The sequence below is a fragment of the Gossypium arboreum genome, chromosome 12 (genome assembly GCF_025698485.1).
Source record: "Gossypium arboreum isolate Shixiya-1 chromosome 12, ASM2569848v2, whole genome shotgun sequence".
Classification (NCBI taxonomy): domain Eukaryota; kingdom Viridiplantae; phylum Streptophyta; class Magnoliopsida; order Malvales; family Malvaceae; genus Gossypium; species Gossypium arboreum.
Window position 1 is genome coordinate 119,441,015 of NC_069081.1, and position 69,927 is coordinate 119,510,941.

A 69,927-nucleotide genomic window follows, 5' to 3' on the forward strand; every position below is an offset into this window, starting at 1 on the left:
AAACACCAAAATTTTATTAATAATATAAATTTTATTGAATTGATTTATATTTTCTTAATTAACTATATATGAATATTTAAATGTCTTTAAAAAAACCATATTTAAATGTCACAACTCTCACATTACATAAAGCAGGTTACTATTAATTTCAAAATTGACTTAAATTGCAAAATTCAAAAGGAAAGTTTTGACACATTTATATGACATTGTAATACCCTAATTCATGGAATTGTTATATATCACACTACAACTTTTCTACACCTTAATTTGTGGAAGTCAATTTTTTATCTATATTTTATAGTCAATATATATTTCTTCTAGTTAGTCTTAAGCTAAAATAAATTTAATTTTTACAAAAGTAAATGCATTTGGTAAGTATGGTATTACCAAAATAATATTCATGATTTTGAAAAGTTTGATCTATATTTATGGATCAGTTGTATTAAACTATTTTATTATTATATTTAAATTTTATATTATTTAATATAATGCATTGTATTTTGATTGAGTCTTAGTTTAATTAGTATTGATATTATTACTAGTGCAGAGTACATGAGTTTGAATGCATTGAAACGTATTATTCTTCTATTTAATGATTGGGAGGGGCTATGTGTAGTTCTAGATATTACATAAAAAAATGACATATATAATAAAACCTATAATGAGATTAACGTTAAAAAATACATTATATTTAGTTTTTTAAGTTTTTAATAGACTAACCTTATTTACATGGTTATAAATAAAATATTAATCTTATATATAATATTTAAAATAGGAATCTCTACAAATAATGAAAAAATCCTTACTTACTAAAGTCAAATTGGTCTTAAATTACAAAAGAAAAAGAAAAGTTTGACATATATTTATCAATATTATGAACTTGACACATTTATATGATATCATAATACCATAATTCATGGAATTTCATATATCATACTATAACTTTTCTACACCCTAATTCATGGAAGTCAAATTTTGTTTTGTCTATATTTTATAGCCAATATATATTTCTTCTAGCTAGAGTTAAGAGAGAAATAAAGAATGGTATAAGATAAAATTTAATTTTCATACATAGAAATTCATTTGGTATGTATGGTATTACCACTCATGATTGCAGAAAAAGTTTATCTATATATCTTCCATTGTTAAAAATAATGCAATTTTAGTTGTATTTAATTACTATTATATTTATATTTTATCGTATTTAATCTTGTTTGAGTTTTAGTTCGATTAGTATGACATTATAAGTTGGGAAAGGGATATGGAAAGTTCTAGACATTTTGTTTAAAAACAAAATTTATCGTATTTAATATAATACATTATATTTAGTTTCTTTTAAGTTTAAAAGAATATTTAATTCTTTTCACTTGACCGGTAAATATCAATTAAATAGTGTTATCTAAAGGTCTAATATACTCTTCTATATGTTTTTAAGAAAAATCATGACATTTAAATGTCGAATTAACAAGCTCACTCTGTACAACCAATCCTAAAGTGCTTCTTCTTCATCATCACTTTCAACATTAACGATTAAAGAGAATAAAGGAAAGGAAGTCCAAACAAAAATAGCATACTGCTCAGAAAGACTTGCATATAATAAAGCCACCCTAATAAGTGAATAAGCCGCCTTATATTAATATAAATATAAAATAATCCAGAAGGAAATAATAAGAATAATAAATAATGAAATTTGGCTTTACTAGGAATGAAAAAAAAGTCCATAACCCTTATTGCCTTATTCCTTGATTATTATTTTAAAAATTGTTTGTTGCTGCTAAGTTGCTTCGAATGTGGAAAAATCCAAAATATCAGGAAAATAATAAAAACATGTGTGTCGAAAATAAGAAAAACATGGGCCAATTAATTCTAAAGTTATACATATTTTGACAATAATCAGCATTTCAAGTTGTATCATACGTGACGTTACTTCGTAAGTATCACATTTTTTCTACTCTTTGTGGTTATTTCCACCTTTTTGGATTACTCAAAATGGAATTATTTCAAGATATAACCATGAGTTTTACATTTGTTATGTTTTTTCACATTTTATTCAACAATGAATATAAATAGAGTAGTAATTAACTTATATATTAATGTTGGATTCTGAATTTATAATTTATAATTGTTTTATTTAAGAATGATATAAAAATATAAAAGATAAAAAAATTATCATCATCATAATATTAATTATAATTTAAAAGTGATGAGTTGGTGAATCAATTAAACTTGATAATCACAAATTCAAAATAGAAATTTCATTTAAAAATTAGATATATCAAGCTATAAGACACGTAACTACAAAAAGACAATCAATTTACAAGACTCGACGTTCTTAGAGCCAAATCAAAGAACTGTTAAAGAAAAGGCAACAACTAGATGTAGTCAAAACATCAATCACGTATTGATCAAAGCTGTGATAAAGAAAGATGCAATGTCACTACATCACATGAAGAAATGCTCACACCACTTCACTTTGGGACAATCATGGAATCTCGTCTCTCCTATAATAACGAGAGAGAGAGAGTACAAGTCAGGCGTTTCTAAACTCTAGAAAAGATGATACTTGTTGAGAAATAAAAGGTGGAGGGAGCATGAGGTTATAAATATTTTTTTATGTTAAAATATAATTTTATCATATGATTTCATCATTTTAAATAGATTAAACAGAAGAATTTCATTTTTTTTGAATCAGTGTATATTTTTATCATATATTAACTAATTTAAATTTTATAGAAACTAAATAAGAATGTTTTATTTTTGGCACCAAACTATCCTTAGCACAGGATCTAAAGAGAATGCCAAAATAAGAGAAAAGTGGAAAGAGAGAAGATATAAACTTTTGTATTAATTAAATATTTAAAAATAATGAAGATCTTTATATCGGTGTAAAATTAACATGGTGTTACATTATTTCTAAACTTTTTCTACGAGATTATGATTGATAATTTAATAATTCAATCATTGAAATTATCAATATAATTATAGCATGTAAAATTTGAATCAATCTAATATATCTATTATATCGATATAAAATAGCGTTATAATATATATATATTAAACAATTAGAATTTTTTTACATTAAAATATTTATTTCCTCCAACTTGATATAAATTATTTATAAAAATAAAATATGAAATGTAATGATTGAATAGATACAATATCAATATAATAAAAATATTATGAGAATTCCTTTAAATATAAATTATTTAATAATTCACTTGAAATTTTTAATTTTAAGACAATGGGAACATCGCATCATGGTTACGGAAAAATTAGGAAGAGAGCAACATTTGGAGAAAAATCCGACATGCAAGTTGTCGCTGATATTATTATTATTATTGTGTCGACTTCGTTAGTTGGGGGAGTGGATAATATTTAGGAAATTAATTTGGGGGTTGTCTAATCGTATTCAAGCTACTCACATTTGATTAGACTTGTCTCACCACTTCTCCCAATCTTACTATTAATATTCGAGTTTCACATTATTTGGACATGATGTTTGTGGGGTTTTAGTGATAAACCTTTTGGGTCTTATATACTCATATAAATATTGATTATGAGTTTTAAAATTATCATATTTAAAGTGAGGATTATACTTTCAACCATTAATTGAAGTAGAAGATATTCTTACCATCTTACTTAATTTCGTGATTAATATATTTAATTCTTTAATTGTATAATTTGTAGGGCTAGTTTGACAATGCTTTTGAAAAATCTGTAAAAAATATTTTTGAGAAATTTAGTTTAAAATTTGAGTGTTTAGTATTACTGTTAAAAAGTACTTTTGAAAAATAAAATGTCCATTTTAGACATGTTATTATCAAGTAATAAATATGCATTTAAATAATATTTAAATTAGTTAATATTATTATATTTTAGTAAAATTATAATAATTTGTTGTTAATATTTTAATATATGAAATGTAAAATTTAAATATTTTAAGCAATAAATATTAATTATTTATAAAATTTAATTAAAATATATAAACTATATTTTAAATATTTAAATATAACTATTAAATATTTGTAATTAGTATTTTAAATTTTTTATTTTTAATTATGATTTTAACACATTTGTAATTAAGCACAAAAAAAAAAGAAGAGAAAGTACTATGTTATTGGAGGATGAGGTGAAAAAGTAATTAAACACTAAAAGTGCTTTTGGGAAAGGAAAGTTAAAAATTTTAGCTTCTCCTTTTCAAAAGTACTTTTGAAAATCACTTCTGAAAAACTAAAAATTTCAACAAAAAACTTGTTTAGCACAATTTTTCTTCTCAAAGTACTTTTAGAGTCAAAAACACTTTTTTTAAGCACTACAGAATAGGACCGTAGACTTAATCCTTGTTATAAATTGAATATTATTAAAACTAAAATTTTAAAGTATTGTTAAAACATCAAACATATCATCCATCTGTAATATTATATTATTTAAAAATATAGTTAAGAACTACCATTTAGTTTAATATTAAAATTTCAAGAAAATATAAAATAAAAATTCATAACTTAGAGGAATAGTAACAAAATTTAACCACTGAATACATTCGTAACATACTATAAAACAGTCAATTTGACTGCCGAATAATATATACAAAACCAATTCCTGTCTATAGACTAACTCAGTCTATACAAAATAAAAAAATAAAAAATCAATCTATGAATCCGAATCCGAATCCAAAATATAAAAGTAATTGGGCACTCGGATTCAATATCCGTCGCCGGCGTCGAGTCGGTTTAATCGTCGTTCGCCGTATATTTGATCAAAAACGGATGTTCCAAAAGCTGAAATGCAGTCCACCTCTTACTAGGATCCTTCTGTAAGCAACACTCCAAAAAGTTACGTAACTCATCGGAAGCAGTCGGCGGCAAGGTAGGCGGATCGTCGAAACATATGGCCCACATAAGCGAAGGCCAGTCGGTTTTTTTTCCCGCCGGTAGAAGGGGAAAATGGCCTACGTAAAGTTCCATTAAAGTAACTCCCAAGCTCCAAATATCAGCAAGGAATCCATTGTAGTTACCGCCATTAGCGTTAGGGTCGAACCTCTCCGGACTCATGTAAGCACAAGTTCCAACGTACGAATTGCATAAATCCGACGTCCGATCCATGATCATACTTTCACCGAAATCGGCGATTTTCACTTGCATTTTGTCGTTAACGAGTAAATTCGAAGGCTTGATGTCTAAGTGGATTATTTTATTGCCATGCAAGTAGCTTAATCCTTTTAAAATCTGTCTGGTTATATCAGCAAGTTCAGGATCCGATAAGGTACCCTTTTTACGACGAAGGGTATCTAAATTTCCAGCATCCATGTACTCCATTAAAATCGCGACTTCCCCCCATGGCTTCTCGTATGTTTCGTAGCATCGAACGACGTGAAGGGAATCAGTTTTACGTAGAATATCAATCTCCTTGTAAACTTTCCTGCGAGTTGTTTCGTCTCCGCCGTCGTGAATGACTTTCAGTGCGTAAATCTTTGAAGTGCATTTGTCTTGGACTTTGTATACGGTGCCGCCGTTCCCATGGCCAAGTACTCCAAGTCTCTCGAGCTCCATCGCGGGGATAGTGACCGTAGAAGCTGCTACGGCGGTGGTTGTGGAGGCCGAGGGAGGGAGTGGGAATCGAGGGCGGCGATCGGTAACGTACGGCAGTGCAAGGCGGAGATTAATTTGTCGTTGGTGACGAACTATTGCCATGTGAAGGGACGGTAAATTTTAGGATTTTACGGTGAATGACGGTAAAATTTTGTGAGAAAATTTAGGGTTTCAGGTGAAAAAAAAAGAAGAGAAAGTAATAAGTGAAGAAAGCAAGTAAGTTTTTTAAATTATAAATAACTTTTATATTATTTAAACTTCAAATCGTACTCAAACTCGACTAAGTATTTTCACATTTAATTTATTCTTGGATAAATATTAACATAAATTAATATTTCATTTAAAATATTTTTTATTTTGGTGGAAATTAAATAATAAATACTAATGTACGATTTACTTGAAAGAGGTGAAACTGTTCAGTTCTTAAATTTGTTTTTGTATTTTTTTATTTTAGTTTATAGAATTAATATATAGTTTTATTGCATTCTTTTTTAATATATTTCTTCTGCTACAAAAATGATTAAGTCCAAAAATAGAGATAATACGTTCGGCTTTTTATATGAATATAAAACTTTTTAATTAATAATATACTTATTTTTTAAAATATACAGGGTTATTATCCTATTATTAAAAAGAATTAATTATTATTATACAACATTTATAAATACATTTTATGATGAAAGCTATTTCCTAAATTAAAAATATATAATATTGATAAAAATAAGTCAAATCAAATCGTACCAATAAAAATAATCCAAAATTTTAAATGAATGCTTTCAAGTATAGTAAGAGAAACAAAATTTTAAAATTGAAATTAAAATTTATATACTTGTTTATTATTGATTAATAAAATAAAATTTTATAGATAATTTTTAATTGTAATGCATTAGTTGATTAATAAATTGAGGTGGGATACAGGTCACTTGGGATACCAACCATTCCTCCAAAATTTTGTATAATTTAATTATACTACCAGTTTAAATTAATAATCGAATTAATTTTGTGTTTATACTATTCAAAAATTAAAATAATGTCAAATTTTAATAAAATTAATATTTATTGTTTATGGACTAAATTAAAAAAACGCTAATTTAAAAATTTTATGCAGATAAAAATTTTAAAGATTAAATTGAAAAAACTAAATTTAATTACTAAATATTGCTTAGTCCCTTTACACATAAATAAGTGGGCACATGCAAAATGTCGATGTCCCAAATGAAATCTGTTCTCGATTCCTTCACTCTAATATATATATATTTGAAAGTATAACAAATACAATTAAAGTACAAATATGTGTCTAAGTAAACATAAGCATCAAATTATTACAAATAGATTGTTTGAGTAAACACAATACAGAATTATACCATTAAGGTAGAAACAAATTAGACTAAAACCAACAAACTGAACTAAAAACTATCCATAACAACTGTACATAATGGGGCTTGGAAACCAACGCATATGATTGCGCATGATAGATCTCAAATATGAGTATTTAAGATCCTAGGCCTCACAAACTATTTTTGTTTTATTATCTAGCATTAGTCTTTAATGTTTACATTTTTATCAATTTGAAATTTATTTTTAAAAATTTAATTCGACTTTCAATCTTTTTAAAAGAGAGTCTAATTTGACAATTAACATTTAAAAAATAATTTATGAAAATACTAATTAAAACATTTTTTAAACATAGCAATCCTTATGACAATCCGCCTATGCTTCATGCATTTTTTTATAATTTCATTTGAAATTTGATTTTTTATATTTTTAAAATTATTTGTTAGCGTGATATACAAGAAAATTAGTATCATGCCAATAATAAATATACTTAACTGCCATGCTAACATCATTAAAAATTAATATTTTAGTCAATATTTTGTTAAAAAATAATTTAACCTTTTTGAAAGGTTAAGGTTAAACTTAATTAAAAAAAAAAAGAAGAATGATAAAATTGGAAATATATATATAAATGTTAGAAGAGATAATTTTATGATTATGTCTATAAATTATTATTTTTAAACCTGACAAATTTTTTTAATTTTGCCATATGTATATATAAATGTGTATATGTAAATAAATAAGGATTTTAAGTTATAGGCTACGTGACATTCCATTATTATCATATGTTTCACATTTTATATATTTTATTAATATATAGGATAAATAGAATTATTGCAATAACTAGTCAATTATCTCATCTAACCCATTTTGTTGTATTTTTCTAGTTAAATAAAACAAATTAATGTGTTTGTCATCAGCGCATAATTGTTCAAAAATATATTATAATATTTATATTATTTTTATAATTAAATTTAAAATTTAAAATTAAATATATTTTTATTATTTAAATTGAATTTAAATTAAATTTGATTAATTCAAATCTAAAAATTATTGTCTAAATCAGATTTAAGTCGAATATAACCTATCAAGTGTAATGGATCAAGTTTAGCTCTATCGATTTTTAATTTTATTTTATGCACTATAGAAATGAAAATTAAAAATATGATGTTACAATGTAAATTTTATTGTTCATATTTAAAAAATTTAAAATAAAAAGAATTATTGGGGAAATATATAAAAACAAGAAAAAATGTAAGTAAATATAAGTTAATCATTTTAAAATATAAAGGAATTTAAATAATGTAGATAGCTAATGTCTATACCTTACTGACATTGTAAATTCCGATGCTTATGCTTCATTCGATTAACGAAATTACTCAACGAACCTTTTAATTTGTAAAACTATATTAAAAAGCCCAATTTCATCTAACCCAATTACCAAAATCAAACAATAGCACTCACCCATACCCATTATTAAATCTCACCCAATCAGCCCTAATCAAATTTTTATATTTTTCTCAAATTAACCTTTTTTTAGTATTCAATCTTTTTTAAAAGAGTCGAGTCATTTTTTTAATAAAAATATTGGCTAAAATATTAAATTTTTTAATGATATTGGCGTGACAACTAACATGATAATCCATATGTAATGACTCAAAATCCACGGACATCGAAAAAGTGAGTTATAGGGCCTCCGTCATAGTGAAATAAGTTCAAAATAATTATTAAAAATATTTATAAGCCTAGTGGTGTGTCTAATTAGGATTTAATTAGGTGAAATTAGCTTAATTTAGAATAATTAGTAAAAAAAACTAAATTGAAAAAGGGGTAAAAGTTTAATTCTAAAGTAATAGAAAATAAAAAGGATCAAAATGGGAATTAAGCCATTTACATAAATTGAGGTGACAAATGGAAGAAAATCAAGATTTTTCTTGAATGTATGTATTATATATATTAAAATTATTATTATGGTTTTATAATTATTATGATTATTTAATGAATATTATATTTTAAATAAATTAAATAGTTGATAAATATATGGTAATAAAATATACATGTGTAAAAATTATATTGGTACATTTGTAATTTAAATACTAAATTACTTATAATTTAAGTAAAAAATATTTGTTAATTAAATAATTAAAATTTTAAATTATGAGATTTTTGTTTGAGAAACAAATTAAATAATGACAAATGTAATAAAACTATTGGTACAAATGTAGAATTAAATATGTGTACAATTGTAAAATATGTAAATGATATTAAAATAGATATTTAAAATAAATATATTATAATATATGCTAATTAAATAAGTAAAGCAAATAAATATAAAAGAGAAATAAAGAAACAAAAGGGAATAGAAACAGAATTGAAAACGGGAAGTAGGGGAGAAAAGAGAAAGAAAAAGGGAAAGAAAAATAAAAGAGAAAACTAAGGATTTGAAGTTTAGAGTTAATTTGGTAAGTCAATTAAGTCCTTTTTAGTTAATCTTGATGTTTTAGAAGCTTTGAAACAATATTTTGATGAAATTAAGTTGATAGTTCAAGAGTTCATATGTTTCCAAATATGGTTCATGTTGGACAAATTATGGAATTAGGGATTTAATTGAATGAATTCTAAGTTAGAATTGATTAAGGGATTAAATTGTAAACTAGGCTATAAGTTTTATGTTGTAGAGACTAAATTGAAGAAATTTTGAAATTAGGGAAATACGCAGGAAAATTTTTTAGTTAAATATAAGTTTAGACAAAATTTGAATAGAAAAAGAGAGTGAATTGGATTAAGAAAATAATTAAGTTTAGTTAGGATTAAATTGGGAATAAGGTAGGAATTGTTTAGAAATTTAATTATTTATTATAATTAATGCTGTAAATAATAATGTAAATTACTATTATTTTCGTAGCCAACAAATAACCTGAAGCATCAGCATCAAAAGGAAAGGAGAAAGTCATCGAGGACTAAAACGGGAGAATTACAGTGTGTATTATTATAATTCGAATTTTAATTATTATTGATTGCTGAATTTTTAATTGTTATGTATGGTAAATAAGACTTGAGGTAAGTATGTGAAATTGATATGAATATTGAGTGAAAATGAAAGTGATGCAAATTGAATTAAATTGAATAGAATAAGTGAATTATGGAATATGTGATTATTTGAAAAGTGTATTGATTGAAAAATGAATGGTGATTTGAATTGTGAATTGAAAGTGATATAGAATTGAGAAAGTGAATTGAATACCCTATTAACTAGTTGTGCTGAGTCGGATATAGTTGGCATGCCATAGGATTAGAAGTGTTCAGGGATGCTTCGACCTCGAGTCGATGAGACACTGGGTGTCACTAAATTTCTTCGGATAGATTCGATGAGGTATTAGGTACCAAATTTACTTCGGCTAGGCCGATGAGACACTGGGTGTCAACTATTACTTCGAACTATCCGATGAGGCACTAGGTGCCATATTGGTGTGTTTCGTTGGATCCGTGTATTCGCCAAAATCCGAGTTACGTTAATAGGGTGAAAAATTGAAATGTGAAATTAAGGCATTGAAATAAAAAAAAAAAGAAAAAGAAATTGAATTATGAATAGAAATTAGAATTGTGATAGAAAGAGAAAAGTATGAGCTAAATGTTCATAAGTGGTTTAAATTCAAGTTTGTGAAAAATACATTGATTGATGAATAATTAAATTGAATTGTTATTATGAAATGATGAAAATAAAAATAAAAATAAAGTATGAATTAGTATTTAAGAAATTAATTGTTATGTATTTTAATATTTATATTTTTATTATTGATGATATATTTTGAATTATGGTAATACCACTGAGTATATCCATACTCAGTGCAGACGGTTGTTTCGTCATGCAGTTAGTAGAAGTCAAGTGTCCCGGCTCAGCATCCAGAATAATCCCGACTCCAACACAAATTTGGTGATGTATATTTTTCTTTTGGGTAAAGGTGGCATGTACATAGGTGTTGTTTAGTCACTTGAATATGTATATTACTTTGGGTAGTGAAGGATGAATTATAAGATTTAGATGGTTAAATGAATGAAGTTTTTAATCAATTTAGAATGATGCATTGATAGTTATTAAGTTAAAAATTATGTCAATGATATAAATATTAGTTATATGAATGTGAAACATTGGTGTTGGTTGTTTTGGTTTGAATTTGCATGGGGTTTTAGGTAAAAATAAGCATAAATGCTGCCGAAATTTTTTACAAAAAAAAAAGAAATCCCTGAATACTTGAACAAGTCCCGTTCTACTTTTAATACGTGTTTGAACTTTGAGAGTCCAATATAGAGACTTAATTATTATATTATACTATGAAAGTTATATTAATTGTAAATTATTCGTAAGTTGTCTAATATGTCTGGTAATGCCTCATAACCTTGTTCCGGTGACAGTTTGGGGTTAGGGGTGTTACACCATATGTATTTTATATTGATATGGCATTATTTAACTTATATGTTACGTTAATAAATAATTTAAAATTTTAAAATATTCATAATAAAATAAAAAATCATAAATATACAATAAAATAGCATGAAATATAGTAAATTACTATGCAGATTGTCATACTTAAAAATTTAATGTTTTAATCAATATTTTAATTAAAAATAATTTAATCCGATAATGCTTGCTTTTTAAAATACAAAAAGTAACAAGTATTTTAAGGATGAATTAATTATTAAATAAAAATAAATTATTATTATTATTGTTGTTGTTGTTATAATTATTATATGCAATTGGTTTCTTCAAATTCAATACTCTCTTTTTCATATCATTTCAACACATCAATATTAAATCACGCACTCAGTTTGTTTTATATAAATTTTGATGGGTTTATTGTTGGATTTAGTATTTGAGTTTGATTTTAATATTCTATTTGGTGTTTGAGTTTTTTAATTTGATACTTAAATTTAATTTTTATCTCAATTAAGTACTTGAGTTATTTTTTTCAATTAAGTATCTTTGTTTTTTAACTAAAATTTATGTGTCAAACATTCATTATATCATTTGATCTAGGTACCAAATTAAACACTGAAGAATAATTCAAATGAATAATAAAACTAAATTTAGATACCAAATGGCTTGTTAAACCTTTGATTTATGATTTTATTTAGAAAGTTTTGCCAATGACAAACATAAATATAGTATAACTACTTATACAAATTCGAGTTACAATAAACAAAAAAATCGAAAAGAATTGCACAAAATTCATTCATGACAAACGTATATATATTAAAATAGAAGACTCACGTATTATAAATAAGCATAATAAAACTTAAATTGCAGTACCTAAATTCTCAGCTTAAACCACCAAAGCCTAAACTTTGAGGATTGAAATTAAAAAAAAAAAAGGGCTATTTTCATATTATAAAAGCATAATTGTTTACTTATTCAATAAGGAAACAATGCTGCTTCTTTCTACGTAAAATGAATCAAAATAATATATATATATATTTATATATATATATATATAATTAATCAAATCAATATTCATATATAAATTAAGCATTAAATAAAATTTATAACTTAAAGTATTTTGGGAAATCCTTGTATTTTAAGGATTAGATTGAATTAGTTCCACTATTATTAAATAAATCAATTTAACCCCTATATTATTAGAAAGAATTAAATAAATTAAAATAATAACATAATTAACATTTACAGTATAAAAATATCTTTAAATTTTTTTTCAATTATAATTCAATTTCAAATAAAATATTTCATTTATAAAACCATTAAAATTTTAAAAATATTAACTATACTTAAATAGTAAATATTAAATCTAATTCAATTTAACAAAATTAATCTATTGATTACCTCTTTTAACTCCAGTTTTGGAGTAAAAAATTATACAATAAACTGAAACCCCTAAACAAATGATGAATCGTATTAGCTTAGATTTTTAAAAGAATAAAGAATCTTACATTAAAATAAATGAAAATTTCAAAAAGATCTCTTGATGTTCTTAAAATCCAAAGAATCAATGCATTCCAATCCAGGCCTATAAGGATTCAACAACTTCAAAAGCTCAGTAGCTTTCTCTTTGGTTTTATCATTACACCCCACTTGTATAAGCAACAGAAGCTTTTGAAATGCACCGAATTGAAGAGCTTCCATTAAAGCCTTTTCATCACCTTTACTCAGTTTCCAAATGGCCGAAACAGAGTACTCTGTTGCCAGTTCTGAAACTCGTAATATCTTCTTCACTAAAACCGGCATTGCAAGAGCATCATCATAAGCAAATCCCCTTCCCTGTTCTGTCTCACAAAGCTGGTCTATAATGGCTAATGCCTTTTCACATATTGCTTTTTGGGAATCGATCATGATTTCCAAAAGTAAAGGGATTAAACCCATGTTGATGAACTCTGTTGTGGTGTTTTCATTTGAAAGTGAAACCATGTGGTAAATCAAAGTGAGAGATGGTTTGGTAATGGAAGGACAAATTGGGTTATTAATGAAATGAAAAAGGGTTTTGTTGATTCCATCAATGGTTGTCAATTCTTGGGCGTATTTTTGGTTACAAGACAAAAGCTCTGCGAGGACAGTAATGGCGTTCTGTTTCAATGATAAGTCTTTGGATTTTAAAAACAGAGCAATGCAATATAGTGAAGCTTGTGATCCGATGTACCGTTGAGCTTGTTCGGTAAGTGGGAACATCCAGTTTATAACAAACAGTATCTCTTCCAACACGTTGATGTTCTTATCAATAGACTCACCGGCGAATGCGTCGAACGCGGCGGCGATGGCTCCGGAAGCGGCGGCGTTAGCCACAATGCACCGCTTGTTACGTTCACTTTCCAAACCCCATTTTTTTAACTTATGCAACGAATCGAGACAAGCACACCGATCCAACTGTCGCGTAGAATCCATAATCGAAAACAGAACCTCCGAGACCTCCGCCGAACGCACCGGAATCCGCGGTGTCGGAATCCTTTCAACGCCGTAACTCCGATTCTCAACACACCAATCTTGAATCATTTTCCTTAACGAATGATTGGGTATTTGATCGAAGCTTCTAAGAACTTGATTCGAAACAGGGCATGTGAAATTCCCATCATCAAGCCATTTTTCGATACTTTCACGATCATAAGTAATCCCAGAAGATAATGTGACTGGATCTTTCAGAAGATCAAGTGTTATTGGACAAAGAAAATGCCTTGGAATCTCAAGCTCTTTCTTTTTATCGCCATTAAAGCTTCTGGGTTTCTTCTTTCTCCAACTGAAAACCATTGCTAAAGCTTGAAATCTGATTTCAGACTATCAAACGTGAATGAATTTTGAGAAATGGGTTAGTTTTTGTTTTTGATTTCTGTGAAGGTTAAAGGGAGTCTATTGAGGTTTATATATATATGTATAATAGTGTTTGAATGAAAAAACAGGGGATTGATTTGAAGATGATGAACTTCACACGGTGTTCAAAGACTAGGACTTTGTTATGAATTGTTGAAAGTTTATTGAGAATTGTTCAAATTGAATTTGTGAGTGTAGAGAAAGAGAGACTAATTCACATGCACAAAATGTAAGATAATTAATAAAATATTTTGGTTCAATTTTGCTATCAGTTCTTGTGCGTTACAAAAGTTGTGGATTTGGTCCCTATAATTTAATTTGATCAATTTTAGACTCTTTACTTTTCGGATTGATTAATTTTAGTCATTATACTTTTTGGATTCCGAAATTTTACTCCAGACCAATAAATTTGTTCTATTAAATTCAATTACTAGTCATGTATTATGTGTACAATTGAAGATTTAATCCATATTCTCTAATTGGATCATTCTAATTTCCTATACTTTCTAAATTATGAAATTTTTGTCTTGACGCAAATGATCATTGTTAATCCATTAACTAGATTTTTAGTGAATAATATGTGAAAATAAACAAATTGACATAGCATTGCACATATGATAATATGTTTTTACATCAAATTTTGGGAATAGCAAAATTTAATTTAATGAATTTAACAAGTATTATTTGGTGAGAACTGAAATTTTTAAATTTGAAAAGTATATGACTAAAAATGACCAAATTCAAGTACATGTATTAAATCCACAACTTTTGTAAAGTACAGGGATTAATAATAGAATTTAATCTTAATAATTTTTTTAGTGTTTTTAGGGAATGCGAGTATTGAATTTTGACCATGGAAAAAAAATTAAAAAAAGGGCTTGTTTTTGAGGGTTTAAAATCTGAGAGTGTCAAAGGTGGAAATGGTAAAAGGATGGTTCTTGCTTCAATCTCGGACAAGTAAACGGAAGCTTGTTTGAACATGTTTTTCTATGGTTGCGGTTTTGACGGGTCGACTTGGATTTTCTTGCTCTTTCTTACATCCATATTATTTGATCATCTCCTTACCCACCGACCATCAAAAACATGTATATGTCTATATTCACTAACAGTATCATGGAAGTATTTGTATTAAGAGTTAGATTTTATTTTATTCTTTTTGTATTGAATAAAAGAGTAAATTTGTCATTCTATTAAAAATTTCATCCATTTCTACTGTTAGAAATGAGTTTTTATACGTTAGTAACACGTGACATGTCAAGTATTATTGCCTGGTTATTTCGTCAATCACAGTAGTTTTTAATAGTACATATAGATAAAATTTTTAACAAAAATGATCAATTTACTCATTGAACTAATGTACATAAACTAATTTCTCTATATTTTGAACAAAGAGGCAAAATATAATCTAGACCTAATTATGGGCCAGGCCACCAAAAAAGTTGGAAGGTTTAGTTAAAAATCTAAACCTGAAAAATGGGTTTCGATAAAAAAAACAATACCCATTTTCTAAACAAGTTAGGCCTTCTATAAATTTTCTGACTCGGGTTTAGCTCAAATTTAAAAAAAAAAAAAATTATTAACTAAAAGCTTTTTATAATTTTTTAAGAAAAAAAATGTGTCATGACTCATGACTTGGTTTAAACATAATATGTCAACAATTTCTTAAGTTAATGATGAAATTATTATATTGGGTGGTATGAAAGTTGAATGTCTTATAATCTCTAATAGGTTTTCTATTACATATTCAACCTAACCTAATAGAGCTCACCAAATTCAAAATCCTAGAAACTGGGTTCTCATCTTGTTTTAACTTGTACTTTTTCCATTTTGGTTAAATTATACTTGTGGTCCTTTTATTATGGTCAAAACTAGGGTTTAATTCCTGTTCTTTAATTTAGTATGGTTTTTCTCCTTTATAATGTCATTATCAGTTTAAATAATTAACCATTTCAATTAAAACGTTAATGTGATTTTTTTTCTTAATAAAAAACTTTTTTCAACTCTTTTTTGGGTGTTGATAAAAGTAATTTTAAGAAAAATCTACATTAGTAATAAGATTATAAAAAGGATTAAATTTTTAATTTGAAGACAATAGAAGGATTAAAAACTAAATTTGACACTATTTTTTTATTTGTTCTCAAACAAGTGGGAAACCGTGTTAAAACCAAAGGCTATTAAGCGTAAGCCATATATACAACTAATATAGATAGGGGGTATTTATTTTCAAATTTGTCATAAGGATCATGTGGAGACAGGTGAGGATTAAGTCAAAGCAAAATACAGTCCATAAAATAGAAAATAAAAACTCTAGGGTGGGATAATATAATTTTGATCCCTAAACTTAAAAATTAGATTTACTTTAGTATTTGTATTTTTTATTATCTATTTCGACACTTAAATTTAACAATTAAGTTTATTTTGATTTTTGAACTTGACAAATATAAAAAAATTGATGATTTAACACTCTAAAATTTTATCATATCATCACTTGAATCAATGATTGAATAGGTCAAACCACTAATCCTCAATTCAACCATTTTAACCAGATCAACTGTCAAACCAACAATAATTAATTAATTAATTAGAAATTTATAAAAGCCTATAATTTTTTTTTTAAATTATTAAACTAGTTCAACATATTCAATTGATTTTTTCTCGGTTTTAGATTTTTACCACTTTCAAGCTATTTATGAATCAACTCAACTCTTTTGTTTTGACTATATCAATTTTCACTCCATCCGATCTGATCCTATTCCAATATCGCTAGCCACATCATAAAATCTTGATAGCATATAAATTCAGGGATCAAAATGAATATAATTGCTAAGTTAAAGGACCAAAAAAAGTTACATTACTAAATTCAGGGGCCAAAAATTATATTATCCCTTCCAAAGTTGTTTAGTAAAAAAATTTAATTTATATACATGGGATAGGATTTTGCATCCTAATTATTCCATGTCCAAACAAATAAACTATACAGATATTCAATCTGCTGCAAAATCTATGATAAATTTGCCAAGTTAAAAATCTTTTAAATAAATCAAATCTGCAATTATTCTTGCCTTATATAAGGAGATGAACTCATTTCTGTACTGTAAAACGAGTCGTCCCCATGGATTTCGTACATGTTCTCGTTTTTCTCTTCGTCCCATTTCAGTACTTCCCTGATATATTTGAATGCTTCATCGATTGATCTGCGTTCTCGCCCTTTAGTTTGCCAAACAAACAGTTTTTGGCCGCATATCGATGAATATAGTTCCTTGAATTTCACCGCTACGTAATAGTATGCTTGTTGTGCCAGGGCATGGTGGTTGTGGTGTGGCCTTAAGGGGCTGAAATCTCTGAACCATTCACAGGTGGATAAAGGGGTTCGGTTTATCTTGTTCTCCAAGGCATCGTATTTGGTCAACAAAAGCACGAAAGGGATGTCTTTAAACGATGGGTGTCTCACCAGATTCTCGAACATATCTCTGCTCGCCAACATTTTGTTATAGATGGGGCCTGTACCACGGGACCACATCTCGTCGTAATCGGTTAAAGCAACACAGAAGATCACTGCCCTTACGTCTTCAAACATTGCTAGCCATTTGCAACCGTCATGAAGTCCCTTGGAATTTATTCGGATTAGTTGGTACCTAATACAACAGTGATTGCCAATAAAAGAATATAACATATAGAACAGTTACTCCCGGCAGAAGCAAAGAAAAAAAATCAAATAATGGACCATTAGAGGGGGACAAGATTCTACTTGGTCAAGGAAGGAGGGCATTCGAAGTTGTTGTCGTATATTTCAGACATGGGGCTTCTATCATCAAATGAGAATTCAAGGGAGGCAAGACCATTACTTTGAGTAACTCCCTCGGCATACAATATATCCTTTTCTGAAGGTTCATACTCATTGCTCGATATTTCAACAGCCTGCAGAAAGGAAAAGAAAAACAGTTGCAAACACAAAACCGAGGAAACAATTCCTAAGCCAAGGATGAGCTACGCTCAATTAAACGTTGCATACAACGTGAAATTAACTAAAAATATTGCATAACTGATCTGGTTAACAAGAACAATGCCTTCCTACTGAAATCCCATAAAGCAAATATAGAAATTCGAGAACAGTGACTTGTTAAATGCTTCATAAAACACACAACGATGAACTGATGTGTCATACCCTTTCCAGAAAGTATTTGGCAACATCTGGAAGATGATGGAGTTCCTCGATTCTCTTGCATGTTTCCTGAATGGCAGGATCCTTCCAGAGCTCGTCTACAGTACGTGCATACTCCCGGGTTGCGGCAGGAAAGAATTTATCGAAGTCTCCCATAGCCACAATATCCAATAACCAATCAGAAAAATGCTTGAACCTTGGGTTAATTGAATAGATACACTGGTTACTTCCATCAATTCCTGTTTCATCTGTAATCAATTTTCATAATTAGCACATAACATTATTTGTTCATGGAAACAAGAAATACCCTCTATTTACATGTAATATCACAAATGTACTTTCATGTATTCAAACAAAATTGTATAGTTTATGTTAAAAAGTTAAATTTAAGTTCTAATGAGCCTCCTAACATTCAACAGGTTGCAAACATCATCTTACCCTCAGAAAGCATGCTTCTTGACGACGTTTGGTTTCATAGATCATTAAAAAGTTCATTAATAATCCTAAAAATATCTATTAATGAAGACTGGTTAAATAGACAGAACAAAGCAGTGGCTGAGACTGGCTAGGATCGACAGGGAGAAAAATTGTCATAAAATCTGGCTAGGATCGAGACCTGAGTCAGACTTTTCAGCATCCAAATTGTTAGTTCTTAACTCCGATAAAGCTTCTTCTTCAAATCTTTCTCGTCCTTCAAGTAATACACTAAGATACTTGTACATGTTACTTTGAATCATATGCTTGATGTTCCCCATCTCTTCTGGAGAGAATCCATTTCCATATAAAAACTTTGCCTGTTCAATGGATTGAAAAGAAAATGTGTTACCACAAAAGAACAATCATTCTAGCATAAGAAAGGTTGAAGTTGCTAGAGATCCTATACTTGGTCAAATCATTCAATCCAGATAGCTACAAATGGAAAAGTGAAAATTGAAAGAAAACAAGTAATTCCCACAAATATTCATGCTTATATAGGGTATTATTTTTAATTAGTTATTCCCACAAATGTTCATATTTGTAGGGTATTGTTTTAAATACCGAATTTGCCAATATTAAGAATGAGACCTGAACAAATATATCAAGGAAGGATCAGACAGATGCTTGTAGACACAAACAACACTAAGTATTTTACCTAATCATAATGGAACTTATATTTAGCAAGGAACGATTATAGAAGCAGGAGAAATGAAAGTAAAATGCATGCAGTCAAAATAGTTTGAAACAGAAACCATACCTGCTTGAAGATGGTACTGGTTCCAGATCCTTCCAACCCAAATAGTAGCAACTTCTGTACCCTTCCATGCCCCAAATACTCAGGCACTGACCTCCCTGAAAAGGTAGTTGGATCTTCTTGTGGCCCATGAGGATTTGTAGGAGGTACAGGCAGGGAGAACAATGAACAACAGAAACGAGTAAAAGCCTGCCTACCAAAAATCAAACTCTACTGAATAAAAAAACCAATTCAATCACTCATTGAATTTTAGAATTTATATCTAGTGTAAAGATTACAAGAGAACCTTTTCCCATATCTTGCCCTTGATGTTATTTTGACCTTCCTCCTCATAAGATCCATCTTCGTATACCCAAAAATGAGTATCCCTGGGGCATTGTACCTTTGCCAGCTGAAATAAAATTAAAGTACAAATCAAATCAAACCATTATACAAAGTAGTGCCCATGCTGAAAAAAAAAAAGAAAAAAAAAACTGTTCCAACCATCAGAATTAGGAATCATGCTTTAGAGAGTGAAAAAATATTGCCAGGATGACCTTAAATTTTGGACGAAAAGTATCAACTATATTCTAATTTCTAAGCATGACTCCATAAATGAATTCTTTTATCTCCTCATACACCAAGCCATGACGATCTATCACCAGAATTATAATTTATGTATATGTGTTTATGCATTTTCCAATAAACATCATCAAAAATAAAATGAAGGTTTTGCTTAAAAAAGGCAAGCACTCAAAAAAATTAGTCTTTGATCTAAGAAATTCTTTACTCTCAAGCAATGAAGAAATGGTATGCAATAAGAAGAAAAGAAGTAATTTAAGTACCTTCAACACTCTAAGCTCAGTCTTTGTGATTTCGCGGCCATTGATGAAAACCCTTGTATTCCCATTGCTAGCATCCTTTTTCAGCTTACTACCAATATTCAACTTGGAACTAATTATACTGTCAGGCTTTTCCCCTTCCTAAAATTCCAATTCAAAGGTCAAACACATGAAACTAATAATAATAATAACAAGAACAATCTATTTTGAATACAGAAATTTACCTTTCCCCAAAATCCAGAATCCTTATCATACCAATACCTGCCAGGCTTCAACTTCTGAGGTGGTACTGGACACCCAAAAAGCTCAGCCAATTCTTCATGATTCAATTGTCTCCCATTCACAACCAACTGCTCAGGCCTCAATTGATTGGCCGCGCATTCCTTCTCAGCCTTCATTATTTGCTGAACCTCTAAGGGACTACAAACTTTCCTCAATAACCTGGAACTCTTCCCAAGTCTAGACCTCTTAGCTTCATCAATAGGCTTTTTAATGCAACTCACACACTTCCTTCCTTCAGGCATTGACCCCATAGCCTTAAGCAAACAGTTGCTACAATACCTCGCATCACAAACCAAACACGCCTCTCTTTCCTTCAATCTACTCCGTTTCCCACACCTGCTACAAATCCCTCTCTTCTTCTGCTTCACTATCCCCCTCGTTTCCACATTTTCCGCTAAAGCACCACGACCCGCCACGCTGGATTGCGAAGAAGTGTACCCATCATCATCCTCATCTTCTTCTTCTTCTTCATCATCATCATTTTCCGAATCTTTCGGCGTATTAAACGTCACAACAACATTCTTCTTATCAGGGTGCTGCTGCTGAGACTGCTCCGGCGGCGGCGGTGGCGGCGACTTATCAACCTCGATCTCAGAATCATAATCCCCGTTTCGAGAATCAATCTGAGATCTTGAAGCTGAAGAAGGTCTCTGACTTTCTAAAGGACTTCCATTTCTAACAGCATACCGATTCTTTTTAAAACTAGAGAATTTAGGTTTACTAGGGATTGAAGCAGCGACAGGAATAGAGGATATATCAGACGCAGAAAGGGAATCGAGATCGAGTGGATCAACACGAGGAACATCATAAGGAATAGGAGGACCTTCATATTCAATAGCGATCGAGTAATCGAGATGATCCTCGTCCGGTAACGGAGCTCCGACCGGTAACATTCTTCTAATTACATCTTCCCATGCTCTGTTCTCTTCTTCAGCTTCTTTAGCTGCCATGGTGAGTCAGATTCCGAGTTTCTGAATCTCTGAGTTCGAGTCCAAGCTTCCACCTCAGGTGGCAGCTACGGCAGCGGTTAGGGAGTTGGCAGAAAGTAAACGGAGGAAAAATTAACGCTGAAGAATCAGTCCGTTATATTTGACGCTTTCAGAGTATATGACTCAGTTTGCACGAGTTCGAGTTGGAAAATTGAGTTACCTAAAAGCGAAAATAAAATTCAAAATTCACGCCATTGGGGACCTTTATATAGAGTTTTATAATTTATGGAAAATTACAAACAAGTGCAACGTAACTAAATATTTGGATTTTTGTTGTAAGCTCAAACTCTATTAAAATTTAGGGTTAATTCAAAATTAACCCTTAAACTATATCCATTTTTTCAAATAGATATTTAAACTATAGTGCCGTTACCCATTTAATCCCAGACCTTAACCCCGTTAGTTCAAAAGAATTTTAGTCCAACCAGAAGCTGTCATGTCACCATCCACCTCTATTTTTTTTGAAAATTACATGAAATTTAAAAAAAAAGGGAAAAAAGAAAAAAATATATTTTTAATTAAATTTATTATAGTAATTAAATTTCCAATCTGTTTCCATCTACTCAATTAGGGTTTAATTGTGTTCAAAATGGCATCATATGGCATCATATTCCTTTCCCCTTCTAAACCCTCGAAATTATTAGTTTTTTAAATTTATTATTGCAATAAATTTAATTATTTTTTAAAAGAATTTCATGTAAAATTTTTAAAATGTGGATGGTCACATGGCAGCTTCTGAATGGAAATTTTTATTTTAGACTAACAATGGTGAGATTTGAGAAATTTTAAATATTCATGTTAATAAAACAATTAGCATTTAAGAAAATAAGTATAATTTAGAAGGTAAATTTTAATTAAGTCTAAAATATATCTTATCTAATCGATTCTAACAATTCGATTCGATAATAAAAAAATTAAATATTTAAACTCATTTTACTAAATTCCAAATTTATATTAACTTAAAATTAATTAAATCAAAAGCATTTAAACTAAACCTCAAAATTCTCCAACCGAATTCAAAAATGATTGTATAAAATCGTTAAACGATGATAAGATATGTCATTTCCATTGTCACATAATTGCATTTATAGAAAAATCGATCATGCATTTTATTCTTTTAAATCCATCCTTCATTGATGAATTGCTTTTTTTTTTTTATAATTTAATTATTACATGAAATGCATAATCCACAGTTGACTTATTTTATAAATGTGGTACGTGGCGTTAATTGAATGGAAGTAGATGTGGTATAATTATTTCCTACCATTATTTTTTTCTTCCTCAACTCAAAATAATAGACAAATTAATTATGATAGGCTATATCAATAAGCAATTCTTTTATTAAAATTTCCATTAAATTACTATTAAAAATGGTTCATGCACGTCAAGACGAGGACATATGGCATGTCACGTGTAAGCTATTTATTTATTTCATCAATCACGTCGTTTTAATAATAAAAATAAATTAAATTTTTAACAAAAATAATCAGTTTACTTTTTAATCTAACATAAAAACACTAATTTATCATTTTCTTTTAAATAAAATTAAAAATATAATCTAATTCTTAATATAAGGATTTCTATAATACATTTACGAAAATATTTTTTAAGTTGGAGTCAACTTAATTCACTAAACCGATACATCTTAATAAAATAAATAAAATATTAAAAATATATAATTTTATAGTAATATTTATATAATTTAAAATCTTTTGATTTAAACTAATATTGAATTTCAGTTAATTCAAAATTATTAAAGTCCATCCAAAACCAACTCAACAAAGTAACCACCCGAACCGTGGACCGGTATGGTCAGAACCCGTTCGAGCTCAAAAAAACCGGCAGCTACCATACAAAACAATCTTTTATGTTATCCGTAACAAATTTATCCTTTTATTGAAAATTATATTGGTATTAGTACCGCCGTAGATGGAGGCCGCCGCCGCCACCGCCACCGCCACTTTGGTTGGATCTTCTTTACATTTACATCCACCACCTTCAAGCTCTGTTACCAGATCGACTGTTTACGCTGCCAGACCTCGCCTCTCCTTCCCGATTAAGGTTTCAATTTGCTCACTGTTCTTTTCTTTTATACCAGTTTTGGGTTTTATCCTCTTTTTTTTCTCCTTTTTTTTAACGTATATTCCGAGTTTAGATCCTTAATTTCATATAGTTATTTGAAAGGGAAGATTTTGATGCATGTAATTGTAAACACACCAACCGAAGAACACATTTCTCTGCTGATTATGATTTTTTTTTCAATAAATGTAGGTTTTATGTTAATGATTTATCATGTTTATTGAATGGAAACTTCATTTCCTGTTTGTATCTATGGAGTCTATTAAACATATTTCTTTTTTACATTAAATTACCACACTCAAGAGTTTGAGAGGTAACAGTGGTTTTTGAATGAATTGTGGCCATGTATCAAGGGTAGCATGGTATAGCCCTCAATGAAAAGATAAGGTTATGGATTGGTATCAATTGAACGGGTTGTATTTGAAAAGTTTTCTTGTGTTCTGGATGTGTTTCTGATTCCTGTTCAACTCATTATGGTGATTTGTCTTGGAATACGAAGAAGCCTTCATAATGGAAATGGGTGATCGATATATGTTAATTGCTATGTTGTTTAGGTCTGGATGGTTTCGTGTATATATATATCATTGCAACATTTTATGATTGATGCTGTCTGATATAGTGTGATATATGTATCATTGCAGCATTATTCTTCTCTAGCTTGTTCAGGATCATGGAATAAAAGAATGGTTTTGGAGAGTAGGAGAGGCATAGTTGTAAGGGCATCGTCGTCTCCCAACTCGACTGACCCATCTGATCCAATTGCACCCCTAAGGATGGAGTCTCCAATTGGGCAATTTTTGTCTCAAATCTTGATTAGTCATCCACATCTTGTGCTGGCAGCAGTTGAGCAGCAGCTTAAACAGCTTCAAACCGAGTGGGACACTGAGCAAAAGAAGGAAGAACTGTCTGCATCAGGCACGGATTTGGTGTTGTATAGGTTGGTGATTCATCTTACTATCGTGGACTTATCTTGAAATTGTATATCTCATGGTAAAGGTTTGGCTGTACAGGAGAATTGCTGAGGTTAAGGCGAACGAGCGAAAAAGAGCTTTGGAAGAGATCCTCTATGCATTGGTTGTGCTGAAGTTTATGGATGCCGATGTTTCCTTGGTGCCTGCAATAACTCCCTCTTCTAAAGATTCTTCAGGTCAAGTAGATACTTGGCCGAGCCAAGAAGAGAAATTCGAGCAGCTTCACTCGCCTGAAGCCTATGAAATGATCCAAAGCCACCTAGCTCTCATTCTGGGAAATCGATTAAATGATTCAAAATCCGTTGCACAGATTAGTAAAATTAGGGTCGGGCAGGTCTATGCTGCATCGGTAATGTATGGGTATTTCCTAAAACGGGTTGACGAGCGATTTCAACTAGAGAAGACCATGAAAATCCTTCCAAATGGTTCAGATAGTGAGGGAAGTAGTATCGAGAAAGCCATCAGAGAAGACATAAGACCTGCAGGGGATTATCTAGTTGTTTCATCACACCTGGAAGTCTCATCGTGGTCTGGAGGTTTTGGGAACAGGATAAAGCCCTCTCGGTTACGGACGTACTTAATGTCCTTTGATGGGGATATACTTCAGAGGTTTGCTACGATTAGATCGAAAGAAGCTGTTAGCATTATCGAGAAGCAAACAGAGGCTTTATTCGGAAGACCCGAGATCGTTTTAACCCCTCAAGGTACTGTTGATTCTTCCAAAGATGAGCTTATTAAGATTAGCTTTGGTGGTTTGAAGAAACTTGTTTTGGAGGCTATCACTTTTGGTTCTTTTCTATGGGATGGTGAAAGCTTCGTAGATTCAAGGTACCATTTTGTTATGAATTAGATACTTTTCAATTGCGTCCCTGTTAAAGTAAAAACTTTGTAGTGGAGTTCTTACTATATTATGGTTTAATAATGTGTAAATTTTGTTGATTGATACTTTTGCATTGATTATTCTCTATGCATTTATGTTTTGCTGTTGGAATTTGTATCACATAATGCATGAGGCAATTGTATTAGAAGTCAAATTGCAATGTACCCCTTACTCAAAAACAGGTAAATTAGACTTTGTGCGTTAAATTAAAAAGCAAATTGGTCCTATCTGTTAAAAAATTTACTCATTTATACTATTAAAAATTGGTATAACTGATGAAATAATCACACCAGTGTACCTTATATTGACGTAAAAGGATCAATTTTTAACAATAAAAATGAATGAATTTCTAATAGAAAGGATCATTTGCCTTTTTATCTAATGTACAAGAGTTAATTTACTTACTTTTTAAATCGAGGGGCAAAATGTAATTTGGCTCCTTATACAAGAGCCTCCATTGTACTTCTATCATTTGAAGTAATCTTGGTCCTGATAGTTAGAAATATGGTTTTGGATAAGAAAATGAAGTTCATTTAAAATATTAATTTACTTATATTTCACCATTTAAGTTTTGAACTCAGTTTAACTCAAGCCAACTCATTTTTAATATTTTAATATCTTATTTTATTTTTATATATTATATAACTAATATCACATAAATTTAGAGTAAAATATTATAACATAACATTTTAAAATAAGTAAAATTGTATATGTTTAAAAATTTAATAAAAATATCAAATTAAATCAATTTTAAATTAACCATTTAAAAATATTGATGGACTTAGAACAAAAAATGACTCACAATTCAATTTGAATTAAGTTTAAATAAACGTATTCAATAACTCGATTCAATTGGTCTCATGAATATTTTTAATTACATGGATGTGTGAAAAAGGGATTTCCACGCATTCCAAGTATGCAAAACGGTGCCATAAGCATCATAAAAGGCAATGTGGGCATCAAATTGGGACAATTGAAGAGACATGAAGCCTTGGCCATCATAGAAGAACCTTAGTCCCTCTCTCCTTTGTTTCTTCATGTCTCCCCTCCATGCCTTGGATCCTGCTCCACTTGTTAGGAACTCAATGCGGCTGAAAATTTTCACATGTTAAAGAGTTAAATAATTAATTGAGTGCTCAACTTGGTAATTATTTTTACATTAAGGTTTGAATGTTTTTTTGTTCAAGTTAAGTTTTGAACTTAACTATTGTTCTTACATTATAGTCTGAACTTAATAATTATGCCTACATTAAAGTCAAAAAAATATCAATGATTGACTTGAACAAAAAAAAGTTTTAAACCATAATATAAAAATAATTGTCAAGTTCTTGTCCAATCTTAAATATTTGTAGTCACCATTAATTTCAACTTTGTTGAACAATTAGTTCTAAATTTAGCATTGGTCTTTTACCTGTGAGTGTCAGTGATGTGTTGCAGGCAATGATCATGGCCGTTGATGTAAAAATCAACATTGTTAGCCTTGAGAATAGGGAAGAGGTAGTTTACAAGTTCCTCAGTGTCACCATGGAACCCAATGCTTCTAATTGCATGGTGTCCTACAACTATCTTCCATTTTGCGGTTGATTCTCTCAATGCACACTCCACATCCTATACAGAAACTATGGATTTTCATACATAGATACGTATAAACTAATTTGGAACCCAAAACTATCTTATATTTGTCATTACCAATCACCATTCGATCTGCTTCGGCGTCGTGAGCACAATGCTAATATCGTACTTTTAGACTTCTACAAGTTTATTGAAGTTTTATTATATAAATCTAATGATGTTTGAATCAGGTCAGACCAGTTAATCGGGTAAAGAATTGATATGCCACCAACAGATGATCTATATGCCATAGGTCTCAAGGGTTTGAACCCCACCAAAGTCGAAAAGCTCATATTGCCTCTTGGTGGGTGGTTGTACACCCACATATGGTCAAGGCGCTCTCGTCTCTATGAATCAGACCCTTGAGGTAACCGCACACGGCACACTAGCTCACAACAAAGCATGGGAGACAAAAGCCTCCTCTTGGAGACAATAGCTTCAGTTGTTGGAGGACTGGATCAATAATCTGGTGAATAATACTTCGAAGATTTCTCTCGAATGAGCCAACCCCACTTAGCAAATTTATTTTGAATTTTTAGTGATTTTTTAAAATTGAACGGATCGAATTGGTCGAATTGGTGACTTGATCTATTTGACGACTGATCCAATTCTAAAAGGCAATGTATAAATCAAATGGTACAATGTATGTTTGCAAGAAAAATTGACTTTACGTGTTGTAAGAGGTCTTGAATTCGAACCCAACAATGCATACTTTCGAGTGACAAAACATTGAGAGACCTATAAGGTCCTAAATAGTATAATGCTAGGATTGTGCTCACATGCTTGCATGACAAGGCTTAAGGTTGATGGAATCATGACGACAAAATTCTTATTTGATCCAAATATAATAATAATAAGTTAAGTACCTTCAATAGATTTGTAATGTAGCGTTTGCGAGGTATTACACCGCGCCAGTCATAAGTGTGATTGTCTGAGTTTAAAAAATAACTCTTCACCAAAAGTGTGGTATCCACAAAGATGATCTCAGCCAATTCTGGCCAAATTTAAAAGTAATTACTATAATATGATAAAATAGGTGTTCTGCATTTTAAGCTATTATTAGTAGCAATGATAATAAGGAAAAAGGAATAGAGACAGACCAGCATTGACGATGAAGGATCGTAAACAAAACCATCTGGAATCAATTTGTCGGAGAAAAGGACTGAATTGAGCCTCTGCATCACCCCTAAAATCATGGTTCCCCAAAACTGTAGGCAATGATATCCATGTAAGTAATCAATTGGTCATTCAACATTGCTGAAATAGTAAAATGTATGTAAACATGAATACGATGAAAAGTTACAAACCGCTGAACCAGTGGGTTTGCAGGCTCTTGGATTTGTAAATATTAGTGAAGGATTGTAGAAACGCAGGGTCGTGTTGGCTGTTCAACACATTGTCATAAAAATTATCTCCCGTCGATACCACAAAATCTATCTTTAGTTTTTCTCCAATCTTTCCCATCTACATCCATATTGTGTTTACAATCATCTAAAATTTGTCAATAGTTTACAATATTAATAATCCCACATTGTTGAAAAATATATAATATAAAAAAAATTTAAATAACAAATTCTTTATAATCAAAATTAAAGAATTTAGGGACTAGCGACAAAGTAGATGAGCCAAGACCAGCACTTCAATTTGATGCATTTTTTTTAAATAATTATTTATTGTTTTATGACTTGTATTAAAACAGTAAGGAAAGTATTTGACACCTTAAATATTATTTAAATTTTCTTAATTTCCGTTATTCAACCACAATATTTTTAAAAATGAATTAATCTCATAAAAGCATTAGTCATACTTTTGATAGATTTTAATCTTCAAAACGTTTGATGTAACCACTAACTTTCAAATACGGTAAATATGTTATTGTTTTCAACCTAGCCGTTAATTTAAGCATTAAAATGATATTTTTATAAATTAAATTTTATGAGTTTTAAAAAAGGAAATCAATTTTGTATAAATATAATTATAATTTGACTCACGTTAAGACACAAAATACTAAATAAGTTAGAAATTCAAAAATAAATAACCTGGAATGCAACTCGTGATTGATTAAAAGCCCCTTTTCTACCCCAATCACCGACCACCAAAAAGCCAAGGAAACCATCGCCTTTGCTGCTGTTGCCGTTCCTCGGCTGCCCCTTCAGATGAACTCTCTCAAGCTCCCCTGCTACATAATTTTGACTCACAAAGCATGTTATCGCCAACACAAACCACAGATGCCATTGACATTGATTACCCATCCTCTCTTTCTCCTTGCTTGAATCATTAAGGTTTTCAATGCCAAAGCTATGGTTAAATTAATTGGCATTTTGAGTCATTTTATTCCCATCGAAACAAATTATTTTCCCGAACATTGCAGTGATGAACTCATGCAAAACCCTGGAATATTCGGTTGTGATGATGAAGGTGACGCCTCTAATTTTTTAAGTAATTTTTAGCACTCATCTAATTAATTCCTATATTTTAGCCGTAAAATTTTCATCCTATATATTGGACTGCAATTTTTCATCTGATTTATGCTTCTTATTTTATTTCCCCAAATTTCTAAGGATTTATTTACCAATTCCTTGTTCATTAATATTGTTTTTTATGAACTCGTATTCAATGATGGTCAAATTTATCCTAATCTAATTTGGAATATACTTCACTTATTATTCCGTGATTAATAATTTATTTTGATTAGTTGTAATTGTCATAATGAAACAAAACAGCTTTAAATTCACTAATTTTAGACACAATTTAATAGAAAATATTTTATTGAAAATTACTCAAACTACTAAATTTTATGTATAAATTAATTTTAAAATATAACACCATTATACTATTATTTGCTTTTTATAATTAAAATACCATTTCAAATTTCTCATCAACTTCAAATTCTATCTCCCATCAATTATGGTTGTAAAATATAAATTATTTACTTCTTTATATATATTAATTTTTACTTGAAAATAATATTTTATAAATTTAAACTTATACCGAAAAATGACTACAATAACATAAAACAATATAACACAAAAAACACCTGAAAAAAATGACTTAAAACTAAACCTCTAATAAAAGTACAAATTCAGGATACTACCAAATTCCAATTCAAACCATAGCAATTTAATTAAAGAGGAAAAAAGAGAGGCAAAAGCTACAAGAAATGGCAAAGGCCAATGTCATAAGAGAGGGTAAAAAGAACATTTGTTCATACTATCATGAAAATGGGAAGTTTCCTGTAAAAACAGATCACCAAGATGCAGTACATAACCCATTTAGAACAAGGATGCACCACAAAATCTTCCATGAAATAGAATACCAAAAGCCACACACATACAGAGTAAAAGGAAGGTCCACTCCGGGCTTAAGTTGGCTTTCGCATGTTTCTGCCAGCACGAATCACTTCATCCACCAACAGCAATTGCGAAGCAATTACAGGCCTGACAAACCAAAGTACCTCCATTTTTAACAACTTATGCTTTTTATGTGGTAAACATGAAATCATGATAGACATCTAATAGAGGGAATCGGTGAAAAAGTACCACGAGAAACATTTCTACCTCAATTAGAAAAAATATTCCAACTCAAAAAAATTTTGAAAAACAGAAACACCAAACCGAACCAATAGTTCAGTTCAGTTTATTTGGTTTTGCTCCCTAGGTCGGTTTGGTTTATTCGGTTTACATGAACAAATTGATTTATTCAGTTTTTTATATAAAAAATCAAACTGACCAAATACACACCCCTAAATAAAAGGGCTTCCATGGTACTTTTACCATGAAAATGGGAACATACATGCCGATAATGGCAATTATAAAAGACAAGTGAGGCAAATGAATATCGAGAGCTATTACGTACCCAGAGTTTATAATTTGTCGTTTAACAGAGTAGTTATCAAATATACCCTCCATTTGGGGGTCCATAGGTTCTCCTGTTTGTTGGTTTAGACCAACAATATTTCCTCTGTCATGCTCCCCCTGTATCAACAGTCAAAATACAATGTTCAGCTTAAATACTATTCTCTTCAGCTTCCATTTTCTAGGAGGGGTTGAAACAAATAGTGAACTAGATGAAATAAGTAGTACCGTTAGACCAATTATGACATCCTGAGTGTCAAGTCCAGAATTTTCAGCAAGTGTCTTGGGCACCACGAGAAGGGCATCGGCAAAAGCTTCAACACCTAATTGGGCACGCTGTTCCATTTTTATGTAAATCAGATGTATTTCAATAGTTGTTTCAGTAGTTGTAAACAAAGAAATATACCAGAGACATACCCCTTGAACAGTTTTCTTTACTTCGTTAATTAGGTGTTGTCTTGCTGCAACTTCGAAAGCTCCAGCACCCTGAAGAACAGACATATATATTCATATATCAGAGTATATCATGAAATGCTACCGTGCGTAAAGATTCGAACCAAATAATCCTAACTCTCAACAAATATCTTTTTGGTTCAAGGAAATTTGACAGAATCTAATCAAATGAGCCAGCCGATTAATAGCACAGAGATCAAATATTTAAATTTGCCAGCTGCCTCTATCAGGGAAATACACATTAGAGAGGATCACCCACGATCAACTTGAAGTTCAGTCTACCCCATCTAATTTCCATTCTCTACTGGGTCAATCAATCATAAAACAAGTTTGGCGACCAACTATTACAGACAAGAGAATCAATAGTAGATGTAAACCAGCTTGAAGAACAAATGCAAATGAAATGCTAAACAAGCAAAACTTACTAAAATAACTGCCTCATCTTCAATAGTATTCTTAACAGCCCGCAGCCCATCACGAACAGCATCCTTAATTTGGGCAATTGTGTGGTCATTAGGCCCTATGTTATTGCCAATAGCATTAGTATTATATAAATAGCAATTAAAATGTTGCACGAGCAGCACTAACAATATTGATATTAAATTTACATAAATTATATGGAACGGCAACCAGTTCTACACACCTTTGATCAAAATTGTACATGAATGGGGATGCCTCACATTTTCCACAAATGTATACTTATCTTCCCCAAGGACATGCTCGTAGACAAGTCCCGCCCAGCCAAGACAATCTGGGGTTAAATCATCAACAGAATTTACAGCTTCTCCTCCGCAAGCCAAAACAAGCCTTTCCATATTTCTTCTCTTTGCTCTTCTGAGGGCAACAATCTACAACACCACAGATCAGCCCATTGCAATGAAACACAGGTGTGACAAACTTCAACAAAAACTATTAGAAAATTCAGTTTTAGACATAATGTAACACTTAAAAGAAAGAAAGAAATATATATCAGTCACATCAGCCTCGTATCTCACTGGTGATCAAAACTGTGTGCAACTCAAATTCATTTAGGAATAACAATATCACTGCAAAATACATGTTACAATCACAATTATGAAATTATCTTACGCCAACAGAAAGGAAGACAGCTACATGGGATGCACCTTCCTCTTGATATTCTAGAAACATATATCAACCCAGATATCCATTGGATAGACATATACAGACAGGAAACAGGGATGACAACCAAGGTAGTCATTCTCTAGCAAAAAGGGGAGACGACATTGGTACGCTGAGGTGAAAAACTGAAGAAAATACTGACAATGACAATGATATCATGAGTATCAACACGAGACGGCAAAATAATAGTCAAGCAGTGCTGTAAAAGTGTGCACCTAGCATTGTGCCTTAGCACTGAACAAAATAAGTGCCTCAAACCCTTTCAGACGAGACACATGTGCCTGATCATATTTTTGTAAGGTGGCAGTTGCAAAAAAATGTGTTAATTGAAGTTCCGTATGATTTCTTCACTTTTTGATTTTTTCAATAATTGTACCTTTAATGGTTAAGAAGAAAAGAAACTATCATACTCTCTACTTCTCGATATTTGAATATTTAATAACATGGGACCAAATGGAAATCACGCATGTTAGCCAACAAAAGAAGAAAATTTTGCAATTTCTATAGGAAAAAACCAAATCACCCTTTTTAGAGTTTTTAATCAAAATATCTTAAGCATATACTATATATACCAACACAAAAAAAACACACACACACGTGTGCATATTACAGCCTTTCTGTGCCTTGCACCTCACAAAATATGATGTTCTTGTGCCTAAAGAACGACTTGCACCTTTGACAACACTGGTCAAGCATCTAGATCACCGTATGTTCACTTGTGATACTTTCTCTTCTTTAATGGGGAAATTTGGATAAATTCAAACACTTGCAAGAACGTTATAGGCAACTAACAAAGAGTAGGGCATCATGAAAATTTCGCAAGTTGGAATAGGGATTAAAAGAACAAAATTCTATAGCTTACCCCTGCTTGTTGAAGTAGATGCAACGAAGGAGGATCAATACCCTTTTGATTGATAACAACAAAGTTGCTGTCATTGCCAGCACAAACCTACAGATGGACAGGAGTAGCAGTATCGTAAGAATTAATATAAATCTGCTACACCAAAAAAGCCACATTTATAATAGGTACATCAGGCATAACAATAGATACCTTATTTTTTAGCTCAATAATTTTTTTGACTCGTTCATCAACTGAACGCCTTTCAGCTGCAACCATTGCCTCCCTCTGCTCAGCATTTGAGTAGAAAAAGCCTGCATTTATTTCACTGAGGGCTAAAACATTAGTTCCATGATGACAATCACAACAAAATAAATCCAGATTAAGGGTAACCAAAGAAAAGCAGGCAGACACCAAATGAGCAGCTAAGCACATGAAAGATTATATTTCAAGGAGAATTAAAAAGCTAACAATGAAATTAGTGGCCCCTCCACTTGCAACCCCACAGCACGGACAAATAAAAAGGGAAGTTAAAGACATGCACATATATGTACCTTTTCTCATACTCCAAGGATACATTACATGTCAAGATGTAACAATTTTCTGCTCGTCGCTTCATATCTGGATGCCTAGAACCATGGTCCAAAACTAGTCCCTCCACCTAGGGAAACCACAAAAGGTAAATATAAGAAACGGCATGATACAGATGGATACCAACACATGCACACACATAACAAAAACATGTACAAATAAAACAGAAATATTCAAGCTTTATTACGCAAGCTAAACTTAGCTCTAATCAAGAGAAAGGAAGGTGTAGTTTCAAAGCTTTATTAATACATTCCAATAGCAATAAATTCTGTGATTTCCCATCCATATCGTGATCACCTTGTCAAAAAAAGTTTTCTACATTTTATTTGATAATGGCCAAATTTGCATATGTTCATTAAAGAGAACATTGTTTCGTGAAATCAAAATTAAAAATTACTTTAATTGTAGCTATTGTAAGGAAACAAACAAATTGGCAAATAAACTGGTTAGAATATAGAAAACAACCCCCCTTCCCTTCAAGTGGGTCCCTCTCTTGAAAAAAAAAAAAGAACTTAGCCTCGTGCCTCAAAAGAAGTAACAACCAACCAAAATTCTTAAAATCATTCATAATGTATGAGTAATAAGTAATCCCCACTTCAGTATCATACTGTAGCAGCAGAAACCACAAACAAAGACATTGAATGCTACAATGCATCGAGAAAGGTGGCATACATACAATGCAAGATAAAAAGGATATATAAACATACCAGCCGTGTGTCTACATCAAACTTATGTCGCATGTGCATTATTTCAACCATAAAGAGATCAATAGGCTCATCAGGTTTTCGGACACACAGTACCTGGGAAACCAAATAAAAGTTTATATCACGTAAGTGTAAAAAGGTATAAAAAAATAAGTTTCCCACTTACAGCATTAACAACTATGTCTGTCAGTTGATCTGCCAATCCTTCATACAACTGCATGACAGTACAAAAAGTAAATCAAATGAGTAAGATATTGTTAAAAACAGATAAGAGAGTGAAGTAGGGAGAGTAGAAATTTTGAAAATACCTTAGTCCTTAGTGTAGTTCTTGCTACCATTTTCAGGATCTCCTTATCAGGTTCAGAACCCATTACCACAGGAGTCTTAAACTTCTCAAGGAACTGAAGGGTAGCTCTTTTGGCAATTTCAAAACCATCAACTAGAACACGGGGATGCATACCTAAACCAAAAGCTTTATCACTATGCATATAGATAATGAATAACGAGAAAAGAGAAATATGCGTACATATATGGAAATGCTATGTCAATACTTGTATATTACAGCCATTTGGTTCAAATCTAATTTTTCTTTAATCATTTTCAGTGGGCAATAATCTTAAGCTAAAGAATCTAACATGACTGCAACTGCTCATATTATCCAATTTGCATCTCACTGAGGAAAAAAAACCTTAAATCTAATAGAAAATTGCAAAGCTGAGCAGTTCTTTTACATGGATTCAAATTAGTCATACGAACCCTAACCTTCGTCAATGTAACGCTCAGATTGCTTCATTAGCTCGCCAATGAAGAGTACAGTAGATGTAGTTCCGTCACCGCTAATGTCATCTTGCGCGACAGCTGTCCTTGCTATCATAATAGCCGTCGGATTTTGAATTTGCTGAAATATTTTTCAATCAAACAACTCAATAAGATCTACATCATCACCCTCAGTAATCATTTAACATGATTTTACTAATATCAAAGGATAATTTAAATCTGGTCAAGGAAATGAAATCGCTATAAAAAAATTGCAGGGAAAGAGAAGGGGACAAAAGGAACCATTTCTTTCAAGAGAGTGTTTCCATCTTTAGTGAGCTTAATATCACCGGCGCCACCAACAAGCATTTTGATAGTGCCTTTAGGTCCAAGATTTGTTTTGAGAACATCTTGTAAACCTTTGGCGGCGTTGATGTTCATGTGCAGTGCCGCCGATTTGTTGAGAACTTCGGCATTAGGGTTCAACACTCGAAGCGACATCGTCGGCTAGGATTTCCGAATAACACCGCTGGAAGAACGAGGTGTGTGACCGAGTGAGCAAGTGACTGAGTCGGGAGGGAAAAACTCAAAACTCTGTTTACTGCAAAGAAGGGACGAAATGCTCGGAAGGGTTTTAGGGCTTTCTCGAACTTTTTTTCTATAAATAAATAGATGAAAAAAATAATAGTACGTGAAAAATAAAATATATATGGGCTGACCCGAATGTGAAATCTGGGTTTAATACCTTAAGGTTGAATAACCAATGTAATAGGCCAAAAATTAACCTCAAGCCCAAATAAATTGTGGCGTAGTAATGCCACAATTCAAAGTCTTAAATAGTAATATATTATTAAATTATTAGTAAGTTTACATTTTAATCATTTAATTTTAAAAAATTATAAAATGGTCTTTAAATTATTTGAAAATTTTTATTTAATTCATCAGGCTATTAAGTTTTTTTTTAAAAATAAATATAGCTAGCGAGCTCCAAGCTATGATTCAATGATCTATTTGGTGGATCAATACTCATTGATAAGTAAAACATACCTTAGATCCAAGTTGATCTTACATTCAGTGTCGGAGATTGAAGAAGAAAATTGTTTGGATATTGGTTAACAAATTCATGATATTTAAAGTTGTTTCATGAAAAAACTAAACCGTAGAAAGAGGAATGAGAGTTTTCGATCGGTGCAGACAGTGCGAATAGAGAAGGCCATTGAGCAACAATTTTAATAACCTAACGACTTAAATGAAAACTTTCTAATAATTTAGTGGCCATTTTGTAACTTTTTAAAATTTAACAACTAAAATATAAACTTACTAATAATTTAATGACATAGGATGTAGTTTACCTAAATATAAACCAATGGATTTAATTTTTTTAATTATTTTCACATATAACTTTTAAAATTTAATCGAAATGTGTTTTCTTAATGAAAAGGTCAATCAAATTGTTAAAATGTTAATCACTTGGCATGATAATCTATGCATGCTTCATTGTTGACGTACATTTTTAAATTTTAAAATTTTAAAATTTAAAATTATGTATTTTCTAAATTTATTTAATACATGTAAATTATTATGCGGACTATCAACATTATTAGAATTTTAACAGTTCAAATGACTTTTCTTTCAAAAAAAATTGATTAAAATTTGAAATTTTAAGAGTTAGAGTAATAAAAAAATATCAACTCAAAATTGACAAAAAATATATATATATGTTAGGGATAAATTTTTAGTATGAGTTTGATAAAATAAATAAATATCAAAATTATACATGAACTTAAATTTAATGCATAATTTGATACATAAATTTTAATTTTATACTATTATACACATTAATGAACTTGATTTTGGTTCAAATGTATACATAAAACTTGGATGTTGATCCAATTGTACAAATTTTAAAAATAAATATGTCAATTTAATTTTATACTATATAAGTATAATTATTTGTGTATGTAATATATAAACATAAAATGACGTTGTATCAACCATGAAATTAGTGATTTATGAAAATTGAATCAAATGAAAATATTATGTATAAAATTATACAAAATCAAAGTTCATATATACCATTACATATCAAACCAAAACTCACATGTAATTTTCAAATTTATTCCATATGATTTTCTTTCGAGTATTGCATTTTTTTATTTAATTTCAACATGCTAATCTCAGATTCCAATTAAAAAAAGTATTTGAATCAAATTGGAAGTCCCAAAGAAAAAATAAATAAATAAATTATGAATGCAATGCAATGCAATTTAAATAAAAATTGTTTTAAAGAATCAGCATAAAATTTAAGTGTATACGAAAAATGTAATAAATATTCCCATGCAAAGTTTTTTTTGTGTTTTTCTTTAATTTATTTTTTTTAAAAAGGAAGATAAGAAAATTAAAATGAAAGCATCTTATTCCGTATTAGCGTAAGTTAGTAGGAAAAGAAAGGGATTATTGAAAAATACAAAGAGAATTTGTTGTTTGTTTTTTAAATCATACCTTCTGAGTTTAATTTTATTCCGGTTCAACTAATACTTTTCGATAATAATAATTTTAATATTCGAATTCATTTCAATTATTCAGAAAATAAATTTATTGTCACTTTTTACTACTAAATTTTGTGAAGAACAAAGATATTTAGATAAAATATAAAAATAAGTTGTACAATATCTATATTTATATTTATTTCTATGACTGAGTTGTACCACGAGTTAACCTGACACAAATTTAGTTGATAAAATATTAAAATACCATCTATATCTATATCTATATCTATATTTAAGTCATTGATGAGTTTATGTCATAAGTCAATCGGACACCAATTTAATTGAGAAATTACTAAAATACTATTTTATATGCAAAGTAAATTATAGCTTTATGAAGGTGTTCTTTGTCTTTTTATATATTTTTTATAAAATATAATATTAAAAAACTTAATCATGTTAATATTTGAACCCACACCTCAATAAATTTTAAACACTTCACTTTTCTTTTGCTCTAAAATTAAACAATTCATTTCTCTATTTTTAATATAAACCTCATTTGATCTTTAAATAAAATTTTAATAAATATATTTATTACATAATTTTGTTTATATTTATATCGTTTTACGTGTATTTGAGTATGATTGAAAAAAGAGAACATTTGTTCAAAGTGTTATTAATTGAACAAATGCTGTTAAAACTTTAAAATATTTTAATTGAATCTTCAAAATATTAATATGGTATAAATAAAATCTTTATTCATCTAACTATCAAATTAAAAATTAAAATTGTTGAAATATAAATATATTTAAAATTTGATCCAAGTGTTCAAATACATTCTAAATCAAACTAAAGTTTCAGTTAAGTTAACTATTATTAAAAATTTTGCATCATAATTTAGGGCTATTTAATGCAATTAATCCATTTTTTATTTGTGTATATATATACACACATGGAGGTAGAAGAAGAAGCAAGTAAAAGTCATTAAACAGCTTTCTCTTTTGTTCTTCATTCCCAAAAACCATTCCCTTTATATATATACATAAAATTATCATATAATCATTGCAATACTACACTTTTCTCTCAATATATATATTATTACATATATATATATGTGCAAGTTTTCTTTTGTTGCCCTCTTGAATTTTTCTTTCTTTAGGTAAATTCTACATTCAAAGGGTTTTGATTTTCTTTCCTCCCTCAGCTACCCAATAATCCGTGTTTGTTCATATCTTCTTATTGGATTCTGTGAGAGAAAGTATTTTTCAGTGAAACCCTTTTTTTTCGAGAATAAAAATGGAGGAAAAAGGGGGTTTCAATGAACAGTGTATGAATCGGATTCCCGATCTTTCACTGCACATTAGCCCTCCCAACACTGCTCCACCATCGATTTCCACAGCTACTACCAGCGAAAGCCATTCATCGACCTTTGATATTTGGAGCATCAAACAGTACGATGCCCTAAAACCCTGCAGCAGCTCCCAAGCAGCTGAAACTGAGCTTTCTTTAGCTAATCCACTAGGTCCAGTCGGCAGTGGCGTAGAACCTGAGAGTTGCCCACGGCAAATTCATCTTCTCAAATGCGGTCAACTAAGTGATATAAACTATGGGGTTTCATGGCTTGATGATATGCCTGAACCAGGTTTGAAACCCATCAAGGGAATCCCAATATATACGGATCCTCGTAAGTCACGGCCGCTATATCAAGTGTCCCCTTATTCGTCTTATAATTGTTCATCATCATCATCAGCTTCAGCTCCTTGGGTGCTACACTCAGCCAATGGTTATAGGTTTAATGGGATCTCAATGCCTCAATACGAAGGAAGCATGGGTAGTTCAAGGTTTATAGCTAAAGTACATAGCAAAAAGAATATAAGGGCACCAAGGATGCGTTGGACCAGCTCTCTCCATGCTCGGTTCGTTCATGCTGTCGAACTTCTCGGTGGCCATGAAAGTAATCAATTATTCAATCTTATTCTTTCTTCTTTTTTTTTTTTCCTACTTTTTGTTACAGATCCATATAGTTTTCAATGAATTTGATCGAGTTTTTTTTCATGTAGGAGCAACCCCAAAGTCAGTGTTAGAGTTAATGGATGTCAAAGATCTAACACTTGCTCACGTCAAAAGCCATTTACAGGTACAATCAAAGAACCAGAAATAAAAAAGCTGGAAAAACCCTGGTTTTTCTTTTAGAAAAAGAGACTTTGAGTGAAGAAGTTCAACTTTTAGAAGAAAAGAAAAGGTCAAAGAGAAAAAAGAGAGAGAAAAAAAAGTAGCCATCATTTCTCAATAATTCAAAGCAATTACTGACCTTACCAAACATCGACCTCGTGGTTAATAAACAAACCAATAAAAATCCCATAAACAGACAAGAATTAGAAATTGAAAGAGAGAGAAGGGTATTTTTTTATTTGATTTTTTTTACCCGGATTTTCTATTTTTGTTTTTAAATTGATAAAAAAGAGGCTTCCTTTGATTTGTTTCTTATCAATAAGCAACTCTTTTTCCTTTCATATCGCAGATGTATAGAACTGTTAAGAGCACTGACAAAGCTGCAGCAGCTTTCTCAGGTAATTGTGCATTGTTTAGCCTTAGCCTTCTCCAGTCCCCCTAATATTTATTAACTAGTACTTCACTTTTACCTAATTATTTTTATTCATTTACATATACATCATAATAAATATCATATATTTTTAATCTGTATTTAGATTCTTTTTAATTCAATTAAATAATAAATAATAGTATGTGAATCATCCTTGAGTTTTTTATGCTCACACAAAATATATTATATGTTCATGCAATTATTGTATATCTATCCTATAATTTAATTTGTATGTATGTATGTATATATATTTACGGAGAAAGTATAATAGAGGTCTCGTACGGAACTTTGCCTTTTTCATTAAAAATATGAATAAATTAATGTCTTCAGTGTTAAATCAAATACTAAATGGATTATTTTGTTAAAAAATTTTATCGTTTCCTACTATTCAAAATTAATTTTTATGCGTCACCATGAGGTATATGTAGCACACCACGTGTCGTTGTTTGCTTATCATGTTAGTCATGTTAGTTTTTAATGATAGAAATAAATGAAAATTTTAACAAAAATGATTATTTTACTTTTTAATCTAATACAATGATTAATTTTTTTAATAAAAAGGTAAAATACAATATAACGCTTAATACAGAAGCCTCCATAAAACTTTTACCTATATTTATATTGTGTGTATGTATGTATGAATATTTATGTTGGGATCTATTATTAATATTTTAGTTTGTTAAAATATGTGAATAAAAATATGTATGTATGACAGATGGATCAGGAGAAGAAGATGAAGATTGTTTGGGTGTAGCCAAAAATAGAAACAGTTCAGTGAAGCAGAGATCAACAGAGACAGAATATAATGTTAATGGCTGCCCCTCCTCTTCTAATCTTTGGACTATCTCTTCTACGTATGTCTCCCAACTCAATCTCTGGTTTGGTATCCAAACTTAATAGCTTCTTCCATTTTAATCTCTAAATTTAAACTCCATAAAAGTGTGATAATGTGGTAACTTGAGTTTGTGTCTCGTGTTATCTAAAACATACATATATATATATATTTAAAATTTTTAAGTGATACAATCTCAAAATATCACATTATAATATTTTACAGAATTTAATTTCAAGTATAAAAGCGAACTTAATTAACAAATTTACATAGTAAAGTGAATAAAAAGAATATAAGTACCAAAAGAACTTAATTATGAAATTCATTAACCAATTTCTATACTATATATTAAACTCTTAAATAAATTGATATTAAGAATCAACTTGACTCTCGATGTGATAATCATTAATAAAATACCATTACCTTACAAAATAAATAATGTTATTTTAAGTATATTTTATCATTTCAAGTAAAATTTCATTTAACTTTTGTATAAAATTTATTACATTAAATTTTTAATGCAGAAACCATGTTTTTTATATAAAGGAAAAAACCTAAAAAAGAGTTTATTTATGGATGACAGCTTTTCCTTTCGTTAAGCTTTAATTCATCTTTCTGCCTTTCTGCTTTATTTCTTTTTCGTAATGACTGATCAAAGAAGAAATTCATACCAATGTGTTTATATTTAACATCATTTTTTATATATTAAATTCAACAAATTAATAATTATTACATTTAATTTAAGATATCATGACAAAAGGATTTTACTAAAGAGCACTCTAATACTACTTACCAATTAGTATTTTTATTTAGTTATACACGTATACATATGTATATATATACACACATTCGTGCATTTTAAGTTGATTGATTCATCTTTTTCTTCTATATATGTTTTCTTCTCTCCGTTCACATTTTCCTAGGTGGAACATGATAGTCGCCCAACATTTAAAAGAACGGGTAACCCGAACAGGATTATACACTGTAAAACGTATATAAAAATGAAAGAGTTAAAAAAAAATACTTGAGGAAGCCGATAGGAAACGACAGCAGCGATGGAAGGGGATAGTTTCAACTGGTTGAGTAATGGGGTTTTGTTTGATTCCTATAGAAAGTACCAATTGTTAATGAAAAATAAGCATTTAGATAAAAATGGATTGGATGATGTGAAGTGAAAGATCTATAACATAAGAAAGATTATGAAGGTGCTAGAGTTTGTGCTTTCAAATGCATTCGAATGATTAAGTCAGCAAAAGATAGGTAGTAATAAGACGAAGGTAAGAGCTAGACTATTGAGAAGGTCTTACCATATATATATATAATATTACGGCAGGGATGGAAGATGATAGTGTTTGAATTGATATTCGGAAAATATGACAGGGTTTAAACTTATATTGGTATAATATAATTAAAGACTTATATATTAAATAAAATGTATAATTAACAATTAATTATTAACTATATATTTAAATATATCTTAAATACTAACCATAGCATGCATGATGAAGAACAATCTATTATATTGCATTTTTGTCCCTTTCTCTTTACTTAGTTTAATGGTTGGTTTATCACTTTGATTGCTTGTTGTTCAGAACATGCAGCTATGTATCTTAGTGACAGTAAACTGATTAAACTATATGAATTTTTTTGGTGCACCAGAGGGGTTCAGTTGTCGAGTTCCAGGACTCCGGTTGGGTCTACACCCGAAGCTCCATCGTCTCAATCCGGAAACCACTTCGAGGTAAGATTAATGAAAAGCATTTCATTATCTGCATTTCATTATTTCAGCTTCTAATACATCTACATATACATATATGCATGCAACACTGAGCAGCATAACGTTAGATTTGGTTAGGGTTCAGTATTATAAGTTTTAGAATTTGTTAGTTATTACTGCAAAAAGAGAATAAAAAATGAACGTGGATCTAAGAAGTGAAAGTTGCGCCATTTTCTGTGCATGTATCGTATATATAACTATATATATGTATATTGCAAAGATCTTTCACTCTCGTACTTTACCCTAGCAATAAATAAGAGGTTGGTGACGCAGTTGTAAAAATATTAAAGCTAATTAAGCACCTTGTTGAAAGCGACTATACACAAATTTTCTCTCATTTAGTTTTGAATTTATTTATACATACAGGACTGTTGGTGATATTTAAAAACTTTATAAGTAGGTAAAGAGTATGACATTTGATTGTAGGGTATATACGTTCGAAAAAGGATATATGGTAATTTCTTTAACTTCACTTAGTTAAAATAGTGAACTTTCATTATATCAAGCACCAGCTTATATTATATATAGAATATTAGTATTTGATATATTACATATGTAATATGAGACATGCGTCATTATTTAATAAAAACTTAATTTGATAGTCTATCTATACATATAAATTAGAAAAGTATCATTAGCAAATAATTTTAAGGCTAACTCTACTAAACGTCCTTAAATTACATTTTTGATTTTAAGTTAGGTCCTAAACATCGAAACGTTATAGTTAAATGTCGATTCTTTAGTTTAGTTACAATTTAGAAGTTAAATACAATATTTAAATATAACATATTGTATATTTAAAATATATAGATGAAGTTTTAAATACAAGTGTAACTAGACAATTTAAATTTAATGTATTAAAAGCGAAAAGAATAAAAAACCTTTATCATTTTTTAAACATGTCAAATTTAAATTGTCTTATAGTGTGTATATATATATATATATATATATATATATATGTCTGTATATATGTGTTTTCCAATATAATAGCTAGAATGATTGACATGAAAACTTAAATGATATGATATTAATACTTTAAAATTTTAATTAAAATATTTTTAAAGTTTAGAAATCAATTTAGATTAAGTGCGATATATAAAGCGAGCTCAAATGGAATTGACCCATAATCTAAAACTATGCAGGGAAGCAATAGTTTTGCTGATAAAAAAATCACAACAGGGTCAAATATAGATCTCCATAATCCAAGCTTGGAATTCAGCCTGGGAAGATCAGATTGGCAGGGTGAAGAACATGAGTGACCATATATTTTAAGCTAAATTTTACGAAAATCGAGCCAAATCGAATCTCATTTTAAAAGATAAAACATTGTCAGTATTGTTTTCTCCGAGCCGAAACAGGTTTGGAAATAAAGTTGCTGAGCAATGCTAGTCATTGAAGAAGAAAAAAAATGGAATCAAGTTTTATTTTAATAGTGAAATTTGCATTGTATTTTCTTAATTGATGTATATTATTTTTTTAGCCAATTAAGCTAGCAAAGATCCTTTTTCCATTGTCTTTTCAAGCTTTTAAGTGAGGGTGTGAAAATTTGACTTTAAATACTCTCTTTATGTTGTTTTTTTATTTATGATATGAAAGTTGGTCTCCTAAAAAGATACATAAAATTGAAAATAGGAAAAAGAAAAAAAAATAAAGGAGTGGTTGTAAAGATATGGAGATAAGAATATTGGATTTAGTGGTTTGATCACATTTATAAATAGGGTTCACAATTATTTCAATATAAAATTAATTTTATATGATTAGGTAGACTTCTTTTCTTTATAATATTTCTATTTTCATTTTTAATCTATTTATTATTTACACTAAATCATTTTAAATATGAGTGATTAAAATTATCAATTTTTAATGAAGTAAGCAACTAAAATATAATTTGAGGAAAATAAAAGTGATTATTTTATTAGTTCACCCTTTAAAAAATATTCAAAATTGAGTTTTTCACTCTGAATCTAAAAGTGATTCTAAAATTTAAATTTTTATTCGATATTTATAAGAAAATAAGAAAAGTTTTTTCAAAAATAGTACTTGAATTTTGAATCAGAAATTGCGAGTTTTAAAAATGTAAAAATGGCCTGTGAAAATATAGGATTTGTTGCCAAAATCTGAAAAATTTTAAACTTTGGGATGAAAATGTAAAATTCTCAACTATATTTAAAATGGAAAATGCTTTTCAGTTTTATATTTAAAATGGAACCCACCGCGCACCACATGGTTTTCAGCTCATGATCTGCGATTTTTTTAAATGGATTAATTCCAGCTTTGGTCCTTCATAGTATGTAGGTTATGTGATTTAATTCCTCAATTCATTCAATTTGATTTCTACCTCTACTTATCTTAATGACTTATAATATTTCTTATTTATAAATTATTCTTGATTATTTTCATGATTAATCTAATTTGAGCATGATTTAATTTATATTTATTTTTGTTTGTTTTAGTTTAGGAACTAGTTTTTTACCCTGCATCTATTTAATAATTAAAATTAAATAATTTAGTTCATGTATATTTTAAAAAATTTAAAGATAATATGATAACAAAGGTTTAAAAATCTTAATATTAGACTCAACTAAAAATAATAATATTTAAAAATAAAATATCTTTATAATTTATTTAAGAAATTAAAATTTACATTAAAAACAAATTTGTTTAGAAAGATTTGAATTGTATTTTGATAATTTTGTAGAAAAGAAAAATTAAATATTTCTTTTGTAAATTATAAAAGATATTTAATTATAATTTTATACATTAAATTATAATTTTTAAAATATTTTTAAATTTCATTTTAATAATTTTTTAAAAAATTTTAATTCAGATTTTAATAATTCAATATTAATTAATTTTAATATTAAAATATATTTTCTCAAAAATAGTGAACTTTTTTTAAATTGTTTTAAAAACTTAATTTTAATTTAAAACTTAATTTTAATCTTTTAAAATTTAAATTGTTTTGAAGTATAAATTAAAGTTTTTAAAAATAAATGGTTAACATTTTAATAAAATGTTTTTAAATAATTTGGTAATAAATATTTTAAAAAGTGTTTTTTTCAAAATTTTATAATAAAATCATTTTATCATTTTTAAAAATAATTTAAAGAAATAATTTCCTCATTTTATAAGAAATAAATGTTTTTAATAACCGAATCAAAAACTTCAATCATAATATACTAAGAATTGAAATTCAATACATGGTATTCAATTATATAAATATTTATGAATAAAAAACAAATAATTTAGAAACATATATTTAACGAATGTTCTATATTGTATTAAAAATTGGATAAACATTTCACTATTTTTCTCAATTATTGTATTAAGCCAATTTGTGTATGGTGAAATTTGAATATTAGTTAATTAGGTCTAATTTTCGGGTCTAAATTTGAGTTCTAATCGCTCCAAGTTTCAATTATTTTATGTCTGGGTTGAGTTATTTTTATGGTCACATAGAGTTAGATATGATTTTTTTATTTAAGTTGATTAGGTCTAGTTTTCAGGTTCAGATTCAAATTCCGATCACTCCAAGTTTCAATTATTTCATGTTTGGGTTGAATTGTTTTTATGGTCACATAGGGTTAGATATTATTTTGGATTTGAGTTGATTAGGTCCAGCTTTCGTTCGAGTTTGATTCTAATCACTTTAAACTTGAATTTTTTTGAGTTTGAATTATTTTATTATTTGGATTGAATGGTTTTTATAATCAATTTGGACTATATCAAATGGATTTTATCAAAATTCCAAGTGCACTTGAAAAGTCAAAGTCGAAGACAAATAAAAAAAATAAGGATCAATAATCAATCGAATCGAGTGAAAATTTTTCAAATTATTTGAATCAATTTGATGAAACCTATTTTCTCATCATAACTCAATTTTTTTCCGAACCGAATTAAGTTGAATGAACTTGTTCAAGTTAAATTAAAAATAAATAGACCAAATTAAAACCTTGTTGATAATATTTGAAAATTATTTAAAAATATTTTAATATAATAAACTTGTTTTAGTAATTTACTTATTTAAACCATCGAATTTAACATTTAAAAAATTAACGGTTCTATACAAATTTATGCAACTTAATAATTTTTTTATAAAATCTTGTAAATTTTAATAACTTTTAATTTTTAAGGAATCAGTTTGTTAATATTCTAAATGGACTTTTCGATTTGTTTTATTTGTTGAGTTGTAAATATTCATCTTGACTCAAATTTTAAAAAAATTCAAATTATTTATTTAAATTAAATTGAATAATTGAATAACTTGATCGAAATATAACTTGGATCAAAGGGTGTATATGTGTCATAGTTGAAGATACATAAATTTTTAAGGTTAAAATATGCCACAAGCACTCTTTAAAAAATCACAGGCACTCTTTAAAAAATTAATTTAGTTCATATATTTTTATTTTTAAGAATTTAGTCCCTCTAATTTTTAAAATTTAAAATTTACGCCTAATTGTTAATATTAATATTATTTTTGTTAAATTTAGGTTTATTATAATGTCATTTATTTAATTACATGGCAACCATATGAATATTTTTTCATTTCAATATGTTTCACACTAACAAATTTAAAAATAAATTAACATTGTTAACAATTAGACCTGAATTTTGAAATTTAGAAAATAAAGGGATTAACTTTCTAGAAATAAATGTATAGAGACTAAATTTCAAAGTTTCAAAAGTGCAGGGGCTTATTGCATACTTTAACCATTTCCTAATAGCCACTCGTCCACCCAACAGCTCGCCGCATATCCGGCACGTGCTTCCCGCCATCCCGCGTCTTTCAAATCTTAGAGCCAATCCTTTTTCTTTGGTTTATTTTTCTTCTTGCCCCCCTGATTTTCCATCAAATAAAAAAAAGTTCCTTTTTTCTTTAATTTTATTTTTAAACTTAAAATATGCTCTGCGTCTTTATATTTTTTATTTAGAATTCAACCACCCTACTTTTATTTTTAGAAATTTAATCCCTTAAATTTTAAAATTTAAAATTGAAGTTCAAAAATTAACACCGTTAAAATTATTCTATTAAATTCTTTATTGTAATATTTTAAAAAATCATTTGATAGTCAAGTAACAAAAAATGACATCATAACTGATATGAATTTAATAAAATTTTTAAACAATATTAACACTTAAACTTACATATTTAAATCATTAAAATACTAAATTCATAAAAATAAAAGTAGAAAGGATGGACCATAATGGGGCCACGGGCTTGGCCCCTCAAAATTTTTGAAATATTTTATTTTCCCTTGAAATTTGTTGAAAATTTTAATTTAACCCTAATTTTTGGAAATTTGTTATTATACCTTTTTTTAAATATTTTCGAAATTATCATTAATCACATATTTTTATATCTTTTAAAAAAATCTTATTAAACTACAAATTTTAATTAGAAACTAAAAAAATTAGTGCAAATATCCGCCACTTATTCTAAACAAGCAAAGAATAGATTTTAACCTATTTTTAAACAAATAGGCAAGCTAAATTTGAACTTTTACTTCTATTTTCTCTGCCATAAATTCGTCCACATAAACGTCATCTAAAATGAAATTCAATCCCACATTACCCGTAAACAGATGTGTATATATATATATTTTCCCAGAAAATGAAAGGTTTTTACTTTTTATGGATTATGATATGAATTTTGGGTTGGCTCTAAAATTGGTAAAAGCTTAAATTTTCAATTCTCAACAGTCATATTGGCCATAAGAGAGTAATTATTTGGAATATCTGAAGACAAATTAGCGTTTTAACGATATTTTTATTTCTGTTTTTTTTTTTTCGTTTTGATTTGGTTTCTCTCGGTTGATGATCTTTGTTCATCAACTAGAGTGATTGTAATTATAACCAACAGAATCTAAATTTCAAAACGTTTTTTTATTAATTTAAGTATTCTTTTTCCAAAATTTTTGAAACCATTGCTGAATTTCGTGGATTTTGAAATTTTCTAATCCACTGCTGAAAACAATGGCGGTGGAGCCGTTGACGTCTGGCGTAAGTGATCTCATCAACGCGCTCTTCTCGTTACGATCGTTGAGGAGCTTGTTGGTGGTGTTGAACGCCGTCGTTTTGCTTCTCCTGTTGCCGACCCGGAGACGGAAACGGACCTCCGCGTTGAAATCAGAAGCGGGAAAGGATGAGAAACACGAGGGCAGGAAGAAAGGGTCTGTGGGGACTACTAAGTTTAGGGTTCCGGCCGCGGTGGTGCCGCGGAGAAGCACGGCTTTTGCAGTGGACCTAGAGGCGGCAGCGAGGAGATCGCTGGCGATACGGAGGGTGGTTCAGGACGATGACGGCGTTAGTATGAGGGAGTTTTCGTTGGTTTCTAGTGCAAGAGGTGACACGTTATTCATTCAGATTTGGACTCCCATTTCCGTCAAAATCAGGTCAGTTGCAGATAAAAATTTTCCCATTTTTAAAAACCAATCATGGTTATTATTTTTCCCTTTGTCTCTATTATTATTTAATTCTTTTAATAATATAAAGATTAAATTAATATATTTAATAATAGAGTATTTCAAATTTTATTATGTCTTAAAATTAGTTTAGAAATGGGAATTTTGAGAAGGTTAAAATCTCACGTAGTGATTGTATTTTTATAAATTTAAAATTTAACTTTTATATTTTTATTTGTACAAATTTAGTCTTTTACTTTTTCAGATTTTAAAATTTATATTTAATTGTTAAAATTAATAATTTGTTGGTGTTGTGAGGTGTGCATGGGCCGGGTCGGGCCGGATCCAACTAAAAATTTAGGCCCGTTTGCTAGGTCCAGGCTCGCTAAAAATTGGGCCTAAAATTTTGCCCAAGCCCGACCCGAATAAAAATGTTAAAACCCAAGCTGACAAGCCCACCCATATTAATTTTATATTATTTTATATAATTTTAAAAATATATAAACAATCAAAAATATTAAAAACATCAAATAAATATTTCTCAACAAATTGAAAATAAATTTTAAAAATATGTATACTTAAATAATAATAAAATAGATGCAACTTAACAAGCAAATGTTTCTAAAGTAATAATAAAATTAACAAATGTCTTTAAAATAATAAAAAATTTAACAATAAAATAAGTTTTATACAATATCCAAACAATAACAACAAAATAGTAGCAACATAGAAGTAAAATAGTAGCAAAATAAGGAGAAAACAATAACAAAATAATATTTAAAAAAGATTTTTTTGTCATGTAGTGAATTAGCCGGGCCCGGGGTCAAAAATACCTTACCCGAGGCTCGACCCGTTTTTTAAACGAGCCTTATTTTTTTGCCCAAACCCATTTTTTGAGCTTATATTTTTGCCTAAATCCTCCCACATTTTGAACGGGCCTTCAAGTTAGGCCGAGTAACCCAGCCCATGCACACCTCTAGTGTGACATTTAAAAAAAAAAAAATCTTACTTGATAGCAAGGTAACTAAAAAATAACCAATGTAATGAAATTGAATTTAAAAAAATAATTTAAACAGCGTTATCAATTTGAATTGAATTTAATATTTGAAAAGTAAAGTAACTAAATTCCTAAAATAAAAATAAAAATTTAAATATTAAAATTTAAATTTAAATTTATAAAGAATATAAAGATTTACAACATATTTTAATCTTTTCATAATGAGACAGAGAATTTTCTTTGTTATAATTGTATAAATATTAAAATAGTATTGTTGCAATATTTAAAATCTCATGTTCAAGTCTCACCACTAGTCGATTCCGTTACTCATACTTGATGATGTATTGATATAATAATTGATCGTAATCGTAATTATAATTATGTTAAGAATTTATCAAAATAAATTTAACATCTTTGCTTCTTTTTTGATGTTATGCTTTAGAAATATTTAAGGTGGGAAAATTAATTTTATAGGTTAAAGTAATCGGGAGATGTCTATATTATAGGAACTTTCATTTTATTCCTTTCGATATTGATGTTGTTTTTGTGTGTTTTCCCAGGGGAGTAGTTTTTCTTATGCATGGCTTGAATGAACACAGGTCTGTTTTTAGGATTTAATGCCGTTTTAAAGTAATTGATTCCGTAGTTTTTTTTTTCTCCGTGTGCGTGTGTCTTCTGGTTAAAATGTTTGCCTTTTATGTCCCCCTTTCACTCGCACGACAGCGATAGATACAACGATTTCGCAAAGCGACTTAATACTAATGGATTCAAGGTCTACGGAATGGATTGGATTGGTAAGTTTAAGCATAATATGCATAATAATAATAATAATAATAATAATAAATAACATATTGCTTGCTCCGAAAGTAATTTCTTTTTATTATATTAAAAATCGGTTTGTGTATGTTAAACATGCCGTATATTATCATTTTAATTACTCTATCAGCCACATCAATTTTATACAATACAAATAATAAAAATTTTAACTCAAAGGATCAATTTACTCTTTAATTTAGCTTTCAAAAACTAATTTACTTATTTTTTGAGTAAATAAAATAAAATACAATTCAACTCCTTTTAGTATAGAGATTTTCATGATATTTCAATTTTATTTTATTGTTGTTGATAGTGTAGAAGGCACCTTCGACAAAGCATGTATATTTTGGATGCTGAAGGGGTTTGAGTATTTCCATTGGGATGGTGCCAAAAAAGCTTTAAAACAACTTCCTGTTTTATATATCTCATCGTTTTTAGATATTGAAGCATCTTGCGGCATGCTATATGGCATATAACAGTTTTCATGCTTGTTTGCCGCTAAGTTTATCTGTTCTTACTATTCATGTAGGACATGGTGGAAGTGATGGACTACATGGATATGTTCATTCTCTTGATTATGCTGTTAATGACATGGTATGTTTTTAATGTTTAGCTACAAAAGTTTATTTGTAAAATATCTTTTTGTTCTCTTTCAATTTAGATAATGAGTAAATTGGTTTCTCTTAAAAAAAATTTAGAGTAATTTAATTTTTGTTAACTTCAAAAGTGAGTAACTAAGGACAATTAATCACGACTTTAATATTTTTCATGAATTGTACACGGTTTTGATTGATATAACAACAAAATTAACTTTTGATGTTTACATATTCTGTCAATTTGGTCCTGATTTAATGAGTTTAACTTGTAACATTTACATATTTTGTCAAATTAGTCTTGGTTTAATAAATTTTAACCTACAACATTTGCGCATTTTGTTAAATTAGGACTACATTGACAAAATATGTAAATTTTGATGGCTAAATTTATTATTATACATATAAAAATTATGTACAATTGACATTAATATTGTGATTAATTGTCCTTAGTTGCTCATTTTTGAAAAGGATAGAGATTAAATTGATCTTATTTTTTTAGAAAGACCAATTTGTTCAATATTGAAATTGAGAGAGATCAAAAGGGCCTTCTTACCTAGTTTACTCGAAGTAAATATTGAACCAAATTAAATCATTTCATCTATGTTCCTGACTCGTTGCAGAAAATGTTCCTTGAAAGGGTTTTCGTTGAAAACCCAGGGCTTCCGTGTTTCTGTTTTGGTCATTCTACGGGTGGTGCAGTTGTCCTAAAAGTAAATCCTTTTTGTTTACTCAAGCATGCTGAGAAAATCACTCAGTTTGTTGGATCTAAACTCACTTTTCACATTGTAGGCATCACTCGATCCCGAGGTCGAAAATCGAGTAGCAGGCATTATACTAACTTCCCCAGCTGTTGGTGTCCAGCCATCTCATCCGATCTTCGTGGTAAGAACCTACTCGGTTATATCACCTTTTCTTGTTCGAGATATTGAAGAACATAAATAGTATGACATGCCATTTTAACGGCAGGTACTTGCCCCGATCATCTCATTTCTATTACCAAGATTCCAAGTCCATGTTGCAAACAGAAGGGGGAACCCGGTTTCTAGGGACCCGGAGGCACTAGTGGCTAAATATTCTGATCCATTGGTATACACCGGACCCCTTCGGGTAAGAACCGGCTACGAAATCCTTAGAATCACATCTTACTTGCAGCACAATATGAAAAGATTGAAAGTCCCTTTCCTTGTTCTCCACGGCATGGATGATACCGTAACCGATCCTAAAGCTTCACAAAAACTATACGACGAGGCCTCAACCGACAAAACGATCAAATTATACGAAGGCCTCTTACATGATCTCCTCTTCGAACCAGAACGAGAAGCTATAATGGATGACATAATTCAATGGCTAAATGTTAGAGCTTAAAAAAGAAAAACTCACCACTTCAATGTTGAAAACACACAGTTTTGTTTTTTGATAAAATGTTGTGAATTTTAGGGATTGATCCCTCTTTGATAGCATTTTATGGTATTTGTTCATAGACTAGATTGGTACCATCCTGGCTCATGAAGCTTTGCTTGTAATGGTGGTCTCTGTTACGGTGTTACCGCGGTATATATGGAAATATGTGGTAGCCTTTTTTTTCTACAGTAGAATTTTCATTCATTCATTCATTAATCCCATCCTACATTAGTAGGGAACTGGTCAAATTCTGTTATTACACCCTAAATTATATCTAATTATGGTTTTAGTTTTTATACCATATTAAAATTTATTTAAGATAAATTCATCATATGTTTATTTTAATTAAGTCTAAATTTACATGAATGAATCCTTAAAGATATTTAAAAATTACAACATTACTTTTGTTTTGGTGGATTCAAATTTCAAAGTATCTTTTATATATGTTTGTGATTATCCTAATAATATTATTGGTAAACTAAATGCGAGATCATTAAATTATTAGTAAATTTACGTTTATGTTACTTAATTTCAAAAAGTTATAAAATGATCATTGAACTATTTAAAAGTTTTATTTAAATCATTTGGTTGTTAAGTTTTTTTTTTAAAAGTGTCTAGCTAGCGAGCTCTAAGTAATAATTTGACAATCGATATGATGGATCAATATCCATTGGTGAGTAGAATAACATATATTATATCCAAGTCAATCTAATAGTGTTAGTGTTAGAGATAGAAGAAGAAAGTTGTTTAAATATTGGTTCACAAATTCATAACGTTTAAAGTTGTTTCATGAAAAAAATTTAAACTGTAGAAGATAAATAAAAACTTTCAAATAGTTTAATGTTCATATTATAACTTTTTGAAGTTAAATACTAAAATGTAAAATTAACAGTAATTTAATGATCTTGAGCTGAATTTACCCTAATATTATCTCAAGAGTTGAAACTTAAATTCCCTTTCTACCCTTCCAAAGTCCCACCTAAGACGTCACTTTCACAACAAAATTATCCATTTCAGCTTAATAGATTACTAAAATCATAATTAGTGCGCATAAAGATAGTTTCTTCTGCAAAAATAATCAATTCCTTAAAATCTTTGTATTTAATAAATTTGATTATTAATGTTTTTATATTTTAGTCAAAATGATCATAATTATATTTTTGAGTTTTTTACTATTAATTTTTAATTTTTTAAATTATTTTTTCTAACATATTTAATAAATAAATTCAAACTTTCAATTTTTCATACGGTTTATTTATTGATAAGTTTATCTAGTAAGTTAAAAATATTTTAGATAAATTAAGTAAAATTATACCACAGTGTTCTGAATTAAACGACGACGTTTCACTTCTTCTTCTTCTTGTTGCTTTAACGTCTCATAAAGCGGAGCATTTTTAGTCTCAGGCAACCACACACTTAAGGTTCCACTCACGATGGCAAGAGCCCCAAACACGGCGAACGAAAGCGACGGGCTGAGGCGGCCGACCACCACTAATAAAGGCGACAAAGAAGCCCCCAACATTAACGATTGACGCAACATCGACACCGCAAAGTTCCTTACGTTAGTCGGAAAAAGCTCAACACAGTAAATATACGACACGTTGAACGCGATAGAAGCAGCCATGAAACCAATAGCTTCGATCGTTAATTGAGGCCAACTGCTGGTGGTGGAGGATGCGGCGGAGAAAATGATGCAAAGGAGACATGAAACGCCGGCTGAAATTGCTGATAAAGATGAAAGGAGACGTCGGTCGGTGAAACCCAATAGTATGCCGCCGATGAAAACGGCGGGGATTTCCATTGCGGCGTTGATTATAACTGTTAAGTAGAGATTGAAATTGAGATTCTCGGCGTTTAGTTGGATTCCGTAATAAACGAAGCCAACCCCAAAGCCAAATAACATCATTGTTATCATCCTTTTAGCAGCCCATCTTGTTGTCCATATGTTTTCGTTTTTGCCACCTTCATTCCCTGTGCCTGTAATAATAATTGAGACTTAAATTTTCAATTGGAGAGGGTAGGATCTGTAGGGGATAATTATTAAAATACTAATGTTCCAATGCCCGAACATTTACAAGTTTAGGGTCAAACTTAAACAAAAAGAAGTCTAAACTCCAAGAATAATTGTCACCCAAAATTCAACCCCTTAATTTAATCGTTTAACTAAGCAATGTCTAATTAAATAAATCAATTGAATATAAACTATACTAGCACCTGTTGTCGCTTGAGATGGAATTATGAGCTCTATATTATTAGGCAATTTCTTCCTGTTCCATCCTGCAAATTTTTGTAACACCTCAAGAGCTTCTTTGTTTTTCCCTCTAACAAGGAGCCAACGGGGAGATTCCGATACCAAAGGGACTAAAAAAAGAGTATAGACCAGAGGGGGAAGGGATATGATCCTGTACAAATACCTCCATTGGGTTCTAGCAGGATATGCAATGAAAGGGAGAGACAAGAAACCCGCTGTGAAGAAAAAGAAACCATATTGGCCAACTTGGCCTCGCCATTTACGGCCAACGACCTCCGTTGAAAGAACAAGGCAACATATCCCATTTCCAGAACGAGCAAAGCCATTTGCAAATCGAAGAAAGGAATACACCCAAATATTTGGTGAAAAAGAAGTGAGGAAAGTGGTGGTGGAGGTTAAGATGCATGCCAACAGAAGTGTTTTCTTTCTACCTAGCCATGCGTCGGCGAGGCGGCCGTAGAAAGCACAACCTATAATGAAAGTGGAAACAAAGTAACATGGAGGTTATGTATTAGGAGTATTGTATTTTATCACATTTATTTAAAAAATAAATAAATTAGTTCATTTCATTACATTAGAGAGTAAATTGACATTTTTTATTAAAAAATTAGTATGGCTAAGAAAATAACTAGATAGTGCCAATCAAATATCAAGGGTGGCATCAAGAGGTAACCCCTTGGCCCCCACCATTCAAATTGGAAAATTGCATTTTAACTCCCCTATTTAAATTTATAATTCAATTTAAGCCCACTTAACCCAAAATTATTATATTTGTCCCTCCAAAATTTTATAATTTTATCTCAATCCCTAATATAAAACTCTTTGCTTCGTTCTTGCTGGTCTATATTTCAACCTAACCATTAGCTTGGGTGTTGAATACCAACCCAAATATGAAATAGAGCACGTAGAGGATTTTACCGTTAATTTATGGGAGCTTAATTAAATTTATAAAAAAAAAATTGAGGGTTTTAATTAAAATTTCTAAATTTTTAGAGGGCTTAATGAAAATTTACAAAAAAAATTATGAGTAATTAAATTTTGTTAAAACTTTTGGGGGTTTAATAAGAATTTATAAAATTTTTGAAAGGCCCAATTCAAATTTTCGAAAGAATTTGAGGGGTCTAAAAAAATATAAAATTATATAGATAAATTGGCTTTAACAGGCTAAAGAAAAAAAAAAGAAATAACTCTTAAATTGTATTATCATAATTTGTAAATTCTCTATATATTCGATAAACACATATTTATAATTTCATCCACGCACCATAATTGAAGGCTATAGCATGGAGGGGAAGAGTGACAGTGATAGCTGATTACCGAAAATTGAACCAATGAAGAAGAGTGAAGTGGGAATAGCAGCAAGAAACTTGCGATGGCAGATAAGATCCCACTCCCCAATAGTGGTGGCGCTATTCCCTCCGATCCACTCCCAACTACCGGCTGCCAATCCACAAACATGACCGACCGATTGCCCTTTGTTGCCACCACCACCACTAGCAGTGTTGTTCATGCACCAAGATGAGGATAATGATGGATCAGCACTGGTTTTGCATCTCCAACCAGATGGCTGAGCATCAGTAAAGATGGTGACCAAGGTGTTTTGAGAATCAAATACCCATGCAAATGACACTAACACCACTTGCAACAGCTGGGGTAACCCAAAGGATCCCACATACCTTTCTATAATCTCATCCACATTGAGCTCCATTTTTTCTTCATGGGGAACCTCTGCTGTTGTCTCTTCTTCGTTATCCATGGCACCCCTTAATGTGGATTTTGTGTTGGGATGGCTTTGATAATGTGTTGGTTGCCCCATAATATATGATATTATTGATATGCATGACTTTGGTTTTTTTTTTTAATTATTAAAGGTAGAGATGGGAAATGAATGGTGTCATCATATGTACCACTAATTGTGTAAAATTACTTGAAAAAGCCAAATTCTATTCATAACAACAAAGGAAGTTAGGTAATTTAAAAAGTTCTATTCATAATAATAGAGGAAGTTAGGTAATTTAAGAAAATTATATTCATAATAATAAAGGAAGCTAGGTAAATTAAGAAAGGAATAATTATTTTTTGCCCTTGAACTTGACAATTAGTTTTACATTAGTACTTATATCTTTTTTGGGTCTACTTTGGTATTTGAACTTGACAACTAGATCCACTTTAATCTTTGAATTTAAAAAATATAAAAATTTGATGATGTGAGACTCTAAAATTGTGCCACATCATCACTTGAAATCTAAAATTTTATATAAATTTTCAAGGGATGTTGTGATACAATCTTAGAGTTAGATTTAGTGTTTTAGTAACCAGATTGGTGGTTGAATAGGTCAGATCACTAGTTCCCAATTCAACTAATTCGACTGATTCAATTGCCAAACCAACAATAATTAAATAGTTAAAAAAATCGGCTTAGCCTATTCATGTATATATTTTTGCCCCAGTTTTCAATTTTTACAAATTTCAAAAAAATTCTGAGTCAATCGATTCTACCCCTTTGTTTGGAGTATTATATCGATCAATTATCTGTCCATCCAATCCGGTCTTATTCCTGTAACATTGGTCACATCATTAAATATTAACAAAATCCAAATTCAGAGATCAAAATGAGTTGCCAAGTTCAAGAATCAAAGTAGAAAAAAGAAAAGTACCAAGTACCAAAGTAGTTCTAGTTGTCATGTTTAGGGTGTCAAAACAATTGTATTGAATTATATAGAGCTATGATTAAAGCTCTTAACATGGATTCAAATCATATGAAACCCTTCTTCTATTTCCAATATTGTATAAAAAAAAAAGAAAAGAAAAACAATCAGGTTAGTATTTAGCTTACTATTACTTTCTTGTGTTGTGGTTAATATTTATGTCAAACACTTACATAACGTGAGTTTCAAATTATCATCTTCTTCAACAAACCTTATCGTTCCTTTGCCCTCCGTAAAAATAATTAAATACAAACGTTTAAATCATTCTAATTTAATGTTCCTACGATGAATTAAAATAATATTATATCATTACTTATGTATTAATTTTTTACTTAAACTCCACAAGAATTTGATCCGGCTAAACATATGTGTAATTTTTTTCCATATTAAGGACAACAAAGTCATATATAATATTTCACGCACTTTGCATAGTGAGTGAAAGGGTGGGGAACAAGAGTAGCTGGCGGTGGGATCATGTTTAAAAGCTGGACTCCTCGTTTCATAACTTATTTACACATCATGTGCCACTAAATTGCATTCGAAAGATACCCCAATTTATTATTTTTAGGATAAATTATATTTTAGTTTGTTTAATTTTAATTTTGTATTTTTAAAGACATCAATTTTAGTTTTGATCAAAATTGTAGTAGTTAAGTACGTTTTGTTAAATTTAGTCATGTATTATGCATACAATTATATATGTAATCCGTATTTTTAATTGAATCATTTTAAGTTTTTATGTAAAGAATAATAGTTTAATCCATTAACTTGATTTTTAGTAAGAAAATAAAAAAAAAGTTAATATGACATTACACATATGATAATATATTTGTCGCATTTATTTTTAAAAATAATTAAATTTAATGAAATTAATAATTATCGTTTGATGAAGACTAAAATTTTAAATTTTAAAAATACAACATTAAAATGGATCAAATTAAAGTACAAAAATAAAATTAAATGCATAATAAAATTTACCCTATTTTTAATAATATATTTCTTATTAATATTGCTCATCAATAAATTATTGTAGAAATCAACGATATGATAATGAAGCATCCATCAGCAAAAGAAGAAAATATTCAGTGGCTGAGGAATACAATAGAAAATTTTTGGTGGCAAGGCGTGCAACTGAATAGCATCCGCACTTCTTTTTGTCACACTACATGTTTTTATCCTTATAAGTTACAAAGAGTTTAAGTATAAAAAAAGTTTAAAATCAAATATGAAAATTGATAAGTAAATTTATTTGAGCTTAAGTAGTTTGATTATGTTTTCAATTAAGCTCGAACTTAAAAATTAATATTAGATCAAATATTGAGTTTTAAATTTCGAGTCGAAATCAATCTTCATATTTCTATTATTTGTGCTCAATTTTACTCAATTACAGTCTCTAACCAAACTGATATCAATTAATAAAAAAGTGTGACATATGGCAAACCCTTACTAATGTCATGTACTTTTTAAATAAATTTAGATAAAATAATAATTTAATGATAATTTCTTACAAAAGAAACCTTAATATGAGATTTAGAATATAGCTTATGACTTCTTCATTCATACTATAAAGACATGATCAATGGATTTTAATTTTAAAACCCAATTACTCACACAAATTTCATGGGACACAACAAATAATAAAGTGAGATTATATCCCATCTTTAATAGAATTTATGAATATAATTTCATTTATTAAAGATTATTTTATTAATAAAATATTATTAATAGATTTTTTTACATAAATTTGGTCTTGATTTAATGAGTTTAACTTGTAATATTTACATATTTTATCAACTTAATCTTGATTTAATATTTTAACCTATAACATTTGTGCATTTTTTAAATTAGAATCAAATATATAAAATATGTAAATTTTGATCGCTTAATTTGTTATTATACTTATAAAATTATGTACAATTGACAGTAACATCATGATTAGTTGCTCACTATTAAAAATGATAGGGATTAAATTAATCTTTTTATTATTATTTTATTTTTAAGAGATAAAAATACAATTTTACTTTATATTAATTTCTACTTTTATTATTTATAAGATGTTAAAAGACAAATTTTCTATTTTTTTATGATAAAAGGCTTTGTTCGGCCTCTAGATTTGCCTATGCGCACTCAAAATCGCAGGGCATTATTGCATTAGCCTTTATTAATAAATCATCTAAAGTTGGCTTAAAACTCGTGTTTGATTTTAAAATTAATAATATTATTATTGTTTGTATGTTTATTTTATTAATAACATTGTTCGTGAATAATGTTATGTCCACTAAAAAGAAATTGTCGAATTATTTTAAAGTACTTTTAGAAATGGTAAGAACACCAATTAGAATAATGATAAAATTTTATTTTATCCCCGAACACTTATAATTTACTTCAAACCCCTCAAAAAAAAAATTCTAAGTTTACCCAACAAACATATATAATTTTAAATAAACAAACAAAATGGAGAGGTCCCAAAATGGGAGAAAATGGATCCCCATTTCAGAGAAAACTGGAGGCTCAAGGAGTAGTCTCCCACTTTGGGGTTTAGAACTTCCTTTTATTATGCTGGGTCCAACCCCCGGTCGGACTCTGGTGGGGTATTTTTATTTTATTATAATTATATTACAGAAAGGATGTTCCTTCAAGGTCGGTTAATTTTTTATTGTTAGCATAGTTCTATGCTCTAAAACTAGACCATGGTGGGCTGTCTTAAACGGCGATGTTTCTCTTCTTCTTCTTCTTCTTGTTGCTTTAAGGTTTCATAAAGAGGAGCATTCCTTGTCTCCGGCAACCATACACTTAACGTTCCACTTACAATAGAAAAAGCCCCAAACACAATAAATGAAAGCGACGGACTAAGACGGCCGACCGCGACCAATAAAGGTGACAAAGAAGCCCCCAACATCAACGATGCACGGGACATCGACACCGCAAAGTTCCTTGCATTGGTAGGAAAAAGCTCGACGCAGTAAATGTTCAACACGTCGAACGTGATAGAACTAGCCATAAAACCAATAGCTTCGATCGTCAATTGAGGCCAATTGCTACTACTAGTGTTTTTCGACGATGCAGTGGTGAAAATGATGCAAAGGATACACAAAACACCGGCTGAAATGGCTGATAATGATGAAAGTAAACGTCGATTGGTGAAGCTCAATAGTATGCCGCCGATGACAATGGCGGGGATCTCCATTAAAGCATTGATTATAACTGTTAAGTAGAGATTGAAGTTGAGATTCTCGGTGTTCAATTGGATTCCGAAATAGACGAAGCCAACCCCAAAGCCGAATAACATTACTATAATCATTCTCTTAGCAGCCCATCTTGTTGTCCATATGTTTTCGTTTTCATCACCTATTGTATTTTTGTCACCTTCACTCCCTGTAAAAGTTAAATTGTTAGCTTAAATACAGCTAACCCTTCGCTCTATTTTGTATTTTTTTTTTGGGTAAAAATATCATGGAGTCCCTTGTATTAAGATTCGGATTTATATTTTGTCATTTTTATTTAAAAAATATACAAATTAGTAATTTTTATTAAAAATTCCATCTATTTCTACGGTTAAAAACTGACCACGATATTTTAGAATGAGGTACATATAACATGCTAGATGTAACTGTTTGGTTATTTTGTCAACCATGTCAATTTTTTAATAATAGAAATAGATAAAAATTTTAATATAAAGGACTAATTTGCTATTTCATCTAATGTACAAGAACTAATTTACTTATTTTTTAGTAAAAGAGTAAAATGCAATTTCTCTTCTAATTACAAGGATCTTTATGGTACTTTTACCTATTTTTCTATTTTAATTGTTTTTTATATAAAGTATATGTTTTTTATATTCTTTATTTTAAACTTTTGGATAAACTACATTGGTAATTACCCAACTTTTAATAAATTTTATTTTTAGCCACTCAACTATGAAAAGTTATTACTTAATTATTCGACTTTTTTTTTATCACCAATTTAATCTTCAACTTAGAATCTTATAAAATTGATGAAGAGTGAACCGAGAATGACTAAGTTATCTTAACCCTTAGTTTCTTGAGTGTTTTTTTTTATTTTTTTGTATATAAAAAGGTTTAGGGTAAACTACATGGGTGGTTACTTAACTATCAGTATTTTTTTGGCATAATGACTTATTTGACCCTTCAACTTTACAAAAATATCATTTTAACCCTCTATTTAATTTTTCGTCTCCTTCATCTCTTATCTCTTGAACTTGCATTATTTGTCAAATCACCCTAAAATGGAAAAGTTAACTTCTATTAACTTTGCTGACGTGTATGCTACATCAACAATTAATTAAATTTTTTAATATTTTAAAAACACTTTCTAATATTGTTATACTTTTTAAATAATGTTAATAAATTTTTTATTTTATAAATATTAAAAAATAATTAATTGTTGACGTGGCAATCCATGTGTATGCTAAATCAACAATGTTAACAGATGTTAACTTTTTCATCCATTTTGGAGTGATTTGATAAACAACACAAATTCAAAGGCTAAAAGAGGTGAAAATTAAATGGAGGGCTAAAATGATTTTTTTTTTTGTAAAATTGGAGGGCCAAATAAGTCATTATTCCTTTCTTTTTTATCACCCAACTATTCAAAATTTTTTCTTTTTTAGTCATTAGACTTTATATCAATTTTTAAAATTGATATAATAACAACTTTAACTCTACATTATGTCAATTTAGTCTTAATTCTAAAAAAAATTAACAATACTAATTAAATGTATTAGAACCTGTTGTTGCTTGAGATGGAATGATGAGGTCTATATTGTCAGGCAATTTCTTCCTATTCCATCTGGCAAGTTTTCTTAACACCTCAAGAGCTTCTTTGTTTCTCCCTCGAACAAGTAGCCAACGTGGTGATTCTACTACCAAAGGGACTAACAAAAACATATATACAAGAGGGGGAAGGGATATGATCCAATATAAATACCTCCAATGGGTTCTAATAGGATATGCAATGAAAGGGAGAGACAATAACCCTGCCGTGTAGAAAAAGAAACCGTATTGTCCAACTTGGCCTCGCCATTTATTGCCAACCACTTCCATCGAGAGGACGATGGAACATATCCCATTTCCAGAACGGGCAAAGCCATTTGCGAACCGGAGAAATGAATATATCCAAACATTTGGTGAAAGGGAGGTGAAGAAAGTGGTGATGGTGGTTAAGATACATGCCAGCAACAATGTTTTCTTTCTACCTAACCACGCGTCTGCAAGGCGACCATAAAAAGTGCAACCTATAATGCAAATGGAGGTTAATAGTTTGCAATGTTAATAAATAACAAATATAAAATATAAAGAATTTAGATAGACAATTCTTTATAACTTAAGTAGATAAGTTGGGTCGACTTATCTGCTTGTAAGGTCAAATTTCGATGGTGCAAATAATTTTTATATATTATTATTTTCTTATTTTTAAAATAATTATAATAATTATTATTATTTTCATTTACATCTGAACAAATTTATTCAAATAAACATAACTTTCAAAAAGATTCAGTATTAAAAAATATAATTTTTAAAAGAAATTGCTATGTTACGGAAAACGTAACTTGAGCTATAAGTTATATATGACACTTTCTTTGATAAAAAACATAATCTGTCTATATATAAAACTCAATAATGCTATTTTCATTATTTTGTTTTGTTATTTTAAAATATGTTATATTTTAGGAACAAAATTAAAACCTTAAAAATAGAAAATCACGCTTAAGATCTATATCTCATTTTTCTCGATTTTCCTTCCTTGCATCACAAGTTTCTAAGAAGGTCATTAACTAAAGATATAACAACTTCTAGTGATGGGTCATCGCAAATTGGATATTTAAACTTTTTGTTATACAAATTCATATAAAATAAGTGGGTTAATTATATTAGACTTCCTCAAAATTTAAATTAATCTTTAAAACATTTAGTATCTTCTCAATCAAGTATCAAAGATGGAATGTTATCTCGATCACTTAGTCCTTATGATAAAACTGCATTTTAGCCCTCTTTTCAAATTTATAATTCAATTTAAACCCTTCAGTAATTTATATTATTATCTCAATCCTGTAACCCAAAATTTTTCACTTTGTTCTTATAGGTTTTTCTATCAAACTAACCATTAGCTTAGGTGTTAAATGCCAACTCTAAGTTTTGAGAGCCTAATTAAAATTTATTTAAAATTGAGGTTTTAATTAAAACTTTCCAAAATTTTACAGGGCTTAATAAGATTTTTTAAAATTTTTGAGACGTCTAACGAGAATTGCTAAAAACTATGGGGCCTAATTGAAGTTTTCTAAATTTTTTCAAAGTTTTGTGGGCCAAGGCCCCCAACCTTAACTACATTCAATCTTTATAAAATGTTTGGATCATATTATACAACACATTTGTACCAACAAAACAATGTGTTCAATAAATACATATTTATAATTTGATTCACCTATTTTAAATATATTTCAACTTTATATATAATATTTTTTTTTTATAGTAAGAGTTAAAATTATTGTTTTTAGAATTCGATCGAATTGACCGGTTGAATTGAAAATATTAAGATATTGATTTGGGAGAAGAGATTCAATCAGTTGAATTAGGTTAAAAAAATTGATTGGTTGAATGTTTTTTTTTTAATGGATGGAAAAGTTGATTACCAAGAATTGAACCAATGAAGAAGAGTGAAGTGGGAATAGCAGCAAGAAACTTGCGGTGGCATATAAGATCCCACTCCGCAATAGTGGTGGCGCTATTCCCTCCGATCCACTCCCAACTACCGGCTGCCAATCCACAAACATGACCGGACAATTGCCCTTCGTTGCCACCGCCACCAGCAGTGTCGTTCATGCACCAAGACGAGGATAATGATGCATTAATAGCACTGGTTTTACATCTCCAACCAGATGGCTGAGCATCAGTAAAGATGGTGACCAAGGTGTTTTGAGAATCAAACACCCATGAAAATGACACTAACACCACTTGCAGCAGCTGGGATAACCCAAAGGATCCCACGTACTTTTCTATAACCTCATCCACACTCAGCTTCATCTTCTCTTCTGCAACTGCCGCTGTTGCTGTATCATCAATCTCTTTTGTTTCCTCTTCTTTTTTTATCTCCATGTCCACCATCCTTTGTGTTGGATATTGCATGGCTTTTGGAAATGTGTTTCTCGTCTCTTAATATATGACATTATTGAAATCAATGCCACAAGAGAGAGGGAATGAATAGTAAGATCATCATTTATGGTGTTTTAATGTACCATTAAATGAGAAATATTAGTTAAAAACAAATTAGGTACCTAACAAGAAGTTTGATATACTATCCGCCATGTATCATCGATGAATAATAATATAATAATTTATTAAATAAAATAAATAAAAATAGTGGAGGACTTATAAATAAATATTAATAACTTTAAATACTAATAACTTTATTTAAACATAATTAAATAATAATTAATTATAAATAAATGCTCAAAACTCGAGATATGAAACCCTAAATCCAAGAGTTATTAATATTTATTTATAATAGTTACAATTAATGTTTAATTATGTTTAAATAAAATTATTAGTTATTTACAAGTCCCACATTATTTTTAATTTAATGATGACGTGTGATGGTGAATGAGACTTATGTCATGCACCGATGGTGCATTAAATATTATTCCATAAAAATAAAAAAAATTGGGTTTGTATTTACCATATTATCACTATATTAAAAACTTAAATTTAATACCAACAAGTGTCGAGTATAATAGTAAGGCATACTATATTTTCACAGAAAACTCATGTATGAGCCCGTGAGATAATATTGTTGGAATTGACGACCATAAATCTCGAATAAGTTAATCTTCACGAACAATAAAATAAACATAAGATCTCTTGATCATAAAATAAAAATAAAATTAAACTTAAATAGTGTGGAGTTAATCAATTAACTATTAGTAGGGCATGAATTTAAGCCCAATTATGAAGTTACAGGTAAATATATCAATAAATATGAATCACTACAAATATAGAATTGAGTAATAACCAACACTTGATCCTAAATATAATAATTCCTTATATTCTTATTAAATATTAATTTTAGTTACTGTATTTTTATTTTTAAGATTTTAGTTTTTTTATTTTTAATTTTAAAATTCAGGTATAATTATTAATACTGTTAATTTTTTATTAAATTTATTGGTATAAATTAAAAAAATCTCACTTAATAGCCATATAATTAAAATGCCGACATTGCAATAAATTTAAAATTAACAAATTAACTTTAGTAGCCTTAATTATTAGACTTATAATTTTAAATCGAAAAAGTATAAGTAAATTTTTCAAATAAAATAAATGATTATATTTCAAAACATATAAAAAGTATATGAACTTATAACATATTTTAACCTTTAAATAATATTTATTTAATATCTTTTATAATTTATATTCGAAATTCGTGTTTATCCTTAATAACAATACCTATATATAGAAAAATATATATCCGCCTAACATTTGATAGTAACTTTTAAATAATATGTCATTAATTAAACATCGATATCCTACTAAACACGGTCTAATTGGAGGTATACTCTGGGCATTTATTTCTGTTGCTTTCCCAAATGGTAACTTTATGAATTTTATAAGTTATATTGATTTGTGGGGCAGCCTTAATGAGTTAGTAATATGGAAAAGTTTGATGACCTTTTATTATTAAATAAGATAAAAGATATGATAACTTCATTTAAATATAATTAATTATATTAAAATATTAAAATTCTAGAATTTATACTAGAGATCTTATATCTTCAACCTTTAAATTTAATATTCTAAATTTAAGAATTATTATTTTTTATAATTAATATTTAATTATGTTTAAATAAAATTATTAGTATTTATTTACTGAGTTCTCCACATTTTTTATTTAATTTAATAATAATGTGTCAAATTATTATTTACTAATGGTACATGAGATTTATGCATTGATGCTATATCAAATATTATCCATTTTATGGTATTAATGGATATTTCTTTTCAAAAAATAATTTCATTTCTTATGATCAAAAGAAAGGAGCGTTAAAGCTCCAATAGATTGGAAATCGAAACCAAAGAACTACATATCAAAAACTGATGTGAACCATACAAAGAAAACTATCTACCTCGAACCTATCACTTCGAAAGAAATATCGAAAAGAAAAATAATTGTTTCTGATACAAGCCTTATCATTGGTTGTCTACCACAAAACTTTCATGAGCTCATACGTCGGATCTAAATGCAACAACAATCTATTTCATAAAGGAACTTGTGAATCCATATAAAATGATCCAAACCACTAGTCGAAGTGTTGACAAAAACAAGTCATTGTGGATTAAAGCTAACCATGCAATATCAATTGGACTTGAGAAAAACAAGCCACCATGGACATGAGAATTACCCGAGTTGCTACCAACTTGAGGGGATTTATTATTCTAAAAATATTCATTTGGATTGAAAAATAACCAAATCTTGCAAAAGAGAAGAGAGTGGGGAACGAAGAGGAGATGGAAGAAGAGAAAATTAAATAAAAAAACAGGAAAATATATGAGAGGGAGGAAAGAATAGGAGGAAGAGGGGGGAGAAGAAAGGAAAAGAGATGAGGGTGGGTGGCTTCTAGAGTAGTCCATGGGTTGGGCCGCCCAAAAAATATAGGCTCGAAAAATGACTTTGAGGAAAAATACAATGCTTATTTAGAAAATGAGTCGGACATTGGGTAAGTTTTTTAGGCCCTGGCTTGGCCTGACTTGAATTTTCAATAATAAAAAAAACCTGTTGTTTTTTTGCTCCTTTTTTTCACGTTTTACTGATGTTTTCTCACTTTTTTGCTACTATTTCATTATCATGTTGCTACTATTTTATTATTAATTCTTGGACATTGTATAACATTTGTTTTATTGTTAATTTTACTACTATTTTAGAGGCATTTGCTTGTTAAGTTATACTTATCTTAGTGTTATTTAAGTATAAATATTTTCTTAATTTATTTTCAATTAGTTGAAAAATATTTATTTTAACATTTTAGTGTATTTGGTATATTATATTTTTAAAATTTTTATATAAAAAATAGAAGTAAAAAAGTTAATACGAGCCAAGTTCAATTTTAATATTTTTATCCGAGTTGTGCTAGGACAAAAATTTAGACATATTTTTGGGATTGGGCCCAAACCTAACAATCTTACCTAAAATTTTGTTAAGACCCTACCCAATCCATAGACAATTTTAATAATTACAAACTGTCAAAAGACTGAATCGCTGGATCCCAAAAGTAATCGGAAAGAAGATTCAAAATTTTAAATGTAATTATAAAAAAAACTAAAAATAATTTAAATATTGAAGAAAATATTAATTAAAAGTACAGTAAACAATGAAGACATACCAAAACAAACGTACACCATTTAATAGGGAATTAAAATCTAAGTTGGGCAGCAATTAATGACTAATTCACTATCATCATGGCTAAGCACTGTCCTGTACCTATTCGGCTATTCTTGACCCCTATGGCCTATGGGTGGGGTTATAACTGGCCAAATGCAACCTATTCTTGACCCCCAGTATTATATATATAAAGTTGGTGCTAATTTTGAATAGTAGTTGAAGTTTCTGTATTCATAAAAAAACGTGTATATAATATAATTATTTAGATATAATATAATTATTTAGATGTGAAACTAACATTAATGAAAAAGGTTTTCGGGTCATTTAGAAGAATATATAATTTATTAAATATTATAATACTTATTTATAATTAATTTTTATGAACTTTTTTTAAAATTGTTAAATTTTTATAAAGCATATGTAAAATGTTACCTAATTTGCATAAAGTATATTTAAAATTAAGATTTTAACAATCCAACTAACTTTTTATTTGAAAAATCAATTTAACTAAAATTTAAAGGTTGAGTATCAAAGTGATAAAAAAATAGTACCAGAGTGATAAAAGAGATAAACATTAGGGGTTAAATATTTTATGATTTTGTCAATATTTTATAAATATAGCTGTTACATAAAAATGATATAATGATAAATTTAGGCTCAACGTTTATATTTTTGTAAGTTTGACATTTATGGTTTTTTAATTAAATTTGGCCATTAAATTTTTAAGTAAAGAGTTAAATAAATCTTTTAATAAAAATATTAACTAAAATATTAATTTTTAACGTTGTTGGCATAGCAATCCACGTGTACAACGATATGACACTATTTATTTTATATGTCACGTCAATAAATTATTTTAAAATAAAATAATAATTCAAAATTCAAAAATTAAAATAAAATACATGCGATTTTTAAAAATTAATGATTAAATTTAACTATTTTAAAAAGTAAAAGACCAAATTTAACTAAAAGAAAGACCAATTTGATAAAAAAATAAAAACATTAAAATTAAATTTCAAAATTATGGAAAAAAGAGTACAATAACCTCATAGATGTGTCATAATCTAAGACACA

At 29.3% G+C, this 69,927-nt stretch overlaps 10 protein-coding genes across 12 annotated transcripts; 3 read left to right on the plus strand and 7 right to left on the minus strand.

Moving 5' to 3' along the window:
- Window positions 1-4,730: 4,730 nt before the first annotated feature.
- LOC108478126 (mitogen-activated protein kinase kinase 9-like) lies at window positions 4,731-5,690 on the minus strand. The gene has a single exon (XM_017780549.1). It carries the CDS (start codon window positions 5,688-5,690, stop codon window positions 4,731-4,733), a length of 960 nt encoding a protein of 319 aa, XP_017636038.1.
- A 7,038-nt stretch (window positions 5,691-12,728) lies between these two features.
- LOC108478125 (U-box domain-containing protein 21-like) lies at window positions 12,729-14,397 on the minus strand. Its single transcript, XM_017780548.2, has one exon. The coding sequence runs from the start codon at window positions 14,170-14,172 to the stop codon at window positions 12,886-12,888; it is 1,287 nt and encodes a 428-aa protein (XP_017636037.1). The 5' UTR covers window positions 14,173-14,397; the 3' UTR covers window positions 12,729-12,885.
- Window positions 14,398-17,106: 2,709 nt separating this feature from the next.
- On the minus strand, window positions 17,107-21,951 carry LOC108476496 (extra-large guanine nucleotide-binding protein 3-like). Its single transcript, XM_017778703.2, has 8 exons — window positions 20,671-21,951; window positions 20,450-20,587; window positions 19,912-20,016; window positions 19,629-19,814; window positions 19,011-19,188; window positions 18,398-18,642; window positions 17,981-18,150; window positions 17,107-17,867 (listed from the first exon to the last, which is right to left on the minus strand). The coding sequence occupies exons 1-8, from the start codon at window positions 21,676-21,678 to the stop codon at window positions 17,285-17,287; spliced, it is 2,613 nt and encodes an 870-aa protein (XP_017634192.1). The 5' UTR covers window positions 21,679-21,951; the 3' UTR covers window positions 17,107-17,284.
- A 1,534-nt stretch (window positions 21,952-23,485) lies between these two features.
- LOC108476637 (UV-B-induced protein At3g17800, chloroplastic-like) lies at window positions 23,486-25,795 on the plus strand. Its single transcript, XM_017778909.2, has 3 exons — window positions 23,486-23,778; window positions 24,438-24,733; window positions 24,807-25,795. Exons 1-3 carry the CDS (start codon window positions 23,647-23,649, stop codon window positions 25,615-25,617), a joined length of 1,239 nt encoding a protein of 412 aa, XP_017634398.1. The 5' UTR covers window positions 23,486-23,646; the 3' UTR covers window positions 25,618-25,795.
- A 1,259-nt stretch (window positions 25,796-27,054) lies between these two features.
- LOC108478124 (purple acid phosphatase 17) lies at window positions 27,055-29,691 on the minus strand. The gene is made up of 5 exons (XM_017780547.2): window positions 29,298-29,691; window positions 28,566-28,722; window positions 28,359-28,466; window positions 28,125-28,252; window positions 27,055-27,255 (listed from the first exon to the last, which is right to left on the minus strand). The coding sequence occupies exons 1-5, from the start codon at window positions 29,508-29,510 to the stop codon at window positions 27,055-27,057; spliced, it is 807 nt and encodes a 268-aa protein (XP_017636036.2). The 5' UTR covers window positions 29,511-29,691.
- A 665-nt stretch (window positions 29,692-30,356) lies between these two features.
- LOC108479459 (T-complex protein 1 subunit zeta 1) lies at window positions 30,357-36,268 on the minus strand. Of its 3 annotated transcripts, XM_017782077.2 has the most exons (15): window positions 35,898-36,268; window positions 35,601-35,736; window positions 35,147-35,298; window positions 35,005-35,052; window positions 34,842-34,934; window positions 34,098-34,204; window positions 33,757-33,871; window positions 33,568-33,654; window positions 32,209-32,413; window positions 31,991-32,085; window positions 31,530-31,598; window positions 31,341-31,448; window positions 31,114-31,232; window positions 30,593-30,695; window positions 30,357-30,491 (listed from the first exon to the last, which is right to left on the minus strand). In XM_017782077.2, the coding sequence occupies exons 1-14, from the start codon at window positions 36,093-36,095 to the stop codon at window positions 30,620-30,622; spliced, it is 1,608 nt and encodes a 535-aa protein (XP_017637566.1). In that variant the 5' UTR covers window positions 36,096-36,268; the 3' UTR covers window positions 30,357-30,491; window positions 30,593-30,619. The 3 variants fall into 3 exon arrangements, with proteins under 3 accessions (XP_017637566.1, XP_017637564.1, XP_052878985.1); XM_017782075.2 differs by having other exon boundaries at window positions 30,357-30,695; XM_053023025.1 differs by lacking the exon at window positions 35,898-36,268 and having other exon boundaries at window positions 30,357-30,695; window positions 35,570-35,731.
- A 2,776-nt stretch (window positions 36,269-39,044) lies between these two features.
- Window positions 39,045-44,848, plus strand: LOC108478915 (probable transcription factor KAN2). Its single transcript, XM_017781369.2, has 6 exons — window positions 39,045-40,034; window positions 40,141-40,217; window positions 40,602-40,650; window positions 41,398-41,536; window positions 43,174-43,255; window positions 44,434-44,848. The coding sequence occupies exons 1-6, from the start codon at window positions 39,377-39,379 to the stop codon at window positions 44,548-44,550; spliced, it is 1,122 nt and encodes a 373-aa protein (XP_017636858.1). The 5' UTR covers window positions 39,045-39,376; the 3' UTR covers window positions 44,551-44,848.
- A 3,912-nt stretch (window positions 44,849-48,760) lies between these two features.
- LOC108478123 (uncharacterized) lies at window positions 48,761-53,693 on the plus strand. The gene is made up of 7 exons (XM_017780546.2): window positions 48,761-49,686; window positions 51,253-51,291; window positions 51,416-51,486; window positions 52,038-52,102; window positions 52,725-52,814; window positions 52,894-52,986; window positions 53,071-53,693. The coding sequence occupies exons 1-7, from the start codon at window positions 49,268-49,270 to the stop codon at window positions 53,467-53,469; spliced, it is 1,176 nt and encodes a 391-aa protein (XP_017636035.1). The 5' UTR covers window positions 48,761-49,267; the 3' UTR covers window positions 53,470-53,693.
- Window positions 53,694-54,743: 1,050 nt separating this feature from the next.
- LOC108478122 (organic cation/carnitine transporter 1-like) lies at window positions 54,744-57,613 on the minus strand. Its single transcript, XM_017780545.2, has 3 exons — window positions 57,074-57,613; window positions 55,720-56,226; window positions 54,744-55,482 (listed from the first exon to the last, which is right to left on the minus strand). The coding sequence occupies exons 1-3, from the start codon at window positions 57,570-57,572 to the stop codon at window positions 54,815-54,817; spliced, it is 1,674 nt and encodes a 557-aa protein (XP_017636034.2). The 5' UTR covers window positions 57,573-57,613; the 3' UTR covers window positions 54,744-54,814.
- A 3,264-nt stretch (window positions 57,614-60,877) lies between these two features.
- LOC108478121 (organic cation/carnitine transporter 1-like) lies at window positions 60,878-65,605 on the minus strand. Its single transcript, XM_017780544.2, has 3 exons — window positions 65,114-65,605; window positions 63,212-63,718; window positions 60,878-61,839 (listed from the first exon to the last, which is right to left on the minus strand). Exons 1-3 carry the CDS (start codon window positions 65,583-65,585, stop codon window positions 61,148-61,150), a joined length of 1,671 nt encoding a protein of 556 aa, XP_017636033.1. The 5' UTR covers window positions 65,586-65,605; the 3' UTR covers window positions 60,878-61,147.
- Between the last annotated feature and the right edge of the window lie 4,322 nt (window positions 65,606-69,927).

Excerpts from the sequence above, each read along its gene's own strand:
- LOC108478126 (XM_017780549.1), bottom strand. The coding sequence starts at position 5,690 with ATGGCAATAGTTCGTCACCAACGACAAATTAATCTCCGCCTTGCACTG.
- LOC108478125 (XM_017780548.2), bottom strand. The coding sequence starts at position 14,172 with ATGGTTTTCAGTTGGAGAAAGAAGAAACCCAGAAGCTTTAATGGCGAT.
- LOC108476496 (XM_017778703.2), bottom strand. The coding sequence starts at position 21,678 with ATGGCAGCTAAAGAAGCTGAAGAAGAGAACAGAGCATGGGAAGATGTA. Across the intron at positions 18,643-19,010 it reads TGCTGAAAAGTCTGACTCAG|ATGAAACAGGAATTGATGGA; the intron begins GTCTCGATCCTA and ends AATTGATTACAG. Across the intron at positions 18,151-18,397 it reads CCAAATACTTTCTGGAAAGG|GCTGTTGAAATATCGAGCAA; the intron begins GTATGACACATC and ends TCCTTTCTGCAG.
- LOC108476637 (XM_017778909.2), top strand. The coding sequence starts at position 23,647 with ATGGAGGCCGCCGCCGCCACCGCCACCGCCACTTTGGTTGGATCTTCT. Across the intron at positions 23,779-24,437 it reads GCCTCTCCTTCCCGATTAAG|CATTATTCTTCTCTAGCTTG; the intron begins GTTTCAATTTGC and ends GTATCATTGCAG. Across the intron at positions 24,734-24,806 it reads ACGGATTTGGTGTTGTATAG|GAGAATTGCTGAGGTTAAGG; the intron begins GTTGGTGATTCA and ends TTGGCTGTACAG.
- LOC108478124 (XM_017780547.2), bottom strand. The coding sequence starts at position 29,510 with ATGGGTAATCAATGTCAATGGCATCTGTGGTTTGTGTTGGCGATAACA. Across the intron at positions 28,253-28,358 it reads ATCCTTCATCGTCAATGCTG|AATTGGCTGAGATCATCTTT; the intron begins GTCTGTCTCTAT and ends AAATTTGGCCAG. Across the intron at positions 27,256-28,124 it reads ACATTACAAATCTATTGAAG|GATGTGGAGTGTGCATTGAG; the intron begins GTACTTAACTTA and ends GTTTCTGTATAG.
- LOC108479459 (XM_017782077.2), bottom strand. The coding sequence starts at position 36,095 with ATGTCGCTTCGAGTGTTGAACCCTAATGCCGAAGTTCTCAACAAATCG. Across the intron at positions 35,053-35,146 it reads GAACTACACTAAGGACTAAG|TTGTATGAAGGATTGGCAGA; the intron begins GTATTTTCAAAA and ends ACTGTCATGCAG. Across the intron at positions 34,205-34,841 it reads TTGATGTAGACACACGGCTG|GTGGAGGGACTAGTTTTGGA; the intron begins GTATGTTTATAT and ends TGGTTTCCCTAG.
- LOC108478915 (XM_017781369.2), top strand. The coding sequence starts at position 39,377 with ATGGAGGAAAAAGGGGGTTTCAATGAACAGTGTATGAATCGGATTCCC. Across the intron at positions 40,651-41,397 it reads AGCTGCAGCAGCTTTCTCAG|ATGGATCAGGAGAAGAAGAT; the intron begins GTAATTGTGCAT and ends TATGTATGACAG. Across the intron at positions 41,537-43,173 it reads CTTTGGACTATCTCTTCTAC|AGGGGTTCAGTTGTCGAGTT; the intron begins GTATGTCTCCCA and ends TTGGTGCACCAG.
- LOC108478123 (XM_017780546.2), top strand. The coding sequence starts at position 49,268 with ATGGCGGTGGAGCCGTTGACGTCTGGCGTAAGTGATCTCATCAACGCG. Across the intron at positions 51,292-51,415 it reads CATGGCTTGAATGAACACAG|CGATAGATACAACGATTTCG; the intron begins GTCTGTTTTTAG and ends CTCGCACGACAG. Across the intron at positions 51,487-52,037 it reads CTACGGAATGGATTGGATTG|GACATGGTGGAAGTGATGGA; the intron begins GTAAGTTTAAGC and ends CTATTCATGTAG.
- LOC108478122 (XM_017780545.2), bottom strand. The coding sequence starts at position 57,572 with ATGGGGCAACCAACACATTATCAAAGCCATCCCAACACAAAATCCACA. Across the intron at positions 56,227-57,073 it reads CTTCATTGGTTCAATTTTCG|GTTGTGCTTTCTACGGCCGC; the intron begins GTAATCAGCTAT and ends CTTTCATTATAG. Across the intron at positions 55,483-55,719 it reads TCCATCTCAAGCGACAACAG|GCACAGGGAATGAAGGTGGC; the intron begins GTGCTAGTATAG and ends TTATTATTACAG.
- LOC108478121 (XM_017780544.2), bottom strand. The coding sequence starts at position 65,585 with ATGGTGGACATGGAGATAAAAAAAGAAGAGGAAACAAAAGAGATTGAT. Across the intron at positions 63,719-65,113 it reads CTTCATTGGTTCAATTCTTG|GTTGCACTTTTTATGGTCGC; the intron begins GTAATCAACTTT and ends TTTGCATTATAG. Across the intron at positions 61,840-63,211 it reads TCCATCTCAAGCAACAACAG|GGAGTGAAGGTGACAAAAAT; the intron begins GTTCTAATACAT and ends TAACTTTTACAG.